At 35.7% G+C, this 72,089-nt stretch overlaps 3 protein-coding genes across 7 annotated transcripts in view; 2 read left to right on the forward strand and 1 right to left on the reverse strand.

The window, feature by feature from the left end:
- Positions 1-9,462: 9,462 nt before the first annotated feature.
- On the forward strand, positions 9,463-22,772 carry LOC129260871 (malignant T-cell-amplified sequence 1-like). 2 transcript variants are annotated; one of them, XM_064114539.1, is made up of 7 exons: positions 9,463-9,741; positions 10,521-10,580; positions 13,617-13,769; positions 17,070-17,167; positions 17,943-18,076; positions 18,625-18,692; positions 19,910-22,772. In XM_064114539.1, exons 3-7 carry the CDS (start codon positions 13,654-13,656, stop codon positions 19,989-19,991), a joined length of 498 nt encoding a protein of 165 aa, XP_063970609.1. In that variant the 5' UTR covers positions 9,463-9,741; positions 10,521-10,580; positions 13,617-13,653; the 3' UTR covers positions 19,992-22,772. The 2 variants fall into 2 exon arrangements, with proteins under 2 accessions (XP_063970609.1, XP_063970608.1); XM_064114538.1 differs by lacking the exon at positions 10,521-10,580 and having other exon boundaries at positions 9,467-9,741.
- A 496-nt stretch (positions 22,773-23,268) lies between these two features.
- Positions 23,269-45,331, reverse strand: LOC129260870 (ATP-binding cassette sub-family E member 1-like). 2 transcript variants are annotated; one of them, XM_054898861.2, is made up of 16 exons: positions 45,139-45,331; positions 41,167-41,330; positions 40,661-40,746; positions 40,313-40,410; positions 39,319-39,436; positions 38,632-38,769; positions 37,936-38,005; positions 34,724-34,820; positions 33,835-33,924; positions 31,597-31,718; positions 30,379-30,528; positions 28,996-29,130; positions 27,945-28,114; positions 27,170-27,312; positions 26,669-26,791; positions 23,269-25,974 (listed from the first exon to the last, which is right to left on the reverse strand). In XM_054898861.2, the coding sequence occupies exons 2-16, from the start codon at positions 41,273-41,275 to the stop codon at positions 25,815-25,817; spliced, it is 1,809 nt and encodes a 602-aa protein (XP_054754836.2). In that variant the 5' UTR covers positions 41,276-41,330; positions 45,139-45,331; the 3' UTR covers positions 23,269-25,814. The 2 variants fall into 2 exon arrangements, with proteins under 2 accessions (XP_054754836.2, XP_054754837.2); XM_054898862.2 differs by having other exon boundaries at positions 45,174-45,312.
- Positions 45,332-54,305: 8,974 nt separating this feature from the next.
- The window catches only part of LOC129259954 (polypeptide N-acetylgalactosaminyltransferase 10-like), a 21,883-nt gene continuing 4,099 nt past the window's right edge, over positions 54,306-72,089 (forward strand). The window contains exons 1-5 of one of the 3 annotated variants that reach the window (XM_064114362.1): positions 54,306-54,593; positions 55,463-56,067; positions 63,085-63,193; positions 63,548-63,692; positions 66,606-66,772. In XM_064114362.1, the coding sequence (XP_063970432.1) occupies positions 55,852-56,067; positions 63,085-63,193; positions 63,548-63,692; positions 66,606-66,772 (637 nt within the window). In that variant the 5' untranslated portion in view covers positions 54,306-54,593; positions 55,463-55,851. The remainder of the gene's footprint in view (positions 54,594-55,462; positions 56,068-63,084; positions 63,194-63,547; positions 63,693-66,605; positions 66,773-72,089) is intronic. The other 2 variants (XM_064114363.1, XM_064114364.1) reach the window with 2 other exon arrangements.

A 72,089-nucleotide genomic window follows, 5' to 3' on the forward strand; every position in this document is an offset into this window, starting at 1 on the left:
CCTAAAGTAAAAAAAAAATAGTGATCCCACCCTCCTGGGAAGATTGATCCATAAAGAAATTTCGGGTATGTGGAGCGAGTTCCCTAATTCCTTCAATACGTTTGTATTAACAAGTGGCAGGTGCGCGTACACACACACACACACACAAACACACACCATCACACTGACACACCCTCACACGGACATATATACATATATATATATAAATTCATATTTTTTTGTATATAACTTCGAGGGAATTGAAAAAAAAATGGTTGGAATTTATGAGGGCTCCAGCCCACAAAAGCCATCCCCCTCTCCATCTGTACGCCAGTGTTGATAACAAAAGAGAGTCAGAATAACAGCTATAGAAACAAGTGACCAAGCGAGAAAATTTATTGGGTATTGAAAGTTAATTTGCATTATACACCACTTAAAAAGCCTATACAGTGCGAATTATATTTCTGTTTCACAATGCTCTTTTTCGCGTATTATCTTGCTTCAAAACAAAAATAAGTGGGGTTAATGGTGGAGAAGGCCGTAGCCCCCTTAACCCTATCTAGCCCGAGGAGGAGGGGGGAGCTTAATAAGCCTTGACATTTTTCGCTAAACGTCTGTAATGGGCTAATAAAAGTAAAGCACTAACTATTTGTTTTTGTTTACAAATTGAAAGAAGGGAAACCCCCCTACACACACCCAAAATATATTTCAGGAGCAATCTTCCAATTGTATTTTATAAAGAGGACTTTTAGTTGAAATTTACTCCTCAATATACGAAAAAACATCGAGTATATAGGGGTGTGGGCTACTAAAACTAAAGCACTAGCCCGTTGTTTTTCTTTACAAATTGAAAGAAGGGAAACCCCCCTACACACACCCAAAATATATTTCAGGAGCAATCTTCCAATTGTATTTTATAAAGAGGACTTTTAGTTGAAATTTACTCCTCAATATACGAAAAAACATCGAGTATATAGGGGTGTGGGCTACTAAAACTAAAGCACTAGCCCGTTGTTTTTCTTTACAAATTGAAAGAAGGGAAACCCCCCTACACACACCCAAAATATATTTCAGGAGCAATCTTCCAATTGTATTTTATAAAGAGGACTTTTAGTTGAAATTTACTCCTCAATATACGAAAAAACATCGAGTATATAGGGGTGTGGGCTACTAAAACTAAAGCACTAGCCCGTTGTTTTTCTTTACAAATTGAAAGAAGGGAAACCCCCCTACACACACCCAAAATATATTTCAGGAGCAATCTTCCAATTGTATTTTATAAAGAGGACTTTTAGTTGAAATTTACTCCTCAATATACGAAAAAACATCGAGTATATAGGGGTGTGGGCTACTAAAACTAAAGCACTAGCCCGTTGTTTTTCTTTACAAATTGAAAGAAGGGAAACCCCCCTACACACACCCAAAATATATTTCAGGAGCAATCTTCCAATTGTATTTTATAAAGAGGACTTTTAGTTGAAATTTACTCCTCAATATACGAAAAAACATCGAGTATATAGGGGTGTGGGCTACTAAAACTAAAGCACTAGCCCGTTGTTTTTCTTTATAAATTGAAAGAAGGGAAACCCCCCTACACACACCCAAAATATATTTCAGGAGCAATCTTCCAATTGTATTTTATAAAGAGGACTTTTAGTTGAAATTTACTCCTCAATATACGAAAAAACATCGAGTATATAGGGGTGTGGGCTACTAAAACTAAAGCACTAGCCCGTTGTTTTTCTTTACAAATTGAAAGAAGGGAAACCCCCCTACACACACCCAAAATATATTTCAGGAGCAATCTTCCAATTGTATTTTATAAAGAGGACTTTTAGTTGAAATTTACTCCTCAATATACGAAAAAACATCGAGTATATAGGGGTGTGGGCTACTAAAACTAAAGCACTAGCCCGTTGTTTTTCTTTACAAATTGAAAGAAGGGAAACCCCCCTACACACACCCAAAATATATTTCAGGAGCAATCTTCCAATTGTATTTTATAAAGAGGACTTTTAGTTGAAATTTACTCCTCAATATACGAAAAAACATCGAGTATATAGGGGTGTGGGCTACTAAAACTAAAGCACTAGCCCGTTGTTTTTCTTTACAAATTGAAAGAAGGGAAACCCCCCTACACACACCCAAAATATATTTCAGGAGCAATCTTCCAATTGTATTTTATAAAGAGGACTTTTAGTTGAAATTTACTCCTCAATATACGAAAAAACATCGAGTATATAGGGGTGTGGGCTACTAAAACTAAAGCACTAGCCCGTTGTTTTTCTTTACAAATTGAAAGAAGGGAAACCCCCCTACACACACCCAAAATATATTTCAGGAGCAATCTTCCAATTGTATTTTATAAAGAGGACTTTTAGTTGAAATTTACTCCTCAATATACGAAAAAACATCGAGTATATAGGGGTGTGGGCTACTAAAACTAAAGCACTAGCCCGTTGTTTTTCTTTACAAATTGAAAGAAGGGAAACCCCCCTACACACACCCAAAATATATTTCAGGAGCAATCTTCCAATTGTATTTTATAAAGAGGACTTTTAGTTGAAATTTACTCCTCAATATACGAAAAAACATCGAGTATATAGGGGTGTGGGCTACTAAAACTAAAGCACTAGCCCGTTGTTTTTCTTTACAAATTGAAAGAAGGGAAACCCCCCTACACACACCCAAAATATATTTCAGGAGCAATCTTCCAATTGTATTTTATAAAGAGGACTTTTAGTTGAAATTTACTCCTCAATATACGAAAAAACATCGAGTATATAGGGGTGTGGGCTACTAAAACTAAAGCACTAGCCCGTTGTTTTTCTTTACAAATTGAAAGAAGGGAAACCCCCCTACACACACCCAAAATATATTTCAGGAGCAATCTTCCAATTGTATTTTATAAAGAGGACTTTTAGTTGAAATTTACTCCTCAATATACGAAAAAACATCGAGTATATAGGGGTGTGGGCTACTAAAACTAAAGCACTAGCCCGTTGTTTTTCTTTACAAATTGAAAGAAGGGAAACCCCCCTACACACACCCAAAATATATTTCAGGAGCAATCTTCCAATTGTATTTTATAAAGAGGACTTTTAGTTGAAATTTACTCCTCAATATACGAAAAAACATCGAGTATATAGGGGTGTGGGCTACTAAAACTAAAGCACTAGCCCGTTGTTTTTCTTTACAAATTGAAAGAAGGGAAACCCCCCTACACACACCCAAAATATATTTCAGGAGCAATCTTCCAATTGTATTTTATAAAGAGGACTTTTAGTTGAAATTTACTCCTCAATATACGAAAAAACATCGAGTATATAGGGGTGTGGGCTACTAAAACTAAAGCACTAGCCCGTTGTTTTTCTTTACAAATTGAAAGAAGGGAAACCCCCCTACACACACCCAAAATATATTTCAGGAGCAATCTTCCAATTGTATTTTATAAAGAGGACTTTTAGTTGAAATTTACTCCTCAATATACGAAAAAACATCGAGTATATAGGGGTGTGGGCTACTAAAACTAAAGCACTAGCCCGTTGTTTTTCTTTACAAATTGAAAGAAGGGAAACCCCCCTACACACACCCAAAATATATTTCAGGAGCAATCTTCCAATTGTATTTTATAAAGAGGACTTTTAGTTGAAATTTACTCCTCAATATACGAAAAAACATCGAGTATATAGGGGTGTGGGCTACTAAAACTAAAGCACTAGCCCGTTGTTTTTCTTTACAAATTGAAAGAAGGGAAACCCCCCTACACACACCCAAAATATATTTCAGGAGCAATCTTCCAATTGTATTTTATAAAGAGGACTTTTAGTTGAAATTTACTCCTCAATATACGAAAAAACATCGAGTATATAGGGGTGTGGGCTACTAAAACTAAAGCACTAGCCCGTTGTTTTTCTTTACAAATTGAAAGAAGGGAAACCCCCCTACACACACCCAAAATATATTTCAGGAGCAATCTTCCAATTGTATTTTATAAAGAGGACTTTTAGTTGAAATTTACTCCTCAATATACGAAAAAACATCGAGTATATAGGGGTGTGGGCTACTAAAACTAAAGCACTAGCCCGTTGTTTTTCTTTACAAATTGAAAGAAGGGAAACCCCCCTACACACACCCAAAATATATTTCAGGAGCAATCTTCCAATTGTATTTTATAAAGAGGACTTTTAGTTGAAATTTACTCCTCAATATACGAAAAAACATCGAGTATATAGGGGTGTGGGCTACTAAAACTAAAGCACTAGCCCGTTGTTTTTCTTTACAAATTGAAAGAAGGGAAACCCCCCTACACACACCCAAAATATATTTCAGGAGCAATCTTCCAATTGTATTTTATAAAGAGGACTTTTAGTTGAAATTTACTCCTCAATATACGAAAAAACATCGAGTATATAGGGGTGTGGGCTACTAAAACTAAAGCACTAGCCCGTTGTTTTTCTTTACAAATTGAAAGAAGGGAAACCCCCCTACACACACCCAAAATATATTTCAGGAGCAATCTTCCAATTGTATTTTATAAAGAGGACTTTTAGTTGAAATTTACTCCTCAATATACGAAAAAACATCGAGTATATAGGGGTGTGGGCTACTAAAACTAAAGCACTAGCCCGTTGTTTTTCTTTACAAATTGAAAGAAGGGAAACCCCCCTACACACACCCAAAATATATTTCAGGAGCAATCTTCCAATTGTATTTTATAAAGAGGACTTTTAGTTGAAATTTACTCCTCAATATACGAAAAAACATCGAGTATATAGGGGTGTGGGCTACTAAAACTAAAGCACTAGCCCGTTGTTTTTCTTTACAAATTGAAAGAAGGGAAACCCCCCTACACACACCCAAAATATATTTCAGGAGCAATCTTCCAATTGTATTTTATAAAGAGGACTTTTAGTTGAAATTTACTCCTCAATATACGAAAAAACATCGAGTATATAGGGGTGTGGGCTACTAAAACTAAAGCACTAGCCCGTTGTTTTTCTTTACAAATTGAAAGAAGGGAAACCCCCCTACACACACCCAAAATATATTTCAGGAGCAATCTTCCAATTGTATTTTATAAAGAGGACTTTTAGTTGAAATTTACTCCTCAATATACGAAAAAACATCGAGTATATAGGGGTGTGGGCTACTAAAACTAAAGCACTAGCCCGTTGTTTTTCTTTACAAATTGAAAGAAGGGAAACCCCCCTACACACACCCAAAATATATTTCAGGAGCAATCTTCCAATTGTATTTTATAAAGAGGACTTTTAGTTGAAATTTACTCCTCAATATACGAAAAAACATCGAGTATATAGGGGTGTGGGCTACTAAAACTAAAGCACTAGCCCGTTGTTTTTCTTTACAAATTGAAAGAAGGGAAACCCCCCTACACACACCCAAAATATATTTCAGGAGCAATCTTCCAATTGTATTTTATAAAGAGGACTTTTAGTTGAAATTTACTCCTCAATATACGAAAAAACATCGAGTATATAGGGGTGTGGGCTACTAAAACTAAAGCACTAGCCCGTTGTTTTTCTTTACAAATTGAAAGAAGGGAAACCCCCCTACACACACCCAAAATATATTTCAGGAGCAATCTTCCAATTGTATTTTATAAAGAGGACTTTTAGTTGAAATTTACTCCTCAATATACGAAAAAACATCGAGTATATAGGGGTGTGGGCTACTAAAACTAAAGCACTAGCCCGTTGTTTTTCTTTACAAATTGAAAGAAGGGAAACCCCCCTACACACACCCAAAATATATTTCAGGAGCAATCTTCCAATTGTATTTTATAAAGAGGACTTTTAGTTGAAATTTACTCCTCAATATACGAAAAAACATCGAGTATATAGGGGTGTGGGCTACTAAAACTAAAGCACTAGCCCGTTGTTTTTCTTTACAAATTGAAAGAAGGGAAACCCCCCTACACACACCCAAAATATATTTCAGGAGCAATCTTCCAATTGTATTTTATAAAGAGGACTTTTAGTTGAAATTTACTCCTCAATATACGAAAAAACATCGAGTATATAGGGGTGTGGGCTACTAAAACTAAAGCACTAGCCCGTTGTTTTTCTTTACAAATTGAAAGAAGGGAAACCCCCCTACACACACCCAAAATATATTTCAGGAGCAATCTTCCAATTGTATTTTATAAAGAGGACTTTTAGTTGAAATTTACTCCTCAATATACGAAAAAACATCGAGTATATAGGGGTGTGGGCTACTAAAACTAAAGCACTAGCCCGTTGTTTTTCTTTACAAATTGAAAGAAGGGAAACCCCCCTACACACACCCAAAATATATTTCAGGAGCAATCTTCCAATTGTATTTTATAAAGAGGACTTTTAGTTGAAATTTACTCCTCAATATACGAAAAAACATCGAGTATATAGGGGTGTGGGCTACTAAAACTAAAGCACTAGCCCGTTGTTTTTCTTTACAAATTGAAAGAAGGGAAACCCCCCTACACACACCCAAAATATATTTCAGGAGCAATCTTCCAATTGTATTTTATAAAGAGGACTTTTAGTTGAAATTTACTCCTCAATATACGAAAAAACATCGAGTATATAGGGGTGTGGGCTACTAAAACTAAAGCACTAGCCCGTTGTTTTTCTTTACAAATTGAAAGAAGGGAAACCCCCCTACACACACCCAAAATATATTTCAGGAGCAATCTTCCAATTGTATTTTATAAAGAGGACTTTTAGTTGAAATTTACTCCTCAATATACGAAAAAACATCGAGTATATAGGGGTGTGGGCTACTAAAACTAAAGCACTAGCCCGTTGTTTTTCTTTACAAATTGAAAGAAGGGAAACCCCCCTACACACACCCAAAATATATTTCAGGAGCAATCTTCCAATTGTATTTTATAAAGAGGACTTTTAGTTGAAATTTACTCCTCAATATACGAAAAAACATCGAGTATATAGGGGTGTGGGCTACTAAAACTAAAGCACTAGCCCGTTGTTTTTCTTTACAAATTGAAAGAAGGGAAACCCCCCTACACACACCCAAAATATATTTCAGGAGCAATCTTCCAATTGTATTTTATAAAGAGGACTTTTAGTTGAAATTTACTCCTCAATATACGAAAAAACATCGAGTATATAGGGGTGTGGGCTACTAAAACTAAAGCACTAGCCCGTTGTTTTTCTTTACAAATTGAAAGAAGGGAAACCCCCCTACACACACCCAAAATATATTTCAGGAGCAATCTTCCAATTGTATTTTATAAAGAGGACTTTTAGTTGAAATTTACTCCTCAATATACGAAAAAACATCGAGTATATAGGGGTGTGGGCTACTAAAACTAAAGCACTAGCCCGTTGTTTTTCTTTACAAATTGAAAGAAGGGAAACCCCCCTACACACACCCAAAATATATTTCAGGAGCAATCTTCCAATTGTATTTTATAAAGAGGACTTTTAGTTGAAATTTACTCCTCAATATACGAAAAAACATCGAGTATATAGGGGTGTGGGCTACTAAAACTAAAGCACTAGCCCGTTGTTTTTCTTTACAAATTGAAAGAAGGGAAACCCCCCTACACACACCCAAAATATATTTCAGGAGCAATCTTCCAATTGTATTTTATAAAGAGGACTTTTAGTTGAAATTTACTCCTCAATATACGAAAAAACATCGAGTATATAGGGGTGTGGGCTACTAAAACTAAAGCACTAGCCCGTTGTTTTTCTTTACAAATTGAAAGAAGGGAAACCCCCCTACACACACCCAAAATATATTTCAGGAGCAATCTTCCAATTGTATTTTATAAAGAGGACTTTTAGTTGAAATTTACTCCTCAATATACGAAAAAACATCGAGTATATAGGGGTGTGGGCTACTAAAACTAAAGCACTAGCCCGTTGTTTTTCTTTACAAATTGAAAGAAGGGAAACCCCCCTACACACACCCAAAATATATTTCAGGAGCAATCTTCCAATTGTATTTTATAAAGAGGACTTTTAGTTGAAATTTACTCCTCAATATACGAAAAAACATCGAGTATATAGGGGTGTGGGCTACTAAAACTAAAGCACTAGCCCGTTGTTTTTCTTTACAAATTGAAAGAAGGGAAACCCCCCTACACACACCCAAAATATATTTCAGGAGCAATCTTCCAATTGTATTTTATAAAGAGGACTTTTAGTTGAAATTTACTCCTCAATATACGAAAAAACATCGAGTATATAGGGGTGTGGGCTACTAAAACTAAAGCACTAGCCCGTTGTTTTTCTTTACAAATTGAAAGAAGGGAAACCCCCCTACACACACCCAAAATATATTTCAGGAGCAATCTTCCAATTGTATTTTATAAAGAGGACTTTTAGTTGAAATTTACTCCTCAATATACGAAAAAACATCGAGTATATAGGGGTGTGGGCTACTAAAACTAAAGCACTAGCCCGTTGTTTTTCTTTACAAATTGAAAGAAGGGAAACCCCCCTACACACACCCAAAATATATTTCAGGAGCAATCTTCCAATTGTATTTTATAAAGAGGACTTTTAGTTGAAATTTACTCCTCAATATACGAAAAAACATCGAGTATATAGGGGTGTGGGCTACTAAAACTAAAGCACTAGCCCGTTGTTTTTCTTTACAAATTGAAAGAAGGGAAACCCCCCTACACACACCCAAAATATATTTCAGGAGCAATCTTCCAATTGTATTTTATAAAGAGGACTTTTAGTTGAAATTTACTCCTCAATATACGAAAAAACATCGAGTATATAGGGGTGTGGGCTACTAAAACTAAAGCACTAGCCCGTTGTTTTTCTTTACAAATTGAAAGAAGGGAAACCCCCCTACACACACCCAAAATATATTTCAGGAGCAATCTTCCAATTGTATTTTATAAAGAGGACTTTTAGTTGAAATTTACTCCTCAATATACGAAAAAACATCGAGTATATAGGGGTGTGGGCTACTAAAACTAAAGCACTAGCCCGTTGTTTTTCTTTACAAATTGAAAGAAGGGAAACCCCACCTGAGGTCTCACAGGCCTAATTCATTCCCCATAGACTCGTGTGTTAAATTGGCACTTTAAAAAATTCATAAAAAATAAGGATGAAATTCGGGGGTCGAATGTTTACTACCAGTGGATAGGATATATATCTGGCAATCCATATCTGACCAGAAAAGGGTCCTTCGACTGGCTCATTTTAAAAATAAATTGGCGTGTTTGAAGACATCGTCGGGGGGAGCAGATTCATCACCTCAAACAGCAAAATAGCCCTAATCCTTCCGCCAGTCAAAATACAGTCCAAAATTGGTGATATTTCTTCCCAATTTGGGAAAAGGTAGTTCAGTAATTACCAAAAATAGAATCAGTGTTAGATGGAAAATCATATGCATACACTTTGTCAATCAGCCATATCAAAATTTAAAAAAATGGCAATGGGTTGGCTCGAATGAATATCTATGGCCTGCCACTAGTGATTAGGCCCGTGTAGCCCTGACCCCGTTTGTTTGATTTCTACAAGAATGCACGCTTCTCTTCTTGCGCAAAATCCTGTATCTGATCTATCTTATATCGCGATATTGTTGGCTGGAACTGTTGGCTGGCTTGCTGTTGGCTGGCTTATTGTTGGCTTACTTGACATAGGCTTATATAGGGCCTTGCTAAAGGCCGCCGTACCGGTACTGTGTACCAGACCTGACACGAGACTCGAGAGTTATTTCACATTTGCCTAGTTTTGTGTTTAATGAGCTTTTCTAGGTGAAGATGTTCAAAAAGTGAGTATTTCTGTTATTCAAGTCATACGTTATCTTCCTAATCATCCACATGACTTGTGGAATGATTGTTTATTCATGTGAATGCCTTTGAAGATTGAAAAATCGAACAGCGTGTCATAGCTCCAGTTCAGCGGAGCGACTGAGCAAGATGCCCCGAGTCTAAGCCGATGGTAATCAAAGATGCTCCGTTACTATACCAGACAGCTGGCAGCCGTCTGTTTCGAGGAGTTTTTTAACATTTTTTTATTTTTTTTATTTCTCCTCGTACACAGACGGCTCGCTATCGTGCAGCCACCATTAGTGGACTTACAATGCTAAATCCCCCCCTCGGGGCTCTTCATTTTTTGTCTTTAAATTAAAAATTAATGAATCAAACTTATGAATTAATGAAAATTAACGCGACCGAAATGCAAATTAATAATATTCCCTCTTGGCTCTTGCCTCTTGGCATTAATTGCCAAAACACGGGGAAAATCAAGTTAAAAGGAACAAAAACAGCGACTAACCTCGGCTGTCGCGCAGCTTCACTGCCCTGTTTTATCCGAACTTAATACACATAAACATATGGCCATTAATGGCATTAGTCCCCTGTACAGATCGTGCTAAGTTAGAACTTCGGTCTCTGTATTTGGTGAGTGAAGCCAACAGAGTTCAGCTGAACAACCAACATAACATAGACTGAAGATTTTGGTCTACATTAGTACAAGACAGATGGCAGCCCAGCCGTCTGTTTCGAAGTTTTTTTTAAATTTAACAATTTTTTTTCTCCTCGTACACAGACTGCTCGCGATCGTGCAGCCGCCATTAGGGGGTTAACAATGCAAAATCCACCTGACGAGGCAAGTTTTAGTTTATCGATTTTTGTCTTACTTTATTTCATAAAAATATAAGATTAAGAACTAGCTGGACCAAAATTATGATGGTGGTCCCCTAGTCTGCGCACCTAGCAATTTGAGTCAAGATTTAACATAGCCTACATTTCATTTTATTTCACAAAATCTTTCAGATAATGTTCCTTATAATGAGTACAGTGTAGTATACAAATTTGAAAGAAGTAGACCTCAGTACGGTATAGGATTTTCTTGGAAAAAACCTAAACTAGGGCAGTCATTTTCAGATGGACAAAAAATGTCTGCGCACCCATTCACTTTGCCAAACAGTTTGGCACACGATTCAGGGATTTTGATGAAAAAGGCTGAATTTTGAGGCCGTCACATGAAATGCACAAACTTCATTATTTTTCCACCATTTTGAGTCAAATATTTTAAATGAATATATGTCTAGAGAACTCTATAGATGTATTGCATGTGTAAAGTCTGTGTTCGTTGCGTATTTTCTTTTACTAGAATCGCGCAGATACGCATGTGCGGAGACTTGGAGGAACTTGCCATACTTTAGGTTTATCGCGAATCAAAAGTCAAATATCAACAGCTCTAGGAAGCTGCACCGCAAAGCATGATAGTATTAAAAAGGGGGCAGAGATCGCAGTGCCCAGAGCTAGCTACAGTAGCTAGATACTGTAGCTTGCCCCCTTTTGATTTCTTTCAAAGTCTAAATCATTTCAAGTTCATTCTCACAGTCTTCTTTTCTTACTTTTGTCTTTTTACATATATGCACAATGAAATGTTCCCCATTGACTGTAGCACAAACAGCCAAATGCAAATATTATTCATTGTGCGCTCCTGAACCCAGAACTTCATCGACTTTGAGACATTGCGATAGACTCTGTAAACTCTGACGAACACAATGTGACTAGGCCTGGGACTTTCGGGTTTTTTTCTCTTCGGGTACCCGTGGTAATTTTCGGGCGGGTACCCGAAAATCATGTCGCTTGAAATATGACTGGTGGAAAAACCCCATAGGTGACGTCATCAAGCCAATGCGATACAAGCCTATTTATGAATGAAAATATAGTAAGCATGCGCATTGCAAGCCTCCCGTGCCCCACGCAGTATTCCATCGAAACAAGTTTTAATAATCTGTCACCTCGTAACAAAATCGACCTAGAATTCCACTTTCCTACATTTCATATGAATTATAAAAGGTATTCTCAGAGGATCTGTTTTCTCACCGATACTGCACAGGTAAGCAAATTTTTATTACTTCTTGCTTTTCCGTCAAAATCTTACGAAGTAGCGTCGATATTACATCGTGTTCGTGAGTTTGTATCGCTACGTGAACAAAGTCAATTGATTTCCGGGTTTCGGAGCGTCAAATGCGCCAGCCAATCACGATCGTGTTCCCATTTTCGGTTTATGATGAACTAAAAATGGTAACAAGAACGTGATTGGCTGGCGCTTCGTAGGTCGATTTTGGTACGAGGTGACAGAGTATTGCAGACTTGTTTTGACGGAATACTGCGTGGGGCTGAGGCTTGCAATGCGCATACTTACTATATTTTCATTCATAAATTGGTTTGCGTCGCAGTGGCTGGATGACGTCACTGCGCTGCAAAAGAAACATGGCGACGATTGAACGATCTCGGTCACATCATCATCACTTGAAAACTTGTATATTTATGGATATTTAGAGGGTAATTGGTGAAATTCAAAATGAGGCTTGTGTACTTTTGTGATGAGTTACAATCATATCTTACACTACGCAATACAAATCAAATACATGTACGTTATACTGGTGAGCAATTTTCGGGTATCGGGTGTTGATTTTTCTACCCGGGTACCTGAGGCTTCCGGGCGGGACCCGGGTACCTGAGGCTTCCGGGCGGGACCCGGGTACCCGGGTTTTAGTCCCAGCCCTAAATGTGACTATGGCGCTATTCTGTATGACTTTACGGAAAAGAGAGAAGTAATCAAAATACGCTTACCTGTGCGATATCGGTTAGAAAATAGATCTTCCGAAAATGCCTTCATTGTTCATTACAAATATATGTTGATTTTGGTATAAGGTGAAAGTGGGGCTAAGGGGAGGGGTCTTAGCCCCACCAATTTCCCGGAGTTAAGCTTAGTCCACTTCGTTTTCACACTACGTTTTAGCAAAGTGGGCTAGCACGTACATAGTACGGTGCTATCTGGCCCTGCAAAAAAGCAGGGTTAGCCGGCTTATTGTGGTGCTAGTACCACAATTGCGGTGCTAAGAGATGCAGTGTGAAACAAAACTGGGCTAAGGAAAAGTGGGGCTGTAAGCATTAGCCAATCAAAGAAGTGGAAATTGCACGTTAATTGCGCTCTGTATGGTAAAATCATCAATATTCATGAGCTGTGTGATAGTCCAGGGTTAAGGCGTTAACCCCGGCTAAGCAAATAGTATGGGGTTAAAGATAGTATGGGGCTAAGGAAATGCAGTGTGAAAAGGCCCGTTAGATACCAATTGAGAGGAAATGGTATTCATATAGGTGTAATGGAAACTTATGACAAAGCAATGGAATGGTAAAATGATAAATTAAGAAACAAAAATGCATTCAAAGAAAAGGTCTGTGACATGAACTAAATTAAGAGCTATACACGGAACAGGGAATGGTGAATAATTCTATGAAGGTGAAACATAGAATTTCAGTTAACTTATATGATTGGAACATATAGACTGCAAAGTATTAGAAAATCAAGTAATCAATCAAGAATTCAAGATACATACCAAAAATTGTGAGATATTTGATAAATTATAAGCTTCTACAAGGAGAGATGATTGGGATACTATCAATGCATGTCGTCCATGTAATAAATTCTTATTTAGATCTAGGCCTTTTTATTACTATTAGAATCTGTTCCAGTTGGGTACTAGAGACAGGTCTAAGCATGTAAAGTGATGAGGTATAGCCAAGTACGTGTCCCCAGCCAAGAAGACCAAGTTGAAATGTAAGCAAATGTGATTCCAAGTTATTAAGAAAAAATGTGTGCATTTTGCCCTATTTCTTGCAGGTTTGTTGCAAAAGAAAATGTGTCCGGTGTGACACAGATGAAGTCATCCGCTATACGTGGGGTTCGAGCTCGGCTGGTTGAAGATTATCCAGGGTTAGAAGAATATCAAGATCAAATTCTACCAAAGAAGGAATCATATAATCTTGTTAAGTGGTAAGTGTAAGGATTTCTTAGCTAGGGAATCCAAAACATTTATTAATGCTTTACTTTAAGCAGGGCTCCACACTAACCCTTTTTTTCTACTGGTCCAACCTATTCATGTCGGACCAGTAGATACCCAGTTTTTCAATTTTTTACTGGTCCGAACCTAAAATCTACTGGTCCCAAAAAATAAAGAAAACATTAAAAAAAGGCGTGAGTTTATTTTGCTGTCCTTTCTTGTTACCCCCCCCCCCCCCAAAAAAAATGAAGGAATGAATGAATGAAAGACAAAAAGAAAGAAAGGAAGAAAGAATAAAAGAAAGGAAGGAAGGAAGAAAAAAGCAAAGGTAAAGAAAGGATAGATGTGAAGGAAGGAAAAAAAGAAAGAACTAAAGAAAGAAAGAAGGAAAGGAAGGAAAGAAAGAACAAAAATAAGAAAGAAAGAACTAAAGAAAAAAAGGAAGGAAAGAAAGAAAGAAAGAAAGAAAAAAAAAAGAAAGAAAGGGTAAAAGGAGAGATGGAAAGAAGGAAAAAAGAAAGAATAAAAGAAACGAAGGAAGAAAAAAGTAAAGAAAAAATGTGAAGGAAGGAAAAAAAAAACCAAAGAAGGAAAGGAAGGAAAGAAAGAACAAAAGAAAAAAAGAATGAAAGAAAGAAGGAAAGAAATGAAGCAAGCAATATAGAAAGAAAGAACAAAAGACAAAGTAATGAAAGAAAGAAGGAAAGAAAAAATAAAAAAGAAAGGATAAAAGGAGAGATGGAAAGAAGGAAAACAGAAAGAAAGGATTGAAAGAAGGAAGAAATCAAGAAAAGGGAAAATGATAGAAGGAAAAAAGAATGTTGGGAAGGAATAAAGAAGGAAGGAAGCAAGCAAGCAATATAAAAAAAAGAAAGAAAATGTAAAAGAATAAATGAAAGGAAGAACAAAAAAGAAAGACCAAACTTCAAAGAAAGAAAGGAAAGGAAGCAAGCAGTAAATAAAAGGAAGAAAGAAAAGGTAAAAGGATAGATGGAACAAAGGGGAAAAAGAAAGAACAAAAGACAAAGAAGAAAGGAAGGAATGAAAGAGAGAAAGGGCTGAAAGAAGGAATAAAAACAAGAAAGGGTAAAGAAATGATGGATGGAATGAGGAAAGAAAGAAAGTAACAAAGAATGAAGGAAAGAATGAAGGAAAGAAAGGGGAAAAGAAGGAAGGAAATGAAGAAAGAAAGAAGAGATAAATATAGGATGGATGGTCTCAAGAATTAAAGAAAGAAGGAAATCAAAAAAGAAAGAAAAAGAAAGAGCATTAGAAATAGAGAAAAATATTAACAGGACAGAAAGAATAAAAGAACGAAAGACAAAGAAAAAGGGAAAATTAAAAAAGAAAGACAGTAAAAGAAGAGAGGGTAGAAACAAAGAAAGATTGAAAAGAAAGAAGGAAAGAAAGATTGAAAGAAAACAAAGGAAGAAAGCTAAAACTATCATCATAAATAAATTATCAGTTTCTTTTTGGCTCAATCAAAATATACTAGTACTAGCTACGAAAGAAACCAAGTGTATCAACACACACACAAATGCATATGTGGGGCTATCATGTATTCAGACGATATCACTCGAAACCCGATCTCTTTGAACTAAAACAGAAGTGAAAATTTCTCCTTTTACTGCTTACAAATGACAGAGTTACCCCAATTTTGGCAAATTTTTAGGAAATATGGACATTATAAGAGCTTTTCATTAGTGTGAAATGTGAATTTTGACAGTTCTGTGAGAGATTTCTGCCAGAGGTTAGCCAAGCTTCGTTCTGCAGCCAGTAGGAAATTTACCATGTGGGCTGTGTGGCTGGCTAGCCACGTGTACACTGTATGTTACCCTATTAAAAATTGCATGCGATTCATTCGGTGTGTGTTCTGTGTGTGAATGCCAGAATTTAACGGGAGGAAAATGGTTCGCAATTTGAGTCATGGAATATTTTTCATGTTTATGTTGGACTAGCGAATTTGACCATTTCTGAAAAAGTTACTGGCCCAACAATAGTTTTTATTACTGTTTATGTCGGACCCATAAATCTTGCTATTTTTGGAAAAATTACTGGCCCGACAATGATATTTTTTACTGGTCATGTCGGACCAGTAAATCTTGCTATTTCTGAAAATCTACTGGCCCGACAGTGATTTTTACCGGTCTGGGACCGTCGGACCGGCGCTAGTGTCGAGCCCTGCTTTAAGTAACCCTTGAAATCACTTTGTATGGAGTCAGGAAAACAGGAGCCAGGGGAGTGAATACATACCTTTCATGCTTTGCCTGGCTGTGGGGATGTGAAAAGTCAGAAAAGGGGTTTGTTTGTAGAGTTTAAATGCCTTTAAAAAAGTTTTGTTTCTGGCTTTCACAATTTTTTATTATTAAACTATCTCTTGTCTTGAATCAGACTGGATTTTTGTGCATAGCTCGGCCTCCATGTTGGGAAGCTTGTTCAGTTTTAAGCAGGTGCTTAATCCTTGCCATGCTCTCTTTGTGGGGGGGGGGCGCTCATGTGGAATGGGGACATGCTGCTTTGACAACCCCCTGTTTTAGACCTCAGTTTCACTTCTCTAGGTACTTGGGTATACTCAGAAGCTGTTTGCATGCATTAATGGAGCATAGAGGCAATGGTCGCATGGCCTGTTCTGACACAACCATTTATCATGAAAGCTGTGCGCTGCACACCACTAGCTAGCTGGCTACCACTTGGAGCAGCTTGTGATACACACCAGCTGCGATAAAGTAAGCACACTGTCTGGCCTGTGGCCATATACATGTACGGTATGTACAGCGATCCAGCACAAATGCGGCGCTGCCAGAGGATAGATAAGCTAAGAAGGTTCATTATGAAAATAAAACGCTTTTTATGTATTGTGCTACATAATGTACAATACATACTGGTACAGTAGATATTCATCAAAGCAGTTCCCAAGACCCCCTTTTTTCACTCTGCCTGTACTCACTAGATCCTGTTTTGCAATCTGTGAGATTGATCAAAGCTCCAGAGACTATAGAATCTTATTTCCCCGAAGAAGTTTTAAAATGTATACCAATAATGATTAAAAAAAGGGGTAGGATTTGTTGTCCGTGGAATTGCAGAGATAAGACTCAATATACAGTGTACCACAATGTACTTCTGAATGTAATGATAAGGCCACATGTGCTTAGCATGAATGGTATTAACTCAACCAATAACCAATCCAAAGGAATCCATAAGACATGCCTCCATTACTTCCACTAGATTAGTGAGACCATATGGCATATTGATACTCAATCTCTTGTATCTCTCTTTCACCACTTTATTTGAAGCCATGAGAGGATAGAGATCATAGCCGTTGGAGGCGAACCAGTTTTCTTCAAGCAACGAGATGGACCCTACATGCCTTGTCTCAAGTTATTACATAAATGTAAGTTCCTCAGTTTGGCAGCCTTCAAAACATTTATTTTTTTATCATCCTTTGATTGTTTATACTGTGTTAGTTTTATGTTTATAATTTATTATTTTGACCTGCTCTTTATCTTTAAAATGATTATTCTAAAAAGGGCAAGAAAAGTGTGTCCCTCTTAATTGTTTTTATTCTTCAACTTATGGAGTATGCATGATGTTGAAAAGAGAACTTCTGTATCTATTCAAATTTAAAGTAATTGTTGGTATATTTTGTCAATGCTTTAAAGAAATCCTTTTAGGAATACTTTTTCTTGAAATAAAAAAATGTAATTACCGTACATGCTTTATTACTTTTCCTTTGAAATATACCAGATATTTCTAGTGTGTTAACGCTTTAACCTGTGCATAGAAATTGTTGTGAAACAAAAAAGAGCTTCATATTTATCTTTCTGTTTGTAATTTGATTGCTGGATTTTATGATTTAGTGAGAATGGATCCTCTGCAAATCTGCAGTTTTCTGAAGAAAAAAAAATCTTCCCGTCCTTATACATGTATGACTGATACATATTGTAGAAGTAGATTTTTCATTTGCCTTCTTAAATTTGATTTTTTTTTAAATTACCGATTGCTCCTTTATAATATTGATTTGAAAATGCAGAGTCCAACATATGTAAAATCTTGACATTGGCACTTTAATCAATTCTGTACAAAATGTGGTTTTAACTTTAAATTTGACTAATGTAATTTAATATCAAAATGAAATGAAATGAATTAATCCACTTTTTAAAATACAGATCCAACGATACTCCCGTGGCAGCAAGTAGATAAAGGAGCTATACGTTATGTACTGAGTGGTGCTAATATTATGTGTCCGGGTCTTACATCTCCAGGAGCTAAACTAGCTCCAAGTGAAAAAGACAAGATTGTTGTATCCTTTGATTTCTATTCTCTCACTATTCAAGGTTTAACTATTACAGTGGTATATGTTTCTATCCATCTTGCTAATTGATAATGAAATATAGATACATTGACTTATCTGGTGAATATGATTGTGAATATGATAAACATACAGGTAAGAAATTTGAGCTTTTGGCCATATGTGAAAGGTGAATGCCTGTGAAAAATATGGATGTACATGTAGAGGAGAATTCATTTTTAAATTTGTTGAACTACAAGTAGTATCATCATGTTTTATCGACTATGTATCTCACTTGTACCCCTTGGCGAGAATTTTTAAGCATACTGGCAAATGCACTTACTGAGAATCAGGCTTGCAAAACAATTAAGTGAAGTTTGTGTGTTCATTGATATTCTTTTCATTACATATTATTAATTTCATGTGTTGTACATAATTGGAGAGTGTATGATTGAATACAATATTAAAGTGCACTTCCTTCACAGGGCAACAAGGTATATGTCAGGTAGCTCTGATAAATCTTGTATATTTAATTTCCTTAACACAATTTGTGCTTTTAGGCAATAATGGCTGAAGGCAAAACACATGCCCTTGCAATAGGACTAATGAAGATGTCTTCTGAAGAAATGTAAGTTGGTGGTAATTCATTGTGATTTACTTTGAAATTCAATCTTTAAAGAAAATTAATTAACCTTGGACATTTTTATTCAGAAATGATGAAGAGTTTAACACACATTTTATGTAGTAATTCCACTTTAAAAAATTGATTAACTTTGAAATCAATGCAGTACATTTTTTTGGGGTGAGATTCAGGAGTTTTCGCAGTGTATGCCTTGTATTAAAATGTAAATCTTCAGCACCTGGAAGCAGTACTCACACTGGAAGAAGAATTTTTTTTTTTTAACCCACCATGGGCATTTATTATATACATAATTGAACATTCAAAATCACATCACATGTTTACATATTTCTTTTTCAAACAAATATTCCAAATTAAGTTCTCGACAATCTTTTCCTGTTTTGTTTCTTATAAGTATACATTTATAAATGCACCAAAAAGCAATTGTAAGAAATGAATCGAGTTCGGTTTCTTTGTGAGCCTTAAGTAAATGCAATTCTGTTATTTGAAGGTCGACATTGTATTCAAACTTAGCTACTGTTGTCAAATAAGAAAAGAATCTCTTATCTCTTATACACTCAACGAAAGCATGTACAACATCTTCGTCCACGTAACAATGCGGGCATCTCCCATCTGTTACAGCATTCCATTTAAACAAATTCTTTCTTACTGGCAATAAATTATATATAACCTTAAAATTGAATTCTTTCAGTTTATTTTCTTTACAGTGACACAAATTTCTTTTAAAAGTTTTTGTCCAATCTAATGGTGACCCTATTATCTGTTCCCAATACAAATAGCATCTGTTAATGCTCGATGAATCTAAGGATAATAGTCTATAGAATTGTTTACTTGAAATATCATGAATATTTTTAATTTGATTTTTTGTTCCTACATCTATTTTGGGAAACTCTAAAGAAGGTTTATTATTGCGGTTGGTACAATGTGTTGTAATATCATTTATCCAAATTTTAGGGATAGCCTGACGTAATAAAGTATAGTCAAATATCAATCTTTGCTTACTCTTCTGCGATTTAAGAAGGGAATAAATGAAGAATTTAAAACTTGGCTACTTGGCATCTCTCGTATTAATTTTATATGATATAGAGTAAAAAATTTGAAGGTTCCCACGTTTGTATGGTGCAATAATTATGCTTTCACTTTTAATTTTGATATTGTTTAATATTACATAACTGTGTGATGTGTTTTTTCATTCATCCATTTAGAATGAACGTCAACAAAGGAATTGGGATTGATAACATCCACTATCTCAATGATGGTCTATGGCATATGAAGCAGATTAAATAACACTGGCAAATTTCTTGATGTGAGGCAACATTGAAGAAATGCTTGGATGCAAGAGACTTTTTCTTTTCCTGCTGCTGCATTGAAGTCCTTGTGACCATCATTGGATGAAATATGGTATAATTTCACAAAACCATCAAAGACCTATTCATAACATTTACAAATATTTAGTTTTAGAGATATGCGTTAGCAACAAGTTATTTTAATAACCTGTTAAGATTGGATCAATTACTGAAGTCTTTTCACACAGTTCTTGTTGCTATATCATGTAAGACATTAGAAAAACCAGAAATGTATGCATGACATTTTAGAAAAGCAAACAGGTCTAGTTTCATAAACTCACTGACAACCCATTAAATGGAAACGTGTCAATGGATGCTTATTTATTTGTCCGTATGATTATAAATATGACATTAAGTTTGGTAGCAATTTGCAGATGGTTTTGTGGAACTTTCCAACTACTAGTATAACTTCTGCTAATGACAGTTGTTAAGGTCTTTCAGTGAGAACAGTTCAACATGATTATCGATAAAACTTTCATGTTATGGCAAAAAGTACTGAGTCACCTTTGGATTCTTCACCATGCGTAAGCTTCCTCAGTAAGAGATGCTTACAGCTACCAAGTGTGGACTTTATTTTCAGAACCTGGGTAAGCCAGGGAAGTGTTTCATGAAACAAAAAGTGATTTTCAATGAAATTCAGAAGTAAGGATTTGTGTAGCTTATAACAATAGTCATTGAAAATTACTATTTGATTCAAGAAATCATACTACATAATGGAGAATTTGTGAAAATGCTCACAGATAAGAGTTTCCCACTGGAAATCTTACACCATTCAGGTGTAAACCAAGTATCAATCATTCAAGCCCTATCGTTTTGAGGAATCTTATCTTGTCTGATATCCTGATCCCAGAAGTTATGATCACAACTTGCAGTATTTTGTGGTAGGACCTCAAAATATATTAATCTTACCAATCTGTCTTGTTTCATGATTTATGGAGAAAATACATCAAATGGATATTGTCTAACTTGCCTCTTCAAGTGAAATGATATCTTCATTAATTGCATTACTTATCATGATACCCTTTATATTGTTTAATACAGTGGCAACTCTATTGTACAAGGTTCCATAAATGTATGTGTACTTAATAATGTAAACATGGGTTTTCACAGGCATGGATATCTACAAAAATGCAGCATATTTTTGTTCATAAGCTAAAATTTGCACTAGGGTTCAGAAATGTTATCAATGGTTTGTAGGATTTGGCAGTTGTATAATGAATTCTGCAAAAAAACTAAGAAAGGGCAAATCTTCTGTTTCCCTGTGCAAAACTTTTGGAGCATCAACAATAATGTAGGATTTTGCCATTGGTTTACGAGGATTTCCTTTTCTTTAATCTGTTAGACCAGGCATCATATTGATTTGTAATGAAAGGAACAAGGGTTTAATAAATAACAAGAGAATGAAAAACGTTGAAACCGGAAACATTGTATTGTATTATGAATATTGGGAAGAGGGGATGGCATTGAATAGGTAGAACACTGTACCCATAATGGCAGCGCAAAATGCCATCTCGCTTAGTGCTATACAATAGCAATATAAGATACGGACATCCTGTATTTTGTTGAGACATTGTTACCATTTATACGTTGTAGAAATCTATGCCAAAAACAACTTTGATAACAACCAAATTTGCTTAACTTTTCACACGGTTTTAAGAATTTTGATTGTTCTGATGAATATGTTCGTATAAATTGCAGCCGTATGTTTCATTTAAATTTACTGACTACCCATTTTGGCCATTTATTATTGTTGGAAATTTATATGCTTCATGTCTAAGCTGACCAGCTCAGCTCAGATTATCATAATGGCAGGAATTCGCAAAAGAAGTTTAAACCAGGATGGGGTACAATACGATGGACATGCAGTTTTCATACATAACTGTGCTTGTTTCAGTGTGTATTTAGTGCCCTATTGGTCCTTTCTCAGTGTACATGCTGAATCAAGCACAATTATAGTCTATGATTTTGTACCCCCCCCCCCCCCCCACACGGTTTAAACGTCTTGTGCAAATTCACGCCAATTTTCTTTCATTCTGTAGCTCTAACACAAATCAATTTGTGTTAATACCAGTATTTTGAAACCCAAATCCACTTTTGGTAGTTAGAAATTTAAAGGAAACTGATTGTATAGTTTCAATTTGTCTGCCTTCCATATTAAAGTTATTAGGATGTTGCAAGAAACTTAGGTTCAATTGTGAATCAATCTTAATGAAAGAAATTTAATGAAGGAAATCCGAGTTGTAATTGAACACAAGTTTCTTGCAACGATGATATGTCTGATGAGTGCAATGGATTGTTACCCTTAATGTTTGTTAGCACAATCATCCTTCCATCATAGCAATCACCACAAATAATGCATTCTCTTCAGGCAAATGGAACTCTCATTAGTTTTTCACATGTATGTGCTGGCTGTTCAAATTAAACTTTATGTCCCCTGGCGAAGGACAAGAAATTATATTTAGCCTCTGTTATTTAATATTCATTTAGAAAGTGAGCTTAACTTACCAAGATTTTAACATTTTAATATTCACATGAAATTTCATAATTCATTTTATCAAAAATCATACAGTTCCAATATGTGTTATGCTTTACATGTGCAACATGATATCTAATCTTTAAATTTTATTTCATACTCCAGAAATGACTGGAATAATATGTAATTTAATTGATGATTTTAATATTCATTTGGATGAAATCCAATAATAAAGCCATGTATATAATATATCCATACTTTGTATGTTGACTGTATATTTTGTTGTTTCATATTTATTCATTTATGCCTTGTATGAAATAAATCTGTTATCTTTAAAATTTTATTATGGTTATAGGGAATTCACTCCAATTCTTTTCAAACAGAAAAAAAATGTTTCATTCATCTGAGTAATCGTGCATCAATTTATGAAATGCCACCTGGGTTCTTGTGTATCTTTTTCACTTATACTCCTCTGCTTGTTTAACATACATGTGTACTATACCCCCCATGATTTTCCGAGGAGTGGGAGACAAGAAAGGGGAGAAGAAAAAAAAGAGGGAAGGAAGAGAGGAAAGAAGAGTATAAAATGAGGTTCCAAGTCATGTAACTTGGTAATACCCGTTATAAACCTGTCGTATTAAGGTTGTCTTGCCCCCCCCCCCCACCCTAGTTTACACCCCACCCCAAATCAAAACATCTTGGTGCCACTCCTGATACCATGAACCCAAAGAACGTATCCGACACATTTCTTCATTTCATGCACACATTTTAATCAGAATAGACAAAGAGTTCTATGATTATTATATATATAAAGTCGTACCATTTTCAACATTAAAAAATGGACATTTGAACCTGTTTTCAAGTAATTTTCAGATGTTTATAAAATAAAATCTGATTCTGCCCACATGATCAGAAGACAAAGGCAGCTAATAATGCCACTAGAATCAAAGTCCCATATACAACATCTGTTTCTGTCTGAACTTCAATTACAATACAATACTTCTATTGTATTCTTACAGAGCAATGCATAGTTTGCATTTTAATTATAATACATGCACACAAAAAAAAGATAAAATATTCAAGGAAATACATTCAACATTTGCCATGGCACTTTATAAATTATAATTATTAAGTTAAATATGTGTGCACTGATAGTTCTATACAGTAAGAGTCCCATGACAAAGAAATTGTTATAATAGACTACAGGTCATTCCAAATGTACTTGTCATTTTCTTGAGGCAAATCCCTTCCAAAAAATGGAAGTTGAATAAAACCAATACAAGAGTAGCATAAATTAACTATCTCGGTATGGGGGCGATGTAAAAGAAAGTGGCCTTCATAAGGAGCTTTTTTTCACGTATATTTATTTTCCCTGTATTACAAAACTTGTTGCCGATTAAAGGTCAAGTCCACCAAACGAACATAAAACTGAAAATTTCATCAAAATCGGATGTAAAATAAGAAAGTTATGACATTTTAAAGTTTTGCTTATTTCTCACAAAACAGTTATATGCACAACTCATTGATATGCAAATGAGAGTCGATGATGTCACTCACTATTTCTTTTGCTTTTTATTGTTTGAATTATACAATATTTCAATTTTTACAGATTTGACAATTGGGACCAACTTGATTCAACCACAAACTGTTAAAATAATGGTAATTGCACATGTTCAGAGAGGAATAAAAAGTTGTTCCACATGACAATGAGGAGAAAATTCGAATTTTTCATATTTCATATAATAAAATACAAAAGAAATAGTGAGTGGGTGACGTCATCTGTCTGCTCATTTGCATACCGACCAGGATGTGCATATAACTGTTTTGTGAAATTAAGCAAAACTTTAAAATATCATAACTTTTTTATTTTACAACCGATTTTGATGAAATTTTCAGTGTTGTGTTTGTTGGATTTTTCTCCTTTTATTCAAACCAACTTTTTATTGGGGTGGACTTGTCCTTCAAAAAATGTTAGAAATTTACAACTTTGTTCTTCAACCAAATGATCAAATGGCACCATTTAGTGGCTTCTAACAGGAGCTTATAACACCCACTGATAACACATTTATGAAACATGGCCTGCACACTTAGTAAATTGAAAATTGTTTCTTGACATAACATGGACATATGCTGAAGATTTTAATCACCGCATAAACAGGTCTTTCGCTGTTAAAATGAGGCACAAACACGAACAGATCTATAAATAATCAGAGAACTGACATTTTCTTGGAAAAACAACATAATTTCTGTACCAGTAGTACAAAGTATCAATGATGTACTGAACTGTTAATTCATTCTTATCGTAAATACAGTGATTAAAAGAAGGCAACATGACTGCAATAAACCTTGTAATATACTGGGCTTTGAATTTAATTAGCCTCTGTTTGTGCAATCCCCTAGGTACAGGATGTGGCCCTTTAAACAAAACCATGAATTCAATTTAAAACACATCCCTTAGGGATGTCTGTACATGACAAAGATGTGTAAAAGGTCCTCTAAACCTACAATAAAATACCTGTAGAGATGAACCCAAAGAGAATGGGATCATTTTTTCTCTTTAAACAGTGGAGACCTAGGTTATAGATGAAGCAAAAGGATTAAAGGACAGATAAATAAATCATTTAAAATGAGCAAAAAAGAAGAAGTCCTATTCACAAAGTAGAATAAATCAAAATAACTCTTAATCAGAATGAGACGTTGCAAGGAGAACGCACCTGATAATGACTTGCATGACTTAATATGTACTAACAAAGAGATAAGATAATCTCCCTATTAGACTTCAAGGACATTCCTCAAAGAATAAGCCAATTCATAGATATAATCTGAACATAATTCTGTAGATACCAGACCAAATCTAAACCCCAATGACATCAAAACCACAAGAAGATTGCTTACAATGCAATATGCATGGACTGGATTCCAATCATTGTGGCTTATTGAATTCAAAAGGCAGCTAATGGAATAAATTACCTCTACACATTCAGAGATGAACTTCAGATTCCTGACCAATTGGGAATATCATATCATTGTTCACTCAGTGTATTCCATGATACCAAAGTGTTGCAATAATTTAATTCTAAAGGGAATTAAAGCTGTTCATTAGACATCCTTTTCACTTCAGGATACATTACTTTAAGTGCAAACAATGAATCTCTCTGTGTTTTGAAATATCTGATCAATTTCAAGGTCATTGCAGACAAGTATTAACCCCAAACTGGCTTATTCCAAAGGAATCAAGGGGCCTTGCGGCTTCCATGTAGATGAGACTTTATAATGAGCTAGATTGAGTGTTTAATCTTCAAGGAAGAAGAAGTTGCCTGTCTTCTTCTGCTCTGTGTCCTTGACAGAGTTGAGCTTGTTGATGCGAGGTCGGAAGTTTGTTGGATCTCTGCGGAAGGTGATATCGAGTGACTTGAGGAACTTGTTCATACCGACAAGCAAAGACTGTGGCCTGCAAAACAAAACAAGAAAATAATAATGGAAATTTATGTAGTATGTAACAATCATAGAAGATTCTCTATGCCACAGAGTGAGGCCTTACAGATATCGAGTTATATTCAAGAATATTTCCTTCTGCTAGGGTAATAAAAAAGTGTAGAATACATTTTGATGCCACGCTAAACTCTACATCAGTAGATGAAGAAAATGCGATCTGCCAAGGCTGAGTAAAGGGAATCCTAATTTGTTCTACATGCACCTATACACCATAATGATATAATAATACCATCATATCATTACCAGCAGCTTTCCCTCATCTTTTCTTCCTTCTTTTTCCTATAGCACACTGAGACCTTCATGAGGTGTAATGCACTATACAAAAACTGTTCATTATTATTATATTATCTAACATGGATTTATGACTGGTTTTCTACCACATTGCATATGCACATCAGGTTAGTTTCACACATTCAGGAGTTTGGTATCCTAATGCTAAAATGACCTCGCGGGTCTCACCTCTTCATCAATAAAAATGCTGAAATTCTATGGAAATTTGCTCTAAACCAACCAAATATCACAATTTCAGTAGCTTATCACAGTAGACTGTAACCTCCCAACTAGGACCTGAACGTGTGATTTTAGTGAAGCCTCCCCTGTCTGAAAATGTTATTGCAAACTGAAAATAATATCTCTGCAGTCAGACTTACGTGTTAGCTCTGGTCTTGATAGATGGCATGCCATCAAACACTATGACTCGGTCAGCCAGGTAGGTAGCCATGATGAAGTCGTGTTCCACTACGAATCCTGTCTTCTTCGCATGGAGGATGAACCTACAACGCATCAAGAAATAGATAGAGTAGTTAATTCTTGTACAAATAAACTGAATCACTCGAACATCCAAACTGGCAAGCCCCACTTCATTAATTTCAGAATGACTTCTAATCCAGTGGAAGTGCTTTATGAGAAAATCAGTTTCCCCCTATGAAGGTTTCCTCCTCATATTCTACTGAATGATACCATTCATAAAAACATACTAAGCTTTGATTTTGGTACATGTATACGTGTTGGCAATTCATATGATTATTATATTCTCGTGCACAAAATGTATCAACCCCTAACACTAAGAAGAATAGATTTTTATTTCTTTTTAAAAGATGCTAATAGGATGTTAGGCATCAGTAATTATCTATCAATAAAGTAAAACTGACCTTTTGATGACTTTAGCGGCAACGAGACGCTGCTCTGAGTCAAGATAGGCAGATGGTTCGTCAATGAGATAGACATCAGCTGGTTGACCAAGGCATAGAGTTAAGGCTACACGCTGCAATTCACCACCGGATAAGTTCTGAACCTGTTAAACATACAAAGATGAATATGTAGCTGAAGGTTTAGAACAGCATCATTTTCCAGATTTACTTGGCTCAGTTGAATTCAGCATTCGTGCTATGATTAGCCAGATGTGGCTTAATTCTCAAGCAGTTTGTGTTTCATTGATCAGCAAGTTTGGTACTCATTAAGACTCTTTTGGTATATGAATATTTGAGTCGAGACTGAGTAACTACAAATTTTTTACATGCATCACTATCATCAAGAAGTTACTATGAAGCAAAATAATAAAACTTGTCTTCATCATAGTTATATTGATGATCATCATCACCATCAAAATCAACATCATCATCACCATCATCATCTCCATCATCATCATCACAATCTCCATCACCATCATCATCATCATCATCATCATCATCACCATCATCTTCATCATCATCATCATCATCACCATCATCTTCATCATCTCACCATCATCTTCATCATCATCATCATCATCACCATCATCTTCATCATCATCATCATCATCTTCATCAACATCATCATCATAATTACCATCACCATCACCTTGATCATTATCACCATCATCATCATCGTCATCATCATTATTATCACTATCACGTTACAAATACTACAAAGTATCCCAATGATTACCTCTTGGTCAAAGATGCTCTCGATTGAAAGTGGCTTCATGACATCAGAGATGAACTGTGGATGAACATAGGAATCTCTTATCTTGGAATGGAGTAGCATCCTGACCGTACCCTGAGACTTTGGACTGATCTTCTGTGGCTTGTAACTGATGTTCAGCTGAGGGACTGTCACTGCAAAAGGGAAAAAAGCATCAGAATTGTTCAATTATTAATACTTCTGATCCGTAATTGATATAAACTTCTTACATTTATCAATAAATATATATATATATGGGTACCGGTAGGAAGTAATTCCTTAAAAAGCTGTGTGCGCTGTGAACGCCTAGCTTAGCCGGGTAATATAGGAGCGCCTTGAGCACCTAACAAGGTGGATATGTGCGCAATATAAATACCCTATATTATTATTATTATATATACTTGTATTACTTTTCTCTCTCTCTCTCTTTCTTTCATTGCACCTTCAGCACTATGAAAGCTGGATTTGGCGAATTATAAATCATATCAAAAGTTATTAACAGAATCTACATTCCCCACTCTCCATCCAGGGTTAGCAATGGGTTCCTGGTACAATTGATTTCTCAGAATGGTTTGACCTTTGTGCAGCAGATTTGCTAGAAAATCCAGAGAAGCACAAATATTTGGAAGGTGATTTGCCCCGAGATATAAATACACTTAATACACAACTCTCACATTTTTCTAATGAGCAGGAGGCCAATAGGAATGTTGTTTATAGAGTGCATGCTGCACAATTATGGAAAGAGCAGAAAGATCAAACATTAATTTTATTTTGTTGTGAGTCAAATGCACTGGACACAGAAATACATGTATAGGACTACACATAAATTTTCAGTCAATATTCAGGTCATATTTTGAAAATTAGGGTACCTGAAAGTATTCCTATGTAATGGACCTTTCACTTATGATTTTATTCGTCCAGGAATGTTGAAAAAAAAATTGATGGCTAACAGTGATTTGTAATTCCGTTCTCTTAACAGAAGATTCCCTTGAAAAGAATGATAGGTCAAAGGGTAAATGTTAGATGATCTACTTACCACCTTCATCATTTGGTTTGAGAATACCAGCCATCATCCTGATGAATGTGGTCTTCCCCGTTCCATTCTCTCCCAACATCACAATGATCTCTGAATCAGTGAATTCTCCTTGGTTAACATCCATGTGGAATGACTCTGAAATGCAAGGAAAGGAAGAGGTTATAGCAGGACAAAGGACAAGAACACCATATCAAATTGCACAATTTTGCTTATTAATAATTCAATTTGTAAACAAGCTTTGAAAAATGCCAAAAAAAACCTAATTGTTGCAATGACAAAGAAGCACAACTGATTAATGATTTTTCTCTACTGAGTTTGGAAGCCCCACCCCATTGCTATGGATTATACAGGTATGACTTGAAAATGAATGGATTCATAGGAATCAACCTCTTCATTTTTCCTATTCTTCCCCTCATCTACCCGCACCCCTCCACTCTTTCTTTCTATCTCTCTTTCTTCATTTGCTCATTCCTGGGTAACGAAATTAACATATCCTCTTGATTTCAACCCCCCCCCCCCATCCCCTCCCCTTCTTTGCCTTCCCCTCTCTAATTAACCATTTCCATTTCTGAGTACTAATTTTCGGGTATCAACACATCCTCTTCATTTCTCTTTCTCTCCTCACACTTTTTGCTCTCTCCTTCCATTCTCCCCCCCCCCCCCTTTCCTACATACTTAAAGGACAAGTCCACCCTAACAAAAAGTTGATTTGAATGAAAAGAGAAAAATCCAACAAGCATAACCCTGAAAATTTTATCAAAATCAGATGTAAAATAAGAAAGTTATGACATTTTAAAGTTTTGCTTAAATTCACAAAACATCCTGGTGGGTATGCAAATGAGGAGACTGATGACTTCATCCATTCACTATTTCTGTTGTATTTTATTATATGAAATGGGGAATATTCTACTTTTCTCCTCATTGTCAAGTGAAACGATTAATTCCTCCCTGAACATGTGGAATGAGCATTGTTTAATACTATATGATTCAGTCAAGTTGGTCCTTATTGTCAAATCTATAAGAAATGAAATATTGTATAATTCAAACAATAAAAAACAAAAGAAATAGTGAGTGAGTGACATCATCGACTTTCTCATTTGCATGTCACTGAGTTGTGTATATCACCGTTTTGTGAAAAATAAGCAAAATTTAAAGTGTCATAACTTTCTTATTTTACATCCGATTTTGATGAAATTTTCAGCATTTTGCTAGTGTGATTTTTCTCTATTTATTCAAATCAATATTTTTCTGGGGTGGACTTGACCTTTAATGTTTTGCTCATTCCTGGGTACTGATATCGTCGCATCCTCTTGATCTCTCTCTCTCCCCTCCTTCCCCTCTCATTCACCTCTACCTCACTCTTTGTCCCCCTTTCCTACATACTTAATGTTTTGCTCATTCCTGGGTACTGGTATCGACGCATCCTCTTGATCTCTTCCTCTTCTGCATTCTCAGAAACCTTGAAGACCAGTGACGTCTCTCGAAATCTCAGGTTTTCCGTCGGAACAAAGCCATCCAAGAATATGTTGATTCCTAAATACAGAGAAGTCCAATAATGAGACAATGTTACATTCAGGGTGAAAAATATGATTTTTTTAATGATCATTTCCACCTTGAGTCATTAAAAGATAATACTTTCCACATTATATTGACAATGCTGGGGTAACTGAAATTGTCTTGACTGCATTAAGAAATAATCTTTTATTTATTTTTTATACAAAACTAACACATGAAGGCTCCAACAGATCATGTATGAACAATGAAATAGCTATACTGAGATATGCTAGATTAAATCTATAGATGTCTTTAACAGTATGGTGTCTTTCAGCTATGTGATATATCACCCTCACAATATTATTCAAGAAATGGAGTCACTTGATTCAGACAACTAAACTGATTCATTCAAGCATAAATTAGTGAAAGAAAGTCATGAGTATTCACATAACTCTATTAATACTCTTGGTCAAACTTACTACAATCCTAATAAAGAACATTCAAGTGCCAAACCTAACCAACACTTTCCCCATATCAAATAGCCCAAGATGAAGAACTGGAACATAGTTGTCTCAGAGTGTGTTCAATGTTGATTTTCAAATTTAAACAGCAACATGATTCATGATTCAAAATGCAATTACAAAGCACAGAACACAAACAGTACACTGGTCAGTGTTGAAAATCTGAAGCTGATTTTACATCGATCATCCTTCAATCCCAACTCATCAGTGAAGCTTCTAATGCAAGTACATTTAAAGACAGCTCCAAACTCATTCGTGGTCAGGGTTGCATTTCGTTTCATTCGCGATGCTGAAAGAGGTAAAATCTATACTGATCGCATTTAAAAATGTACCTTTGCTGGCTTTCAAATTTCCCTGCGAGTAGAGATCTGAAAGATGATTACTTTTGCGACCAGGAATGGTGGACATTGAACACTTTGTTTCTCATTATATTGGGGATTTGGATCATGATTCATGTTGCTGTTCAAATTTGAAAATCAACATTAAATGCACCCTCATGATATACTTGATTGCTCTTTATAATCGCTAACATGATAAACAATTTCGCACGGTCATTTGAAAAAGAAAACAAAGACAAAATATTTACCTTCCCTAACACTAAATGGCAATGTGACAACACCATATGCACTGGGAACACCGTAGAGACAACAGATGAAATCAGAGAGATAATCTAACACTGATAAATCGTGCTCCACTACAATGATGTACCTATAAATAAGATGTGGAGAAAATATCAGAATATTATCAGAACAAGTAAAAACCAGAGCCATGTTGTAAGACTGGTCAAAAGATAAACATGTGATAATACAAATTTTGCCCATTAATAGATAGATCTAAAAGAAAAGTTTGTGAGATTTAAGTTTGGAATATTTACGTATATTGCTGACTCGCTATTAATCTAAAGTGACATAAGGCTCGTTGATAAACAAAATAATTTTGTTCTGTTGCAAGATCTATCGTCTTTTCTGCTTGATTGAAAAACAAGATTGTTAAGACTATGCAAATTACAAGTTGGCAATTTTGTGAGTATATTGTGCCATGTTGTAGAGATTGCTCTCTTACTTCATTGTCTTTTACTTGATTATCAGGAATATATGGTTTTTTCTAAGCGTCTTCACCCAATGGGGGAGGGCAATCACAAAGCAAAATAAAACAACCGCGTAGCCAGGATTTAATTTTGGAGGGGGCGGTAAGTGCACGTGAAGCGCGCTCCCTCTGGGGGAGGATGCGGAGCGCAAAGTTTTGGATATCTCATCAAATTCAATTTTTAAAAAGGCGTCTTTTGCGTCTCTAGTACCCTTATCAACTCGAATTCAATTGACCTGCTGTGATTAAAAAAAAATGTTTTCGAAAGAAATTATGAGCGCCCAAAAATGGGAAAATATTGAAGAATTTGACATAATTCCTCTTACCGCGCGAAGCGTGGTAGCTTAAAACGTTTTATAAATATAGAGAACAGAAATGTTACAATTATGCCTACCTTGGTCACATCAGATGTGATTGTAAAAACTTTATCCACATTAAATTTCATTAACTCAAGTCGCAAAACAGAAAACGAGTATATGCAGGAAGGAAATAGGCCCTATTCCTTCCGCAAATTGCGTTGAAGCTCTGAATTATAGAAATTTCTCTGAAACTTTAACCTGTTCTAATTTTGATATTTCTTAGATTATATACAACTCGATTAAGAAGAAAAACGTGCTCAAAATTTGAAAGGGATGATGCAAGCTAGAAGAGGGACTTTTCCTTTCCCATGCTCGCGAAGCACGGAAACCTCTGTGATTTATTTTGGAAGAAAAAAACGTGTAATTTCGCTCATATTAAGAGCTTCCTTTTGTTTGATCAAGAAACTTCAGTGATATTCAAAATTTCAAATCAATGGCACAAAACAAGACGGGAAATGGATGTACAACGATACAGAATAAAGTTTAATATCGTATACATATTTTTGCATATACCATGGCATGAATTTAATGCCTCCCCCTTGAGAAGATACTTTGGCAAACATTACTTGCTAAAAAGCATGGAAATAGCATTTGGGGACTCGGGTAGTGACGGAAAAGTCTCCCCGCTCCGAATAGAAGAGCCAAAATTTTGTGTCAATGCAAAAAAATTAAAAATACTTTACATACTCTCTACACCCGCCCATGTATACTTTATAATTTCTGGTAAGAATATACGATTCCCTCAGCTGGGAAGGGGAAAAACGGAGTAGAAAAAAAGGTGTGGGAATCAAAAGGGAATAGCAATTTTGATATTTTTCCCGCGCGGAGCGCGGAAGAAAAATTTTGTATAAAGAGAGAAGAACCTCTCGTTCAGGTTTTTATTCTCTTGACAAAAAAGAGGGAAAAACAACAAAGCTTTACCCTTCTTCCCTTTTCTCCTTTCGCTTTTTCTTTTTTTCCCTTTTCTTTTTCTTTTTTTTTTCTTTTTGGGAGCGTTTTTTTGGGGGGCGGTCGCCCCCCACCCTGGCTACGCGCCTGAAATAAAATCCTTATAAAACTTCATTTTAACCTTTTGTATATTAGATGGTGGTACCCAGTCAACATTGTCAGGCCAATGTGAATATCTGAAAGAAAAATCCAATTTTGTTCAAACTTTACCCAATCCGATTCTTTGATCTTTCTTTCCCCTTATCCTTCAAAATGAAACCTACAATATATTTAAAACACTTCAGAATTTTGTAATATCAAGCTAAAAGTGTAAACCCTACTTTGGGTTTTTAATAATTTCTAATATATCATTAAAAAAACCTTTAAGCCATCAAATAACACCAGTGAATGAAATGTAAAGTAGAAGAAGAAAGACATAAGATAGAGCTTACTTATCAGAATGTATAAGTGATCTGATGGCTTGGGCTGCTTTGAGACGTTGTTTAACATCAAGGTAACTAGATGGTTCATCAAACATGTAGCTTCATAAGAAAACAAAATCAAAACATGTAAATATAATAGTAATCTGGTTATAATGTGCTTTGTATCACTAAACGCTTACTATTTCCAATTACTACGGTTATCAGATTCAATCAGTCATTCATGCACACAATGTATGCACATCCTTCACTCCCTGGGGAGCAGTCCAACCAGTTGCCACTGAGGTGCACACAATGACTTTCACATCCTGGCAAGTACCCATTTGGCACTTGGGTGGAGAGTGGCAAAGTGTGGATTAATGCCTTGCCAAAAAATGCTAGGCCACAGTTGGATTCGAACATGACCCTCTGTTTACAAGGCAAGAATCAGAACTGCTACACCCCTGCTCTCCCAACATGCATAACAGCCATGATGAATCTAAAAGCTCACAGTGCATCATCAGTGGCTTAGGCATCTTGCATAATAATTTTACAAGAATGGCGATATTATATATGTATATGGTTCTCTAAGCACATCCATAATCAATATATCTCCACTGTAAATATAAATACATGTGATGATTCATTTATCAACAGGAAAATGCTTTCTTTCTAAATTGCATCTTGTATCGAAACAAACAAGTGAGGATTTTTTGCAACAAGGGTTATTTTTAACATGTTGTGCCCTAAGTCATATACCCATTTTCCTCACTTGAGTCAAGTACAGGAATATAGAATGATTTCTTGTTGAATGAAAGCAATGGCATGCACTGGTATTTATGCTCATAACTCTCTGATTGAAAGATGATGTGTTTAATACATGACCCATTGAAATATTTAAATTAAATTAAAAGCTACTTACATATCAGCCTGCTGTATACATACTACAGCACATGCAAATCTTTGTAACTCTCCTCCAGATAACTCCTCTACTTTGCGATCCTTGATTTTCGTAAGGTCTGCAACATCAAAAGAACAACAATAATTAGCACAATTTTATCACTTTACTTGAAAAAAGAGGAAGATTTTTTATGAAGTGCTTCAGTACATTTTGTCTGTTTAAATATGTAGTATCTTACACACAGACATGTCACGTATTAATTGAGAGATCGCTGATCAGCAACAAAATTTTTTAACTTCAGAAAAAATCTGGGTGTTTTGCACTCCCTTGCCAACACGGTTAAGTCAAAGTATTACTCATATGATTATTTTTATTCACTAGCACAGGGGTTCTCAAACTACGGCCCGCGGGCCGGATCCGGCCCGTGGATCCTCTCAATCCGGCCCGCGAGACTCTGCTGGGTTTTTTAATCACTTTTAAGTCACAATATGAAACATAGCTCAATATGACTACATTGTGTATCCATGTCGACCTGACCGTAATAAAAGTAATGACAGTCAAATAAATTTGACTTTTAAACAAAGTTTAGTAGAGTCTTTTCTGTCTGTTCGATCTACTTTCTTATTAGATGACCAGCGCTGTTCTCACCATGTTTGGATCTACATACAGGTGCGAACGTGCATTTTCCACAATGAACATTTTAAAGAAGTAACTCATACCGAAGCACCTTGACCAGTGAACATTTGCACCAGTGCCTTCGTCTGGCAATTACACCTTTGGTGCCAAGGTTCAAGCAACTTGTTGCCGACAGACAATGTCACTTTTCCCATATTGAAAGTGACTAGGGGACTGACACCCTTATTAGAGTCTACAACAGACATGCTCTTTTATTAAATCTACTTTGACTACAAAAAATATTGATTCTTCAAGACATTATCTGTCTCCCCAATACCAGGTATATAGGTACAATCTAGATTCCTTTTAACAAAGTACTATACAATTTTGTTATCATTAATATTGACTCTCGCTGTATTTTGAAATCTTTTCTAATATTGCCTGCATTCCATATGAAACTGCTATAAATTTGTTGCATTAAATGCTCCCCAAATAAGGGCAACATTGTACAAGAGAGCATCTAGGACCCCGACCGCAAGGGTCTCTGCGCTTCGCGCACATTTTCTTCTAAGTATCCACTTCACCCTGGCCCTTTCAGGTTTACTTGGAGTCTCATCTGGCCCTTCAAAGAAAAAGTTTGAGAACCCCTGCACTAGCATATTACTCATTGTAGAGTGCCATTGCAGATTATGATCAAACTTTGGTTCAGAACAATGAGAAGATGAGCATTACGATCAGATTCACGTTTATACAAAACAAGTCAAGCCTGAGTCATATCGATTATTTTGAAAACCGGTGTTCGATCGAACATCGATGCATCGAATTTTGAAGGCGCGGCGGGGAAAATCAAGTCAATTCTTTTTTGCTCCGGCAGTCGCGTCGATGCGCTATGCACGCTTTGCATGCACTGACGGTATGCGCGGGCCAGGTGAGCGTTGCACAAGCAGATGACAGAGCAAAGTTCGTTTGTATTTTCCAACATAAAAAAAGCCGGGGACCAATGCAGAATTCTTCTAAAAATATCATCAACAATGATATTTGCAGATGACAACATATAAGTTTAAAATGAAACAATATCAAAGACATGAATCACGCAGAGTCGATCCGAACGATTTTCGGTCAACTAGCATTCGCGGTCCAGACTCGCACACACCAGCCCCGCCCGCAGCCCCGTATACTCACTCTCCCGAAACGACAGGCGTGCTTGATGCCAGCGCCAGCAAACAAGTGCAACCAGCGGGAGCACTGTAACTTGCCTGAGATTGTGTAGTTGGATCCAAAATGAGCTCCAGATTGATGGGAATAAATACGTAATTTTCTCTGGATGGTCATTTGAATTGGTATTCAATGCTGATATAACGATTGTGAGGAAAGATTGTGGAATATGAGTTATGACGATGTTCGAGAATTAATCCTGATATGCTAATCCACTTTTTTATATTTTAGACACAAGACAAGAGCATGCGATCAAAATAAATATGAATGTCTCGAGCTCTAAATTCATATAAATTATTATTGGATGTCAAACACGATTTAATAAGATTTTATGGCCATACTAAAAATATTGATGATGTCAGCAAAGTATGTCATGTTCATAATAGTATTATACTGGCATTATTTTTATTTTTATTCCATCTCTGGCCTGGACGTCTCCGGAGCGAGCTAGCTCCGAGAAAAAGAAGCACAATGCGCATGCGCGTTCGTTGACGTATTTTCCATTCATGAAATCAGAGCCCAAAGTTGGGCACAAACTAGCTTCAAATTGATGGAAAAAATATCAAACGCAATTTTCTCAGTTTTGTCATGTAAAATGTTATTATATGGTGATATTACGATCTTGAAAAGAGTTTCTGCATGTTGACAATGTTCGAGAATCAATCCTGAGGTGATGATTTTTTTTAGACAAGTGCACTCACTCAAGTCGATTGTCATGTGATGTCCGTCATTGAAAATTGAAACGAAATACAAACGTTTCACATCAAGCTCTAAATTCATATTAATGATTATCATATGCAAATTATTGTTAAATATTACGATTAAATAATGTTCTATGGTCATGATATTAATATTGTTCATGATAGCAAGGTTTATTTTACGTTGATCGCATCAATTTTCCGGCTATTTTCTGGTTTGATTAAAGCACAGTACTGCGCATGCGATGCACGATCGATGACTTCCATTCATGAATTCATCGTGCATAAATTATCTCGGCATGAGCAGACGAGTAAGACTCGAACTATGATCGAAATAAACTTCAAATTAATGGTGAATAGGCATCATAATTACACAATCGGTTTCATTTTTGGGGGAATACAAATCAAGTAAGTAGTAGTCAAGTTGGACATTACTGTTTATTTTGTATTTTGATGATTGTGTAAACCAAACGAATCGGCCGGCCGACGTATTTTTTTTCTTTTTTCGATGCACCGATTTTGCAAAATCTGCACCGGCGCTCGATGACATCGATCGAACACCGATTTTTAAAATCGATTCGACTCAGGCTTAATACAAAAGCCATGTTTTGCTTGTGCGCACATTTCATATGAGAGCCACTGATTCCTTAAGAAAGTTCACTAACAACTCTCAAATCACCAACAGCAAATAATGTACAGACTTACCTAGTCGTTCACATATGACATCTTGTGTGTCTGTCTCATCTTTCCTATCCAACAAGAGTTGAACGGTACCCTGAAATTTAGAAGATGGGCAGAGAGAGAGAGAGGAGAAAAAATAATAATAAAGAGGGGACTGTACTCTCTTGAGCCTAAAAAATAAACCTTATCTTTTGACTTTGAAAAGGCATGCTTGTTTTGAGTACGTACACTTCAGTGTCACTGGGCATACAGGAATAACAATAATGATATTCCATATTTGTATACTGCATATCATGTTATCATTTTAGGTCTCCAAGTGCTTCCTAAGAATTTTGAATATGATCACCCTGGCCTTAGCTTGGAAAGCATTTACACCGCGCACAGGCTTTGAAGGAATAATTCTTAATAATAATAATAACAACAATATATAGCATTTATAATGTGCCAATTTTATCTAGTTTTCTATTCAATGGTGCACTAAATATTACCCCGGCTGTAGCTCCAGCTGCTAGAGCTGCTTGGTGCATTCAAGGAATTAATCCTGCCGGTACCCATTCACCTCACCAGGGTTGAGTGCAGCACAATGTGGATAAATTTCTTGCTGAAGGAAAACACACCGTGGCTGAGACTCAAACCCATGCCCCCCTCATTGAAAGACGTGAATCGTTACTAGACCACGACGCCCCCACAATTCCTACAAGGTATACAGTCTAGACTAACCTTAACAGCCTTTGGGATCTGGTCTACATACTGAGGCTTAATGATAGCCTTCAGGTCATCCTCTAAGATCTTGGTGAAGTAGTTCTGGAGTTCAGAACCTCGGAAGTAGAGCAAGATCTCCTGCCAATCTGGAGGGGACTGGGTGTGAAAAAAGTGACACAAAGTTGCAAAGTAAACATTAGTTTGTAAATTGGTAGTATTCAAACATTTGAATGAAAGTAAACTAATGCCTGAAAAAAATGTATCAAGGTGTAAAATGCAAGAATCAAACTCATGAACACACAGTTAAGAATAGGAATTCTACATTTGAAAGAGATACTGGCAGTTTTTAATGATCTTTAAAGATCATTGTTTTGTATATCTTGATCATCATCACCACAATCATCATCATCATCATCACCATCATCATCATTATGACAATTATCACATCATCACATTGTCATCATCATCACCATCATTATCATCACCATCATTTTCATCATCATCATTATCATCATCAAAATCATCATCAAAATCATCATCACCATCATTATCATCATCATTGTCATCATCACCATCATTATCATCATCATCAACGTCGCCATCATTATCATCACCATCATGTTGAATAATGAATTCCTTAATTCCTAGATACTTTGTTCAGGGATCATCTAGTTTCATAAGTGAAGGGTAGATTTAAACACTTACAGCAAACTTTCCTAGATTTGGTTTGAGTTTTCCTGCAAGTATCTTCAGGGCTGTTGACTTGCCAATTCCATTAGTCCCTACTAGACCTAGAACTTCACCTGGTCTTGGGGTGGGTAATCTAGACATCCACAAAAAATATATAACAATTTAGCAATCAGTATCAGTGAAGGTTTGACAATTTCATTTTTTATGTGGTTCCATAGAAATTATTTCAAGTCCTGTTACGTAAAAGATGCAATAAATTACATAATCTAATATATCTTTTTATGTAACCCCCCCCCCCCCCACCCAAGCCATTGTTATTGAACCCTTTCAGTGGATGGGGGTGATGGCAGGGAAAAATCTAAAAAATAATTCTGGGGCTACTTTTGAGCTCACCAGACCAAATTTTCCACATTGTATTAAAAGTTCACATTGGACCCAATGCGAATTTCAGGGGCTCTATTTAATTTTCCAGGGTTCTGTAGGGCATTTTAGGGGCAAATTCAACCCGAGCACCCTTGTAATTTTTTTCCTGAGTGATGGAGAGGTCAGGAGAAACTTCTTCCTATTATTTTTCTCTTAGTTTCAGTTTCAACCAATAATGGAACTCACTACATTCAATGATAAATGAAAGGAGTGGCCTCCAGTCAGCTTAGATATATTTGTACAAAACGTAAAAAGGTAAGAATAAGAATGGATTTAAAAAAAAAGGTGGTTATCTAGAGAATAAGAGCAATTCAAGCAGACTTGTTACACTGCCCTCCAATATTCATCCACCTTTACATCAGGAGTTACATTATACAACAAGATCAAGAAAAATTATCATTTTCAACTTTCTAAGACCAAAACTTTATCCAAATAATATAAAGCCTTCAACCATTGCTTTCCTAAGATGAATGTCTTCCCACCATCTTTTAAAGTGATGACAAACCTCAGAGATGCAAATGGCAGGACACACAATTATGGAATCACCACCCTAATCAAATAAGATCAATTATTCCTATAGACCTACCTGTGTAACTTAAATGAATTTGCATTATATCTGTGTGTTGTATCCTTTTCAAGATTACTTGGCAAATTGATGATGTGAATGGCCTCAAATGGACATTTCTGTAAAAAAACAAACAAATGAAATCAATTGAATTATTTCCATCTTTTCAATAGAATAGTTATGAAATCATATGGATACAACTCAAAAAATCATTTGTCATTTTCATACAATTATTTTCCTATAGAAATTTTCTGGCAGTTTATTCAGTATAAAGTATAATGAAGTATCCACCTAACTGCTATTTTAAAAACTGTGATCAGAGTTTATGAAAATGGTCATATCTGTTAGATCAATAACCATAGTACTTACCTTTACACAAATACCACATCCAATACAAAGTTGTTCTGATATAGCTGCTATCTTGCTAGTTGGGACTACTTCGATACATAGTTTACCTGTAAAAAAAGGGAGAGAGAAAATTATACGATTCATACAGTATTTGTACAGACTCTATAAACAAATACATGCTAGTTGAACCAAGCAAACAATGGCAGAACTTTCATGAATTCTTTTCTGATTCCATAACATCACAGAAATTGATAATATACCAAAGTGTTCACTGGAACTTTTTTGATGGCCCTTTAGGTCAACAAAGAAATTACAGTAATTATCCTTACACTTATATTTCTTTTAAATCAAATCAGTTCCAACTCTGAACTAATCACATCTATAGTTATGTAGCAAGAAAGCTATTTAGGACTGAAGATGAAATGAAAATCATCAAATAACTTGTAATTTTATAAGCACAAGCCAGAAATATATGTTGAAAAACATAAAGAAATTAATTCAAAAGAAATAGACCTCTTTTTTCTTACCCATTCTGACAACTGGACATGACTTCTTGCATTCTTGTCTGCATTTCTTGGGCTTGCATTTGTCACTGTTGACGATGGCAATCCTTGTGAGTTTCTCTGAGGAGGCCATCTTGATATGACTGACTATATACTTTAGTCAGAGAACAGCCCACTGGTAGTGGAACCTGGAAAGAGAGAAAGAGAGAGAGATATGAATAGATCCTCTTTGTATTGATTTGGCTTTTTGCCTCTTTTTCTTTACAGAAAACCAATCAATGCTTGCTAATTTCATTCAAGGATTAAGTTGCATATCAACCATAATCTTAGTAAATCTAGACTTGGAAGACCATCATTTTTGTCTATTTATTGTTAAATATATTTCTATTGTGCTTTGCTTTTATATTTTATTCTTTAGAATGTTATTTGAATATAAATACGACATAGTTGTATCAATCAGTTTCAATTTGGCTGTTTGTTACACATATTCCACAATAGAATAGAATCAAACCTTTAACATGTCATTCTATCAATGTAAAATTACACACAAAAATGAATGACTACGGCAATAACTTGGACATTGGAGTATCTGGCTGCACTGCCAGGAATAAGGAAAAGTCAACCAAATACAAGCAAGACTCATCCAGTAATGCAGTTTATATGATAAAGACAGCTCATAATTTCATTCAAAACGATATCTTCAATACTCCAATGAGTACAAAATGTAAAAATACAGAGCCTATGTATGGTTATCTTGAATAAGCCTGTTCACGGTTGTAAACTGCGCACGAGCAGAAAAAGGTCATTGGAGACAACCATGAAGGTGACTTTCAAATTCACTGACATAGGCATTTGTGATTTGATGATTATTCATGTATTCCTTTCAAAATATTTATCACATCCAAGCTGAAGAGTAATAAATAGAGCCTTCATAATCACTGGTATTTGACAGTAGCCTTAACAATAGTCAAATGTGCCAAAGGCAGACAATAAAACAGATTTCCAAACTTTATCCCTGATGTACTATTCTAGTTACCTGGTCTATACAATGCCTTTTGTTCTTAGAATTTGAATACTCTACGGGTAAAGCTTACGCAACATCTACATTTGAAAATGATAGTGCTTATCCTAATGAAAAATCACAAAGGTCATTTGAGAAAAGTTGATCATGAGCTAACCGTGAACTGGCTTATTGCAATCTGATGACCACACAGGCCAAGAAAAAAAAGGTGGTATATTTTCAAAGCAGATTTTTTTTTACTCTCATCTCCCTTTCATTCAGCCCCTGCCCCTCACAATCCTAAATGAATTTCAATCCCAATCAAGGATCTAGTATCATGTACTCCAACGTAACTTGTAATTTGGGCCTTCACCACATTTCCTTTTGCCGTTTCCAGAACAAAGAAAAAAGAAAATATTCATAAATCATGAAATTGAAAAATTAATGAAAAGTGAAGACTACAATACCCTGACATTTTGTTCCCAGCTCTTAATTCACTCTGCAACTCTGCAGAAGTGTTATTCAATCAAAGGGATCTGATGTTTGGATTTTTAAGCAAATAAAAACTCAAACTTCTTGCTCTTTGTTTTTCTCAAAATTTATGCATTCTATATAAAAAATCATTATGAACATTTCTGCTTTGTAATATTGTGTGACATTACATTCAATTGATTAATGAAAAATTGACCAAAATGTTAATGAAATTGCCGCCTTGACCAGAGAAAACAACCCATCCGGTCATACCAGCGGCGTAACAGGGGTCGGTGGCCAGGGGGGGCAAGAGCCAAAAATTTCCCGGTCATAATCATGGTATGAACAGGCGTAATGGAGAAATGAGGCAACAATTTTTAGAGGGCCAGATAGGCCTATTGCGTATCAGCAGAATTGATCTTTTTAAAAAAAATTGCGAGCGAGCGAAGCGAGCGAGCACAAATTTTGACATTTTTAATCCAAAAATTCAATTTTTTTGATATGCAGAGAATCATATATATCACCTTTCTCTCTTTCCATTCCTTGTTTTCGTGGTCTGTACGCCACTATGAACAGGATTCTTTGCGGCAGTAACGTGATGAGTATAAAAAACAAACAAATGAGGGGCGCAGTATGGCGCATGTGTTAAAAAAAGCTGCTTAATATAAGTCCCGAGCGAGCGAAGCGAGCGAGAAAAAAAATCACCTTTTAATGAGAATTTAACTTTGAGATATATTTTTACATAATATTCAGTAAAAAAATTATATCCTACACTTTTCCTTTGCCTTCCTTTCCTCCTTGTTTTTTGTTCTTGGTTGTAGAACTTTTTGGGGCCATGGCCCAACCCTACCATACTCATATACGAAGTGCTATGCGATTGGGGTCGGGGGCGGAGCCCCCGAACTTCTTGATATCAAAGCCATTTAAACCTCGCAGATTGCTGCTATTTTTAATCAAATATCGCGGGTATATACAGAATATAGCTTTTACACAACACATTTATTCAGCCCAGTTGCGTAATGAACCAAATATTTTGAGGGGGGGGGGGCAATGTGGGAATATTATTTTAATAAAAGTCGCCAGCGAGGTAAGCAAGCTGGAAAAAAAGATTGCCTACTGAACTTAAATTCTAATTATGTGATATATAGATTTTTTTTCATTCAGTAAATAACAAATTTCATTGTTTCCATTTGTTTCATTATACGTTGTCTCCTTTAATTTCTTTTATTTCCTTTGGGTTTGGAACCAAGACCCCCCGGGCCTGTACGCCATTCATTGAACGTAAAGCTTAATGTAAGAAGGGTCCCTACAGGGGGAAGTTATATAGAGCCATTTGAAGGTTATAGATGAAGAGCCCCTACTGCGTGGGGTCGGGGCAAAGCCCCGGTACCTTATTTGAATAAAATTTAGCAAGCTTACAGCGCAATGTTGTATGCAGTCCATCTTTCTTCCCGCTCTTCATTTTCAATCATCGGCAGCCCGGTCGTGTTATTAAGTGTTTTGTTTTTCTTGTCCCTTTTCTTCGTTTTCCACCTTCAGCTTTTGACTAATTCCCTTCTAACTTCATTTCCCGCTATTGTTTGTCATTTGTCATCTTTTAATTAATTTCCCATCACACTATTGCATTACATAGGCCTATTTCGGAATGATTTATCCTTTCTCAAATGTTCTTCTTTCGTTCCTTTTCCCGCTGTCCTTCCTTCCTATTCTGTTAAAAAAATATATATTTATCTTCGTTTTCTTTTCCATTTCCCTTTCCTTCTCCTCCTTTCCTTTTCCCCGTTTCCCTTTCTTTCTCCCTCCCTTTTTTCTTTTTCCCGTTTTTTTTAATTTTTCCCGGTGAAATTCGCCAGGGGGGGCAGCTTGCCCCCCCGCCTGTTACGCCACTGGGTCATACAACAAACGGAGACTCATGATACAGGGACTCGGCTTCGTACAACTGCAAGAGACACCTTGATTCTACTTCTAGGTTAATTTTTTTTAGAATTAGACCTAGTCATCTAAATTTGATTTAGATTTTAGAGTATACTTTTTTATTTCAAATATTGATAAAGATCTACGTCGTAGCCATACGCAATCTATGCCAAAACAATTTTTGAAACTAAAAAAATATCAGCAAATTAAAAAAGGGCGTAGATCTAGGCCTAACGTTAATCCCTAAAATATTAAAAACACTTTCATAACAATTCCCACCCCCCGGCCCTAGGCTAGCATGCCTATAAATTTCTTCAATAAACAATGCGGAACGTCAAGAATCATACTGCCTTTTACTGGCTAAAAACTGGACTAGATTTATGTCTAGTCTACACACAAAGATAGTGCATGGTGTTGCACCATATAGTGCCAATAGTACAGATCTTCACCTCCAGTGAACATTGCCGCTGATTAACCCCCATGCATGGCCATTCATTCATTCATTCATTCCACATCCATTTCCCACACAGAAACCGCGCGATCGCGCTCCTCGGCAAATGATGCCCACAGGACAATTATGATCAATTCTCTACGCACTATTCTTCGCTTACCGTATAAAATAACAAATTTTCTTTCTTCCTCTTACTCTTATCCTAAGTTGGCAAAAAATGGTGCACGAATTGCCGTTCTTTTATGGTTGTCTTGCAGATAATTTACTTCCAGACTGCTCGAAGTTCTTGTGACATGACACCATACTAGGCATAGCATGACACACACATGTGTACATTTCAATCACCGAAAATTATCGAGAGATGGCGCTCTTTAACAAAATTTTGGAGAGCCTATGTTCAGAGGAAAGACCACGGGGGCGGCACAGAGGGCACCTTGATGGGATGGGGAGGGGTGGTCGGGGGAGGGCAAGACGACTTATATGGGACGCCAACATTTTCTCCATTGAATTATATGGTTATTATAACGTAACACGACCCAAGCCTCTCCTTTTCATACTCTTCGATCCCTATATTTCCCTTCCCCTTTTTCGTCAGTCCCTCATTTTAAATACTTCAAAAATCATAGGTGCCGATCACCCCTGCTCCCTCTGTGGCTACATCCCTGCGTTTAGACCAAGTTGATGAATATAAACCGTTTGGACTGCCCTGCTCCCGGCAATCAATTGATCAAGGCGTCTCAAATTTCGATCCTTTGAAGTTTTATTTGAAACTTTGATTGCCCATTAACTCTGCTTTCATTAGGAAATAATATGGTAAGAGGCTATTCAAATTAGGGAGAAGAAAAATGGACACTCATCACTTTATGTTAATAGGCCTATATGATCTGTTTCCTGATTATTGTCCCTATTTTATTCCTCTATAAGATATGGATCACTGATTTTTTTTTTTTTTTTTTTTTTTTGGGGGGGGGTCAGTGGCGTAATAAACCAAACTTTTGAGGGGCAAGATATGGATTATGCGGCAAAATTCATAAAAAAGTTGCGAGAAAGGGAAGATAGTGAGCTAATATTTTCGACATTTTTATTCCAAAAATCTGATTTTGTGATTGATTTGACATAATTTTCAAAATATAATATCACATTTTACCCTTCTCTCTTTCCTTAGCCCCCCCCCCCCCCCTTGGAGGTGAAAAATTGAAAGACGGAGCCCCAAGCCCCCCCCCCCCCCCACAGTGTGCGCCAATGGGGGGGGGAGGGTCATTACTATCATTAATTGAAAACCGGAGCAGCTAACTATGAAAGATTTGAGATTAAACCAATCTATCAGAATTTTGTACGACACTCAAACGTCATCCCCATCATAAAGGACGATCTCTGCTATACAGTGCGTATCCAAAAAAAAGTTTACACTTAGAAAAAATCCTGTAAAATTATACATTTGTAATATCCTGAAGATTTTTCCTCATTTTAACATTGGTACAGATCCATTTAAGGAAATGACGATATAACTGTTGAAAAATATTTCCGCTTGAGTGAGCACCACTTACTTTTGAAAAGTTAGTGAAACATGATTTGCGCAGAACTTTGAAATAGTTATGCGAATAAAAGTAGACCTTAATCATGAAGAACACGTGGAATTTAGCAAGTAAAATTGATTTGAAGATATATTTTAGCTTTTCAAACTTGTTTCCTTGCCCAAAACACTTCGAAGAGTGTATCGCGCCCCATCCCACTCCCCCACACTCCGAGGTCATTGTGACGATATTTGCTTTACACTGAGCTGTAATTTACATGATTGATTGATTGATTGATTGCATTTATTCTTTTTCATGAAATGGCTAAGGCTTGATTTTCATTTTGTTAATCATTGTCAAGCTTGGGAAAAGTGTGGAGAAACAAGTATTTAATGAAAAAAATGAAATGTAACCCACTTTAAATGATACAAACTTAAGTAAAAAAAAATGCTGGAGATGTCTGATATAAACTTTGTTCAGATTCAGTTATGTCCTCAGATCCAGCTGGCACAAAAGGGGTAAAGGTTGTGCTTACTAAGTGTTGAAATTTCAATTTGGGTGGCAATATTGTTACAAAATTCTTGAATGTATCCGTTTTATTGCAATTCACTAAAAGTGGAAATGTATGAGAAATGTGTCGCAGGGTAAGTTTGATTTCGCCCGGAAACCTTGACACAGCGTGAAAACAAGCATTTCTGCGCAAACAGATTTCTGCGAGCTTTACAAAAATCGACAGTGCTCACTTAAGTGTAACATTCTGTCAAAACCTTTACTTTCATCGGATAGATAAGACCCAAGCCCAAGATTATATGTGAAAAAATTACCCACATGTTGTATATTTTTTAATTCCCAGGTCATTTTCAAAGTGTAAACTTTTTTTTTATACGCACTGTATAAGCCAGTAGCGTTGATTTAATTTCCAAGGGCGAGTGGAAAGAGAAAATATTTTTTTGAATTCAAGTTTATTGACGTAGATTTTTAATATGTAAATACAAAAACATGCTTAGATCTTAATGATGTCCGAGTGAAAGCCACGTTAACTGTGTCCTTATTTTCGGAATTGATGGAATGCGATCACAAACATTATTATACAACAATTTGAGTGGATACCTTATCAGAGGACTACCAAAATGGAATGAATTCTTTTGTTTGAATAACAAGAAACAAATGTTTTTGACATGATACTTTATCTGTAATTAGAAATTGTATTTCTAATCTTGATGAGAAAGTGAAACCAGTGGCGGATTTAGTAGCCTATAACCTAGGCGGAGGCTGCAGTTATTGTCTTTGCTGTTAAGCTGAACGCAAGCGATACGTCTGATCTGGAAAAGACTACGCATTGCATTGACCGTCGCAGCCACAAATGCGTAGTCTTCGCAAGATCAGACGTATCGCTTACATTCAGCATAACAGCAAAGACAATAACTGCAGCCTCCTCCTAGATTATAGGCTACGGATTTAGGGATGCATGACCCTTGCTCCAATCAAACAAGATTTTGGTATACTAACCCCCCCCCCCCTCCCATGGGTTAACCTTATGACGGATTATACACCCGTCGGCGATCACTGATTTTTTAACCCATCCCGAAACGCATTATCGGTCAATACCAGGGGGGGGGGGGGGGAGTCATTACTACCATTAAGTGAAATCCAGAGCAGCTAACTATTAAAGGAGAACGAAACCCTTGAAACTAGCTGAATCCATATCAAAGAGAAAAATAAAAGAAACATATTGTTGAAAGTTTGAGGAAGATTGAATGAATAATAAGAAAGTTATGAGCATTTGAATATTGAGATCACTAGTGCCATGTAGATCCTCCCATCGGCAATGCGACCAAGATCTGTGATATCACACACGTACAACTCCCTCATTACTTTAGTACTTATTTCACTTATATTCTCACTTTTATAGAGTCTATCACAATGTTAGGTGTTTTCTTTATGAGATGAAAAGTACAGAGGTTTCACAACATTATCATTGATGAATCGTTTGTCATATGATTAGAATGAGCAAAAAGAAATGTTTTGGGGTATATTTTCAGTGTCCGAATGGGAGAGTTGTACGTGTGTGACATCACAGATCTTGGTCGCATTGCCAATGGGAGGATCTCCATAGCATTAGTGATCTCGACATTCAAATGCTCATAACTCTTTTATTGCTAGTCCTATTTTACTCAAAGTTTTGTTGATCTTATTCTTTTATTTTTCTGCTTTCACAAAAGCTAACTTGCTCCAAGAGTTTCATTCTCCTTTAAAGATTAAACCAATCAAACAGAATCACGGAGAGGTGCGGTGGCCAAGTGGTCTAAAGATGCGCCCGAATACACCACGGAAGTTTCGGGTTCGATTCCCTTGACCAAGGCAATTTTATATACATTGCTCTTTTATCTTACATCAACTTTATGTTCAATATACTAATCACTTGGTTCCACGCAATTTCACTATTCAATACGCAATGCCTAGCTTCATGACCACAATACCGAAGATTCCAACAATTTTTACCTTAGTAATCCCAAAACAGTACTTGCTTATAAATCCATTTGACATAGAGGACCCAATGTTTGGCACTCATTGCCTCATAAAATAAAAGAATGTTCTTCGTTTTATTCTTTTAACGTAAGCTAAAAGATATATCATAAAATATCATATGACTCATAAATTTTCTTAAAGTGTATTTAGATCATTTATATATTGTTACACTGATCAGTTTCCGGTGGGGGAGGGGGGTTATAGGACCCCCGTACATTTTTTTCCTCATGTTTTCATTTGAACCTAATTTCAATGTATGTATTGCCATAATCAGTGGCGTAACTACGGGGGGGCATGGGGGCACGTGCCCTCCCCCCCAATCAGCTGGCCCCCCCAAAAAAAAAACGGGTAAAAGAAGAAAAAGAGGGAGAAAAAAAAGAAAAACGTATGTTTTAGTGAGAGACAACTATAGTTGTGGGGGATGAAGAAATTATTGTATATTATATTATACTATGTTATAATATATTTATTACATTGTATTATATTACATAAGAATATTTTTCATAACTTTATGAAACATAATTTGCTTAGGGCCTATGTGTTCATCATTCCTGGTGCTCGCATTGTCTGTTTAATTCCTGTTGTACTAAAACATCCCGGTCAAGTCAATATATACACCAAATAGGCCTATAGTTCCAGTTATTATTGTTTTACGTAGTGGCATAACATTATGCTTCTTTTTCATGATTACCTAAAGTGATTGCACCCTTTTAAGGTCTGAATATAAAAAAATTCCACTAACGTTCGCGTTAGTGGATTGGTGAGATATGTTAGCTCTTCATGAATTCCTAAAAAAAACAATTCTTAAAACGTCCCTTTTTCTAGTCTGAATCAGTGGCGTAGCTACGGGGGGGGGGGCCTGGGGGGCACGTGCCCCCCCCCCCTGAGATTTGGTGTGCCCCCCCCAAGTGCCCCCCCCCCTGAAAAAAATTGGCAGAGCAAAAAAAAAGGAGAAAGAAGAAAAAAAAAGGAAAAGAAGAAGAAAGACAGAAGAAAAAAAGAAGAGGAAAATAAGAGGAGGAAGACGAGTGAATGAAATAATGTGAAGGGAAGACTTGCAAAAAAAACACAAATCTTTCATGTTACTATATAAAACTTTTGCTTGCGCTTCGCGCCAGAATTGCCTGTTCGATGAAATTCATATCTTGCTCAATAGGCTGATATGGAGCAAATTTTGAAGTCAAAATACAAAATATATTTTAGCTTCGGACATCGAGCTCTCATCATTTTTTTTTTCATTAACAAATTTAAGTGTTCTAGCTGTAAAATGTCCCTTTTATAGTCTACATATCAGCATTTTTAAGCTCACGCTGCGTGGTCAAATTGTTTGATTTGCCAAGTTCCTATTGTCTACGTGTATTTCATAATGTTCCATTAAACAAATGTATTCAGACTGCCCAGATTCTAGGTCTAAATCTAAAACATGCGCGATAGCCTGCATGTTCTTTATATTAAATGTACTTAAATTATCCAGTTTCACATCAGAATATCAATAATTGTCTGCTCACGCTTCACGATCGCATTATTAATGATACCCAATTAACTATATCATATTTATGATTTACAAAATATGAATAGAGTGTCCCGCTTTTAGGTCTAAAATCTCAATTTTCTTCCTCTCGCGCTTCGCGCTCGCATCAATTGTTTAGTTACATACCTATCCCATTTATTAATACAAAAAGTGCTTAGAATGACAATTTTTTAGGTCGGAATGTCAAAAAAAATTTGCTCGCGCTTCGCGCTCGCATTATTGAAATATATACCGTCTTCGTGGGTAACTGTAAGCAGTCCTTAACAGGTCCCTTTTCGATAATGCTACAGTTAATAAAAATTTCTGCTCGCGATTGGCCTTCGCAGTAACCATCTAGTTACATACGAATCTTGTTCAGGATCACACATAACATTGCACAGAATATTACATTTTCAGGACAAAATACATGAAAGTAAAAAATAAAATAAAAAATCGCTCGCGCTTCGCGCTCGCACTTTTTATAAGGCTTATGAGATTATTTCATGTTTATGTTGTTCTATAAGAATAAAACTAAGAAGTGACTGATCGGGGGAAATATAGGTGAAGATAATTTCGGGCCCCATCCCCTATTGGCGAAAGTCGGATCCGCCCTTGTGACACATACACACACAACGGAAAAAATGGTGCCCCCCCCCTGAAAAAGCAAGGACCCCCCCAGTGCCCCCCCCAGGAAAAAAATCCTAGCTACGCCACTGGTATGAATATCGAAAATTTTCAGCTCGCGCTTCGCGCTCGCATCATTTGTATAGTGAGATACTTATGGTCTTCGTGAATTCCTACGAACAAGCATTAAATGCACCTCTTCAGGTTTGAATTTCAAAAATTTTCAGCTCACGCTTCGCGCACGTAATATTTGATTAGTGATTACAATGACTACAAAAAGTGTTTAATGTGTTGAAATGTAATTCTAACAAAATAAGCAAGCGCTTGGCGCTCGCATTATATGGCTATGGTGAGATATGTATGCTCTTCACGAATTAAAAAAAAGTCCTTAAATTGTCCATGTTTGAGGTCATTATACGCAAAAAAATTCAGCTAGCGCTTCGCGCTCGCATTGTTAGTTTAGTGAGACAGATATGTATCATGATTGTAAAAATTTGCTTATAGTGTCCCTTTTTAAGATCTGAATATAAGAAATTTTCAGCTCTCGCTTCGCGTTCGCATTGATTGATCATTGAGATACATATCCCTTTAATGGCACAATCCTTAAAATTTCAATTTCAGGTAAGTATAGGCCTACCTGGCAGTTGAGCGCGCTTCACGCGCCCACTAAGTGACTCAAAAATGTTGCTGGTTCCCCCCAATGCCGTGACCCACGGTACGCCACTGGCAATGATGGCACTCGGGGGTCTGCCTCCCAAATTTCATTTTGTATTTATGTATATTTAATACTACTACTAATACTACTACTACTACTAATAATAATAATATAGCGCTTTTCCCAAAGCGCTTTACAGCACATTATTACTCCTTTCATTGGATTCATTTCAATCCCGCACGAAAAGTGCACAATTTCCACTCCATGGGGAGCATTCTTTTCATCCATTGCGGATCCATTGCAGCCTCATTATTGGCGCTTGCAAATTCAAACATACAATAACTTTCGCATCCTACCGGTACGCATTTAGCATCTGGGTCATAGTCAGACAAAGAGTGGAATAACGCCTTGGCAAATGACGCTAGACCGCTGTGGGATTCGAACACACGACCCTCTGTTTACAAGGCGAGAGTCAGAACCACTATACCACGGCTCTTCCCCTCTTCCATGAGAATGATTCTTGTCACAAAATACACACCAATCACCTGATTCATGCATGCATGCACATGGTCGTGGGAAGCAGGGGTGCTGGTGGTGCTGAAGCACCCTCAAGATTTTCCTTTGGGGTGCTGCGTGGATCATTCTCCAGACAGCACCCCTGGAATTCTGGAATATGTGACAAAATGGAGAAATGTAACCAAAAATGACCTACACTTTATGCAGAACCCCCTCCCTTTTATTTTTTTTTGCTTGTCAAATTTCTCGGGACGATAATGACCTATTCATTTTGGAGTGAATCCCTTTTTTTTGGGCTTGTCAAATTTACATCAGCACCCTCAGTCAAAAATACTTTCCCAATATCAAAGATCCCAAATAGTTATCTTAGGCTTACATTGAACTTTGATTATAGTTATTATTTTTTATTTCATCCGTCTGATTAAATGGCTATTCCAATCAAAGATTTGGGGCATTGAGATTCCATCTGAAAAGAATTTGCCATCTATTAATATGTTTTGGGTCAGATACAGTCGTGCGCCATCTTGTGGTTCAAACATTAACTCTCACCATCCATCTCTATGACTCTCATCTACAGAGTTATCGTTAGAAATGAGCTTCATCCTTGCAATCACCCGACTCTCTTCCATCGGCAACAGGACAAAGTTCTTAATTCACCCATGTCTGACTTGGTGTAGAATCACACGGAGACTGCAAATAAATCATGATGTCCTAGCCCTCATATCTGACCTACCGTGACGGAAAACCCCATTTGTACCCCCACCAGTTCAAAAAAAGATTTGAAAAAAGGAATAAAATAAAGCATTCATTATATAGGCCTACAAAATATATTCGTACTGACCCCGAGTCCATCATTTTCTCCACTCTTCCTCCAACCATGGAGGTATACTTTAGGTCCAACCATTGCCATATTGCTTCAATGACCATATTACACTCATTCAGACAAAGTTAATCTTAAAAACATGCACCTCAAATTTGAAATAATATGGGAGCAGATTTTTGGTGACGTGGGCCGATATCTGGCAAATCGCGTCGGTAAGGAGGATTGCATGATAGCAAGTCACACATGCATACCCTTCCCCTCACTCACTTGTACAGTATCCCTCGTATCTAAATTTCTGATGCGCAAGCTAAAAAACAATGGTATTTCAATACTTGGAATCCACTTTGCATACATTAATTGTTGCTATGTCGGGCAAACCTCGGGCAAGCCCCGGGGGCAAGCTTTCCGGTTGTTAGAGGCAACCGTTGTTAAACTGGTATGCATAAAATTTGAATATGTTAGTAAAGGGCCTATACTGAACTGGAAAATAAGGATATTTCAAACTTTGTTGTTGTTGAAATTTTCAATTATCAGAAATCAGGGGCGGGTGAACGTATTTTTGTTTGGGGGGGCAAAGCCAAAAAAGGGCACTTGTATGTCAAAATGGTCAAAATGGGCATTTTGGTGCCAATGGATATTTTCACCATGAGATTATCTTCTTCTGCATGAAGTAGTCGTGTGTTTTGTAGTTAATTAGTTGAGCGAAGCCTTTTTTAGGTGAATTCTGATTGATAAGAGATATTAAGGCTTTATTTCCGCGAGAAAAAAAAGGGGGAGTCATTTTCCATTTTGAAAAATGACATTATTTCCTACTGGGATTTTTTTTTTTGGGGGGGGGAGCTGTGCCCTGCCCCCCCCCCCCCCCCGTTCTGCCGCCCCTGTCAGAAATTCTGAAAAATATGGCTGAAAGCAGAATGCCGCGAGGGCTAATATATCGATCACAAACTTTTGCTTGCATGGAGGAGGTGCGGGGGAGGTGCTGATTTAGTGGAGTGGACGGGGGAGTGGATTCACAATTACTACTACGAATAGTTTTGTGATTTTGCATCATGCTCCTCCCACATGCACATCCTCCTATCTTCCTATTCCTCTACTGATGTAACCCCCCCCCCCCCCCCCATACCAAAGTTACCACCACCTGTCTCCGCACCTCTCCAATGAAGCACTGGTGGGGAAAATGGAGAGATTCCTTGGGTTACGCTGCGCTACATGCATGGACGAGTGCCGCGCTGCGGGAACGACCGGGGCGGCCGGGGCCGGGGAGAGCCGGGGTACTTGCAGGTGCGCTGTATTCATATCAATATTTTACAGATGCAATCGCGGACGCTGTCTATCACGAGCTGCGCTTCTGTAAGTTGAGTTCTTAAGTTGAGGAAGGAATTTGCGAATGTTAGAACTGAACCTGATATTTGCAGATATCGAAGGTGATAGATCACAGTTGCAGGTATTTTATTTCTTAGTGTAATATCATTGTTACCAAGTTCAATTTCCTGGTACCGTTCGGTTGTTGAAATCATGACTATGTATGCCACAGCAGGACATTACCATTACCGGTGCATGCGATTTAACGCTCACATAAATTCATAGGGGTTTTCACAATTCTGTGGTTTGCGATGTCTTACAATCAGGGTATACCCATGGCCATGTCTCATTTGACTAGAAAAGTGTTTTATTTCCCTAAATTTGTGTGTGTGTGTGTACATCATATTTCCCTCTTGTATTTGATTTCACTTTCAGGTTATATGCCTAATAATATGTTTGATGAAAATAGTTTTTGACAAATATTTAAGACTCGATCTGATTCAAAAGAGATTTGTCATTATCACAATATAAAAATTCTATGTTGATCATGTGAAGAACAAGTGAGTGCTAAGGCCAAGCCTAAGATGATTTTTAGAAAAGTGTGCATTATTTAAAGTCAGAGAGACAAAACCAATTTTTTTTTTATCAGATGGAATTTAAATGCTTTCAAAGTTCAAGTGCTTTTAAAATCGATTGGTATAATTTTTTAAAGACATCCGCTTGATACAGTATATCCTTGTGCTTGTTGAGAAGTTCAGATTTTCTTGGAACAGATGCAAAATGTCACTAAAGTTGCCAATGGTTTTTCAATTCATATTTTAACAAATGACAATATATCTTTATGGAAAGTTTATACACCACAGTAATTTTTTTTGTGGTGATTTTCATTACAAGAAATAAAACTTTACCATTGATGACCGAATTTATCGTTGCCCATTTTTCTATTGATGTAGCTCTATTTTTCCAAGATCTTTGACTAATAAACTCTTCTTTGATGTTCTTTCATTTCAGATGAAGATGATTAAAATTAATGATACTTTGTCTGGAAAGATGCAGGATTGAATGGAGGAACATTTTCATGGAAAAAACAACATTGGTGTCAAGAAGAGCAAAGGAGAGAGAGTGATGTCAAAACAGTGTATTGATATGAAATCATTCACTGTTCAGATGGCTTAAAATTCCTTATCAGTAAATGTTGGATAAAGTGCTGTATGCATTGTATTTTGATTTTGCTAACTTGCCTTGCTGATATTGGACAGATTTCATCCGGGACATCTTAAGAATTTCATAGCCATGTTTCTGTGATAACACTCCAGATTCCACAATTATAAGCTCGGAAAGTTCCCGATTCTACCCACTGGGGTGAAGTTGAATGATATTGGGAACGGCCAAATTTCATCATGAACATATTTAGGATTCGAACACGACGGACTGTCCGTTTTCTCATTGTATTTATAGTTGTGTGCGTGTTGATGTATGCTTTCTTAAGCTCAAAGCCAGCAATTAGTGATAAGGGACAAAACATTCCACGAGAAGATGATGGTGACTCACATCTAAAACTCAATGCTCCTGGGGACCAAAATAAACATTGGAAAGAAGAAAGACATTTTGAAGAAGTAAGTATTGAAGATTTTTTTTTCTACTTATTACGCTAACCATACTTGAACTGTAAGCAAATTTCAAAAATTTAATTAGACAATTGAACTGATTTTTTTTTTTTTTTTCTAATGTTGGCATAGACAGTCTGTGAACTACAATACATCTACATGTATGTAATTTTTGCCCATCTCATAATTCCTTAATTTCTTAAACCAGTTTGTAAGATTGCTTTACATAAATTGTTGCACTGCAGAGGGGCATTAACGTGCCTGAGCCTTGGAAAGTAGTTTTTTAGTAAATTGTGTGACAGGGAGTGCTTGTGCCCTTTTACAACGCGTTATCATGTTATTATTTTGTCATTGTAGGCAATTACAATACATTTGTACCAACCAGGTTGGTACCAACTGAAAGTGCTATCAAAACTATCATACAGCACTGAAAACCCCAAAATGATTTTTCGGTAGAAAATCAAGCTAATGCCCTTTTGCCAGCCGTGCGACGAAATGCAGTTATAAAGTGCATATATATTTACGAGCTAAGGTTAGTGTGACTTCAGTTTATGACAGTTTTGTGTACTATTGCTCGATAAGAAATTGCTTTATGCGTGCCTTTGCCCAGGTAACTGATTTCACATACCGTACATGTACTACACACTAGCCTATATTCTGCTGCAGTGCACACAGTGTCCTGTGCTAGGTTGGAGACTGCATTTTTATATCCATTTTGAATGTGTTCCAGCTATTTCTATTAGATGTGGGATCCATTGGCTCAAAGTCACAAAGTAAAGAAAGAGGGTTTAAATTTCATGGTATGTTTGAATCCTTCATCAGAGCTGCCAAGTAGTACGATTTTTCCGTATTTAGTACGTTTTTTAAACCAAAATACGGCAGCACGTATTTTCTTTAAAAAATAAGTTTTTTGTATTAAAAAAAATATATATATGTCTCTATTTCATAAAACGTACACAAATATGGTTATTAGATCAATGTAATTTCAGGTAATTTGTTTTTTTTTCAATCATTTTGTAAAAACCAGGGTGAGATATACACAAGTTTCAATGTTTTTTTTTTTCATCTGCAAGAGCAGTGCACATTTTAGCTTGCATGCAGCTTGAGTGCCGTGATGGGCGAGTGCGCCAAGCATTTTATTATGAAATACACTTTTTTGGGGGAAAATACAAAATATTTAGGATGCATGCCTCCTCTCTTGCTATAAAAGCTCAAGACAAGGCGTTATCAACTCATTTTCAAGCCAGAGAACCAGTGAATAATTTTCCTGGTATCGTATTGCAGTTTACTCCAGATTTTAAATGCTTCACAAAAATTTCCTTTGTGTAGCCTTTTTTTTTTTTTTTTTTTTTACATGGGACTGTAGTTGGAAGGAGATGGTTTATACCCTTTACTCATATTGGAGTGGTTTAATGGTGTTTTATATGGTCAGGAAATTGCAATCAAAATGTTTTCATCTGTCTCTTGTACACAATAATTCTCACACTGTAGTTTGACTTGAGAATTAATTTAGGAAAGATTTTGATGTCTTGTATCTTTCATCAGTCATGCTACAGTATACCTGGCATGGTTATTTGCATTGTATGAAACAATTTACGTATACTATACAGGTTGTATTTGGAAAATTAATGCTCTTCACTCAAGCAGGCATTTAAAAACTGTTTGCAAAATTCTTTTTCTTTTTTTTTCTGGTAAGTACTTGTCAGTTGTGCATATGGGCATTTTCACCACAGATGGACACAGAGGCAAAAAAACCAAGTTGATATTCATGTCAAATGCTTTATGTTTTTTAATAAAACAAAACCTGAAGTTTCTGAGACAAAATTTTTTTCCGACTCTGGCAGCCATTTTTTATTTCAAAATGGCTGCCAAAGTATGGATACAAATTAGTGTCGAAAATAGTATATTGATACATATTTTTGTTTTGACAGATTTTTAAAGAACAGGTTTGATCATGATGTTTTCGCCTGTGATTTGGCTTGCTATTATAACACTTTTTAAAATCCCACAGAAAGAAACACCAGTAATTCATTCATCTGATAAAAAAACATTGATGAAGTATGTGATATGGTATGTAATGTCAGTTACCGAAAACATGAACTTTTTTTCCTCATTTCCTGGAAAAGAGGATAGATTATATGAAACTTGGTAGATTTCCTCTCTAGGTAACACCCCTCCCTTCTACACCAAAATTAAAGATAACCAATTAACAATGAAGCCATAGGGTACCATTAAATATATGTAATGTCAGTTACCAAGTGGAAAATGTAATGTCAGTTACCGAGATGTAATGTCAGTTACCATGATAAAACGTTGGTTACCAATATTGAAATGCAAATATGTGGTAAATTTTATGGTGAAGAAATATTGTATACTTGTTATTTAAGTCTTTCACTTTAAAGTAACACCAGAAGGAGCTTGCTATTGACTTTTAAAAGGTATAGTTCACAAGGAATACTATATGAAATTATGAAGGAAGTTGCATTCCCATCGTGCAAAAAAAATTACTATGAAATTGTTTTGTACATGCACTTACCAAGTACCTAATTGTTTGTATCAGACAATTTTTTGTTTGGTTTTCAGGGGGGGGTGGGGGGTTAGGGGGTACTTTTCCCAACCTATTGCCTAAATCTGCAAAAAAAAATAAGCTTAACATTGTGATGAAGGGGATTTCCAGGGTCCCTTTTTTAGTTTGTAGGATTCTTTTGAGCATTGCCTCGCTAAAAGTAAATTCCTGGTTTTTATACCTGTTTAGTGTGGATGTGTGATACAATTTTGTTTTTGGTTTACAAGTATAGATGAAAAGTGAAATTTGACAGTTCTGATCAATGTTGCATGGATGTACTAAAACTGTGTTTTGTTTTTTTCAAATTTACAAATAGTTCAGTTTCAGTTTAGAAGCTGGAGTTTATTTTTTGACAGCTTATAAAAGAAATTAGCAAAGAAAATGATTAAACAAATTATGAAGAGAATTGAAATCCGACAGATATGAACAAGCATTGCTTGACCAGAATAAAAATCAATAAAACTACATGGCTGCATTCTCATGCAGCCATGAGAATCTCTTCGGGGGAGGGGTACATGTAGCCTAGGGGAGGAGACCCTTATTCGTTTTGCCTTTTTTGAGGGGAGGGGGAGGTTGGAGAAGGAAAAGGTTTAAAAAGTCAATATAAAACTGATGAATATATTATGGGTGTATAATCAGAAAAATCCATGTGTACAGTCAATGCAGTATTAAATTACTATAGGAATACATGGAGCTGCTATGACCCCACCCCCCCCCCCCCCCCCGGAGTAAGTAAAAAATACATTTCTTATCTTTGGATAATTAAAAATGTGAAGTATTATGAAACTTTTATGATTTTAAAAAGCCTTACATATAAGTACCAAGAAAATTATGCCTTTGAAAATCATATAGCACCGGTAAATGTTAATGTGTATTGTCAGTTACCGACAAGTAATGATAAAAATGTTCAAATCAAAGAAAGGAATTGAGAAAAAGAAAAAAAAATTTCATTGAAATGTTCCTAAAAATCGGGTATACTTCCACATCAAGCTCACTTTCATGTGAAGCCCTGCACAGAAGATACAATGCAATGATTCCACACATTTGACTTCCATGTGTTATCTCTATGGCAAATTAAGTGTAATGTCAGTTACCGTAATGTCAGTTACCAGCATGGTTGTGGAAAAATTACCATAGTCCCCAAAAGACAAAAACGAATTGTTTGATATTTTGACACATCTTAACCTAGTAACTGAGGTATATTTACATATTCAAATTATTACTCTATCTACTCAGGGACATGAGATATTTCAATTTTAATGAACACCCTGAAATTGCATGTCCTTTTGCGTAATGTCAGTTACCGACACATTTTTGCTTGCTGATGCGTAAAAAAATGTGGTTACATATGAAAACTTAGTATCAGAGTATACAGCAAGGTTCACTTTATTAACTCTATCAAAAGCAAACTCCCATCATTTGTTGTTTTAGAGATACACACAATGAAAGGTGTGAAAACATTGTGCCGTGTAATGTCAGTTACCGTGAAAATGCCCATATGTTCTTTGTTGAAAGCTTACTTATAAATAGCAGAGTGAGAAATCAGTAATTTTTCTTCATCTTTTCAATGCAATGAATGGGATATAATTCAAAAGAGATGTTGTGAATCCGAATCACTAAATGTGGAACTATTGCCATAAAAGCGTTTAAGGCAAAGCAGAAGGATGTGCAAATATGTAATGTGCAACATGTGTTTTGATTACCCATGATTAATGTACACGAGATAGCTAGCTACCTGTGTGAGAGACAAATTGAGCAGATGTTCTCTTGCTTCTAGAAAGGACAACAAAGTTTAAAGGCCATATGCAATATTATTACATACTGGTATTATACTTTATTATGGAGTGTATAAATTGAAAGACAACTCTGTTCTGGATAAAGAGCCAAAGACATAGTTTGTCTAATAACATCATTATTTTTTTCATTTGTAGTCAATCTTCAGCTTACAATTATTGGATACATGGTAATGGTATTGCATACATGTACATGTGGACTTCTCACTGGGAAAATTGTAATGCTTACGTACCCAAGCCACCTCAGCGTTTTTACTTATTTTCTTTAGTAGGAATCAGTTGGCGTGCAAACCTGTATGATTTGCTTTAGTATGGCATATAGTATATACAATGTATGTAACATTATAGATTGGCTAACAGTGGTCATACAAGTGTTAACACATCTGTCCATATTACATGGTCCTGTATAATTTGTTTACTTGGTACAGGTTTGAAGATCACCTTTAACGTTTCATTGCTCCCTTTCAACTATCAAAATTCATTCCTCATGACTAAACAGTGACAATTAATTAAAATTTTGTCACTCTCTCTTTCCCAAGTGCACTGATACATTAAATTGAACAATCTAATATAATTAGTTTTCTTCTTGGTCTTTGTCCCAGGCAAATTACATTTTTATTAGGCCTATCTATTAAATGGGAGAAAACCTTTTAAGAAAAGTCAATGTTTTCCTATTGTGTTTACATGTACATGTACATCAAAGAAATGCACTTGCAATGTAATTTAGATTTCAAGGCATGTACATATATGTTCTTGTTTGCTAACCTCAGATTGCCTAGAATTTTGAAAAAAGATGACAATAATAAAGAGCCTGCATGTACATTTAATTTGCAGTCTCATCATAAACACTCATCACCTTTTCAAAAAATTTAGATTTTTTTCAGATATATTTCAGAGAGGTAGATAGTGACCATATATGGAACAATATCTGAGATATCTGGGTAAGCAGATTATGGCAGATTTCCCAGGAAAGTCTGAAAACATTTGCTTGAAAGTGCTGATTTTGAAGAACTAACAACACTATTCAAGCACATACTCACTTTCTTCATGTGCTAATGGGTATTAAATGTCATCACGATTGTATGAACACAAGATTAGATATCCTGTGAGTAAAGATTACATCCTAATCCAAGACAGAGTTACTGGATTAGTAATGGTAATGTAATACCTAGATAGATGTCTGTTAGCTGGTTAAATGGGAGATGCACATTACATTTGTGCGAGTGAAGACATGGAGGAAGGGGGGGGGTAATAAATTATATCCAGGGCGCCCCCCCCCCCCCCCCCCCCGTTTCATAACAAGTTTTTTTTACAACTGTTGTAACTTTGCCATTATGGCAACTACCATGGCAACAGGACTCAGCAGCCAATCAAAATCAAGGTTACTATTGTAGTTGCCATAATGGCCAAGTTACAACAGTTGCAAATTTTTATGAAACAGGCCCTAGAAAGAGATTGTTGGTGACAGTGATGATTTCATGGGGGTTGTTGATGTTGTGTTGTAACATTCTTTCACCCATGATAATGTGTCATTGACATTTTCTGAGAGAAGTTAAAAGACAGTACTTACATGTACATAGGCTTTAACCAGCCTGCACAAAATCAATATTGCCATGCCTATACTGTATTCTACATGTATATAATTCGGTGAAAGAAATTTATGAGATTCAAGAAAGATGTACGGTATTGAATTTATTAAAAGGAACAGGGGCCCATTACAGAAACGGTTTCTTTTTATGCAAGTGAAAAAAAAATTGCTGTATCTCTGAATACATACTGCACAGTGCTATAACACCGTTCTCACTACTGTCCTAAAACTAGTTTACTGTAAACTAGTTTAGTGGAAACTAGTTTAACGTGTAATGAGAACGGTCGAAGCGATCTTCCAAACCGGTTCAGAAAACCACCTCGCAGTTTAGTTTGAAGATCGCTTTGACTCATTAAACTGGTTTTAGCTAGCGTGAGGACACAACTGTTCTTCGGGAAGCGATCTATGCACATTTCGAGCACGCTACTCCACACGCTGTATGTGGAATGCCTACGCTGCGGTTTCAAATTTTGCACGAAACATGTCACGCCACTGAGAGGGTTCCCATAGCACCACTTTACGTGAAGTGGTTTTAAAAACCACTTTCGGGTGATCAAATGGAAACTGGTTTCCTTAACCGGTTTCCAGTAAACCAGTTTTAGAACGTATAATGGGGACGGTGTCAAAGAATATGTCTCTCTCGATCAAGAGCAATAGTGTCTGATGGCAAAGAGGGGTATTAGATTTCACAAGATGTACATGTATACCACATATTGGGATTAATCCCATACAGCCAGGGAATTGTAAGTACATGCACTGTTACTCAGTACTGAATGTTCGAGGAAGGGATGGTGGCAGCAAGAAAATTGTGGGGTGTTTTTGTGAAGGCCAGAACCACCAGAAATACTTGTTGGATACTTGATTTGAATAGATAGAGTAAAATAGTTCATAAAAGACAATTTTTTTTAAACATTGGACTGTTTGCAATTGCTGATTATGTCTCATAGACTCACAGTCATAAGCTCAACTTAAATCAAATATTTGTTCTTTTCTTTTTTTTCTTTTGAGGTTCGAATATATGACTTATCTATACTTTAAGTAGACAGCTCATTTTTTGAAATATCCTTTTGTTTTTGTAGAACAAAGAGGCAGTGAATGACCCAGTAAACTTTGCTGCTGGTGAACATGAGCTTAAAAGAAGAGACTGGTATGATTCCAGAGCAATGGAAAATGACAAGCTAAGAACAGGTAAGTTATGAAGGATATCCTCATTTAAAATTAATTAGCTCTTGCCATAGCAACCACTGTACATACAAGCTGTTACATTATAGCTACATGTACATTATACTGTCTACCAATGGTTGGAAAATGAGTTAGGTCTGCACACTGTTTATAGACCATATTTTTTCTATCCATGAAGACCACTTGCTCAAAAAGAACAGTTTCTTGTCTCCTTTTGATGGCCTTTAAAGACAGGATTTACTGTATTGCACTATTGCAATTTTCACTGCATTTCCTTTACAAAATTGACAATCATCAGAAATGTATCGTTAGACAAGTTGATTTAACTTTCAAAAATTGTTTCATTGATCACCCATCTAGGTCCTGGCGAAAGGGGCATGGCAGTAAAGTTGACTCCAGACATGAAGAAAACTGAGAAGAAAGACACGAGTGCTAATGGTTTTAATGAAAGGGTCAGTGATATGATCTCACTTGACAGAGCGCTACCAGACATCAGAAACCAAAGGTTTGTATAATTACATTAATAATATGGAAGTCTCTTACAGAAAATATATTGTCAATCTTGTATTTTCAGCGTTATCAACTCAAATGATAAAAGTGATTAAAATGTATTGTTGATAATGATTGTTTCCTGTAATAGTGAAGGGGAATCCAACCCAAATGGTTAAAGGAGAATGAAACTCTTGGAGCAAGTTAGCTTTTGTGAAAGCAGAAAAATCAAAGAATAAGATCAACAAAACTTTGAGTAAAATAGGACTAGCAATAAAAGAGTTATGAGCATTTGAATGTCGAGATCACTAATGCTATGGAGATCCTCCCATTGGCAATGCGACCAAGATCTGTGATGTCACACACGTACAACTCTCCCATTTGGACACTGAAAATATACCCCAAAACATCTCTTTTTGCTCATTCTAATCATATGACAAACGATTCATCAATGATATAATGTTGTGAAACCTCTGTACTTGTCATCTCATAAAGAGAACACCTCACCTTGTGATAGACTCTATAAAAGTGAGAATATAAGTGAAATAAGTACTAAAGTAATGAGGGAGTTGTACGTGTGTGATATCACAGATCTTGGTCGCATTGCCGTTGGGAGGATCTACATGGCACTAGTGATCTCAATATTCGAATGCTCATAACTTTCTTATTATACATTCAATCTTCCTCAAACTTTCAACAATATGTTTCTTTGATTTTTCTCTTTGATATGGATTCAGCTGGTTTCAAGGGTTTCATTCTCCTTTAAGTTGTTACAAAATGGTGAATCAGATTCATGTACATGTAGATGATAGTTTGAACAGAACTGGACATACAAGAAAGTTACAAAGCTAGAAAGAAGGGTATTTCAAATTGGTTTCATATATGATTTTAGTGGGATGCATGGCTTCGACTAGTATCTTAATTACATAAAATGAATGAGATAAAAAAAAAATAATCAGAATGCTATTTTCCTTCTTTTCAGGACCTTTAACAATTTGCTCACCTACATGTATACTAATACAAGATTATAATAGTCTGAGTGATTTCACTTTTAAAACATAAATAGATTTAATGAATATAAAATAATAAATTTCTCATCCCCTGTCTAATTTCTTTCAAACTGTCTCTTTTCTCTTATTATTTTTTCTCCTTTCACATAAAGTTTAATTAACAATGATTCTGTATACATGTATTGCCTATACCCCTGTCATCAGATGTTATGCTATGACAATTAATGAGGAGGTGGATCTCATCTCTCTAATTGCACAGAGGAAGTGAATTGTTTGTTTCAATCATGTTATTTGTCATGCAGTTTGTACTGTTTGAAGAATGGGATGCCTTGTTCAAATAAATACATGTTTATTTTGATATCAACTCTTCTGTTCTATATGCCAATCCAATTTATGTACATGCTTACACTTTTATGTGTTCACATGCAGGCTACAAAGATAAACCCTGTTAATGATTATGATTTTTTTTTAAATCAGAATATACAGACAGGAGACTCTGCCAACGTAAATCAATTATTTCAACATGTGCATGTAGTTGTTTTGAGAAAAATATGGTTGATTAGGTTTGGGAAAATATTGAAAATTGATCTTATCATGGCAGAAGTGGGAGTTACCTCCCTGATTATATGAACTCTTTGTTTATACAGTGCTTTGATCAGGTTTAAAGAAAACATATACATGTACCCTATATGGAATGATTCTAGAAAGATAGACAACTCTACATGTTATTCTGTATAGATGTTAGATTGTAATCTGCATGAATGAAGATGTTCATAAGAGAGAGGTTGTTTTATTTATTGTTGCTATTCAACTACCAAATCAGACATTCCTTGACAATTGTAGCATGTAAACTTATATTTTAGTTAATAATAATAATCATGAAAATCCTTGAAATTTTTAAATATACAAGTACCTGTTAATAAATAGAGTGCATGTTACAATATTTCAAGATGTGCATATTAGTCAGCAGATATTGCTGTTGAATTTGTTTTAGTTTTTATTTTGTGTTTACTTTTGATTTTGAACATGTACATAAATTGTTCATGTACAATGTAGAATGTGGGCTCATAGAAATTGTGAAAATATGAACACCAATGTAAAAACACTTACTATTCCATTTTTTATAAATATACACATTTATTTCAGTAATATCAAAAAATTATTTGAACAATTTTTTATTTGATTGGCTAAATAATGCTTATTGAAAAACAAGTTAAAAAAAGATTATGTGAATACTAAATCAAGAAATTTATAGATGGAATTGTTTTATATAGAGAGAAATGCTCATTGCTGTCATATAAATGTCAAAATGAAATATAAAAGCATCTAGATTTGTTGAATCGCTCAATGAAATCCATCCATCAAATTAATGAATCGAGTATCACTTGTCTATTGAAGAGATATTGTATAGTCCCATAAATGTCTGGTTGTGTAGCTCATAAAGATTGAAGCATATTGTGCATAATCGAGAATTGCTCTTCTCTCCTTCCGACCTACAGATAAAGGCTATATCCGGGACCATTGTTACTTGGAGTTATGGAATAGAATGATATTTATATTACTTTCACCATCTCATCCCCATACTAATTATATATTTCTAGATGAAATCACAACTTTTGGGAGGGGTATACAGTATACAAAAAATCATGTTTCAGAATACAAATGTTATGATACATGCATAGCCTGCAAAAGTGAAGGGGATTTTTTAATGGATTATGGTTTATTTTTCAATTTCTGATATTGGACAATAACAAAGATGAAACTTATGTTTATCTGTTTATTTTCTCCTCTTATTTTGCTTTCCCTCTCCCCCTTTCTCTATTTCTCTCTCTCTTGCTCTTTTTTCATCTCTCTATCTTTCTCTCTTTACCTCCCCCTTTATCTATCTCTCTCTTTCTCTTCCCCTCTCATCTCAATAGGTGTAAGGAAATCACCTATCTTGCCAAGCTGCCCAACGTCAGTGTCATTATCCCGTTCCATAATGAAGCCCTCTCCACCCTGAAGCGAACCGTTCACAGCGTCTTCAATCGCTCCCCTCCAGAACTCATTCATGAGATAATCTTAGTGGATGATTACAGTGATAGAGGTAAGCCTATAGATGCTGTCCCCTTATTAAACCATGCCAGAAATGCAATGCGGCACAAAAGGTCAGTCATTTTCGGCTCTTGAATGAAGTAAAAACCAAGCCAAAGGGTGTTTATTCTTACCCCATATTATTATTACTGTCTTAAACTGAAAATGAGCAATTGTCAAAATTATTATAAAAATGGTAAAGGTAGTAATATCCAAAATGGTTTCATCAATCATTTGACAATATTACCCAAAAGGTAAAACTAAGTCTTTCCCTGCCTACAGCAGAATAGAATGTCAATTTATTTGCCGCTGACATTTTTTGTTAATCCTCCAATCATAACTTCTCCCTGTTTCGTGTGTGCTACTGTTTTCCACCTCTTTATAATGTCCCTTCTTCTTGCAATTCTTTGATTACATCTCTTTAATAATGCTAGACAACTAATCATTCTTGATCAAGTCTCAACATACATTTTGATCACCATTTTGATGAACACACATCTCTCATTATTTTTTTTTCCATTTATCATTTTGGGTGAATTCTTTGTAATTTTCCTTATTTTGTAAACTTGTTAGCTTGAGTTTTTCAATCGGGTATTTAATGAGGGTAACTAGAAAAGTGAGAGAGAGGGGGGGGGGGGGGTTGGGACATTTCTTTCTTTTTTTCTTCAAAGTTATTTTTCATTTGTTTGGCTCTCCTGTCTGTATCACTATTTATCAACACATCTCAATTATTAGATTATAAATGATTTGCTTTCCAGGAACATGACACTCTGTGATAGGTCAAGATCAATAGGAATATCAGGCGCGTATCCAGCATCAGATCTTACAAAGCATTTCATAGGCCTGATTGTCTGGGGACAATAGTGACTCTAAATGTGCATGGGCCTATACATTTCTTTCTCATAGTTGATGCTGGATACGCTATTGAATATAATTAAAGGGACAGTACAAGTCAACAATTGATTGTACATTGTCAGTCTTAAGCATTATGAATATAAATAGGGCTTGTTTTGGTTGGCAAATCTGACATCCTTCATTTTCAGTAGTTTATTCATTTTGAATAAGCATGAAAAATGGGCGTTTGTTAGGAATTAACAAGATTTCTGTATGCATACCATAAACCATTTTTGTCAAATATTCATAAGGCCTTTTTAATCTTCCCTCCAACATGATGTATGAAAAATGATATTTTCATATTATTTTCACAAACTTTTATTAAATTGATTAATAAAAAGACAAGCATAAAAAATTGTATAACCTTGTTGGGACCATAATTTTCTTATTCCAAAATATCATATTGCCTATATGCCTGACAAATTTACCCCCCCCCCCCATTCCTGTGCACTGCTGCACTATTGTGACTTCAATGTCAATGTACTGGTAAGTGCCAAGCACTGAGGGTGTGCATAAAACATGTGCGATGAGCTTTTATGTAGGTCAGAAACCTATAAACTATCAATAATTCAGCTCCAGTCTGTTGCATTGCAAATATGCAATGGAAAATGATGGGAGATAAAAGCCCATTATTTCATATATCCTGTAATTATACACAGATGTCAAATTCTATGGTTATTATTGTGTGTGTGAGTGTGTGTGTGTGACGGAATAGTTCTTAATTGATTAACAGAGTAATTTGATGTCTATATTATGTGTGTTTTAGGATCAGGTGTCAAAGAGTTCTCTGCCCCTGAAGTAGTGTTGGTTCATTTTCAAAGGTGTCGCTCATTACCCTTTTAAAGTGTATCCTACATTTTGCAATAAAATCTCATGCAAGGACATAATTTCTATCACTATCTTATCAATTACAATCTTATCATTAAAAACTCCTTTGTGTATATGATGGACATATGTTTGGTATAAAGTGAGTACAGATTATATAAGAAAAACTATTTATATTAAAAGATATTACTCAATGATGTGCAAACAAATTTTCTTTGCACATCAGTAGTATAGACATCAGTCATCATGAACAGTTTGCAACATTTTTCATGAAAGTTGTGTCTGTTTTGATGATAATTTGTACAAAAGAAATAAATATCACTGATCACATACTCTTTAATTCATGAAGATTCACCAAAATTACAAAGTTAGATACATAATTCCTTCTCACAGAGTATTTCTAATCTTTGTTTGTTGGGATGCCTTCAAGTTTGTGTGTCTCTTTCTTTCTGTTTGCCCCTCTCAATGGTATTCATTTCAAATATCCTCATTCTACTTTCTTTCCTTTCTTTATCATTTCTATTCATGATTTTTTTTTCTTTTCCAATCTCCCATTTCCTTTCTCCATTGTGAATGCCCCTTTTTCTCCTTTCACATTCCCCTATTTGTTAATTTTTTCCTATTTCTCTTTTGAATTTGATCATCCTCTTTTTAGTGCTTTGAAGTTTCAGATCAATCAATAATTCATCAATTTCAGCCATCACCATGTCACAGATGTTCAAATTTGAATTTGTCTCTCATATTTACAGTGCAATCAGTTTATGTATACCTCTCCCTAAATTCTAAACCCAGAATTTCTTATTGAATCCGCTAAGGTTATTTAATACACAGGAATCAATTGTATGTGTACCAGCATAGGGCCTATCCAAAGAATATGTTTTCAAACACATTTTCACTATTGTCCATTTTTTTTTCACATACATATATATATATGATAAATATTTGAGATTAGGACCTTTATTAATTTCATATAATAGGCAGATATATTTTATGATCCTTTTTAAAATCTCACATAGAATGGTTCTATTTCTATGTTTGTTTTGTTTTTTTTTGGTTTGGATTTGGCATGAATTATGAAAATGATCTTTACCCAAAGTGGAATTTCAAGGATTTAGTGGATCACAGTATTGTTAATCATGAGAGAATAATTAGTACTTAATAGTGTCGTAAATCACTATGTGGTATTGTGTATAGAACTTTGTTAATTCAGACATTAATTTTGTATCGTTGCATTTATTGTATATTTTTAACAATTGTAGTTATTGTATTAGTAATAGGATTGTTTTTGGCTAAGAGTTTGTCACAGAAAGTGATATAGATACCATGTATCAGATACACAATGACATTCTGACATTTTAGGAATATGCACTTAAATTTCAGGAAATACATGTACATATAGCATGATCATACAAAACAAAACTGTTGCTTGCATGTGGTGATTAATGAGTCATTTGTTAACTTTAATAAGTTTGTGTACATGCTATGGGTGAGTAGAAAAAGAGGAAATATTATTAAGAGCATCGTTTATCTAGATTAAATCAAATATTGATCACAAAACTAAAGGAGAACATGACAGGAAATAAAAGGAAAAAAAGAGAGCATTGTTTAAATCAAATGATTTGATCACAAAACTAAAGGAGAACAATGACGGGAGAAACAAAAAGCTCTAGCATTATTTATCTAAATCAAATAAAATTTGATCTCAGAACAAAAGGGGAACATGACAGGATAGTTGTGATTAATGATGGCTTGTGGTTACTTTCCACACAAAAAGAGGTTTAAAGGGTTACACCAGGCTGAAAATAATATGATATGAACAGATGAAAATCACAACAAACAAAACACTAAAAAATCATCATATTCATACAAGGAATAAGTTACGACATTTTAAAGCTGTGCATTATTTCAGTGAAAAAATGCAGTTCTTTGCATGTCTTCATTAATATGCTATAGGCAAGCTGATGATGTCATATATCCCCACTTATTCTTTTTTATTTTAAGAAATTATATTATTCAATCAAAAAAAAATTCACCCGAGAATGAAAAAATTGGATTGACAACTAAATGCATAGGCTATTAATTGTGGCAACTTATTTTGTTTGTTACTAAGGAGATATATCATACACACATGTTTTTTAAAAAAATCAAATTTTTATGATTTCATGTAATATTAGAAAAGAAAACCAGCGACATGGCATCATTAACCCACCTAATGAATATTCATGTTGGCATGCATGTAACTTAGCGCCCTTTCATACGGTAAAAAAAAAATCGTAATTTGAATAATGATTCCAGTGAAAAATAAGGCTAATGGCAAATTTTTAGCACGTGTGGAACCAAGCTAGAATCCCGAACAATAATCACATTCACAAATTCAAATTCTACCCCGGAAGTGAATTCCAGTTCAGTTTCACTCAAATTGCGGTACAAATTTTATGTGTGAAAGGCTTTACCTCCAAAACATCTTATGGGGGCAGAGCTTTCAAGCACTTCCGTCGATAATACAATTGTCATGCTCTTATCGTATCGATGCAGTGCTTTGATTGACAAGTCACCAAGGACACATACCGCCTTCGCTCGGGAATTCAAATTCAAATCACAGTTTTCGAGTGAGCGTGTGAAAGGTCCGATGATTTTAAAGACGAATCACAATCATCGAGACAATGATGATTCAAGATTCACGTGTGAAAAGGCCCTGTTTCAACAAAATATTATTTGTTGAATCACTCTGACAGTGAATTTCACCCTGTTTATTTAGATATATTTTCTGCCCAGAGTACCCCCCTTTAATTAATCTACAGCATGTCAGCAATGGTGATTCACAATGCCATCACAATCCACAAACAATATAAGTTTCTTGTAGCCTGTATAGTTTATATTTCTTTGAATCATTGCCTCTTCTTTTTTGTCACCAATCTGGCTTGTAGCCATTTGATTTAATGCCATCTTCTCTAATGTCTGATTGTCTGGGATACAGGGTATTGCTACTTCTTTCTGATTGTACCACTTTGTTTAAGGGAGAAATTCACTAGAAAAAAAGTTTATTGAAAAAAATCGAAAAAAGTAATAAAATATAAATTATTGGTGAAGGTCAGAGGAAAATCCATTAAAGATTTTTGGAAAAAAAATAGAATTTCTATATTTTTATTTGTGACGTCTGCTTCCCCATATAAATAGTAAAAAAAGCAATGAAATTGCATAGTAAAAATGTAATTTTCTCAAAAAAGTTGAAAATGGTCATTATTGTAAAAGTCAGTATAGACAATTATTGCAACCCCACTCCTGAAAGAAACACCTTTATATATTTAAGTCACCATGAACCATTAAAGTTTAATGGTTCATGGTGACTTAAATATAAAAAGGTTTAAACAATGATATTTATGTGTTTTATAACATGTGAGGCCGCTGCTCATTTATGATATCACATATCATAAACTTAAAATTATAATTACTTTCTTGATTTTTAATGGATTTTCCTCAAACCTTCACAAATTTTTTCTGGTAATTTTGCCTCATTCTTTTCTTCCCATTTCCCTAAATCATTTTGTAGTACTTCTACTTCCTACATGCATTCCTTTCAAGTTCAATCATCTCTTGAAGTACATCCACTA

Source organism: Lytechinus pictus, unplaced genomic scaffold (genome assembly GCF_037042905.1).
Source record: "Lytechinus pictus isolate F3 Inbred unplaced genomic scaffold, Lp3.0 scaffold_19, whole genome shotgun sequence".
Classification (NCBI taxonomy): Eukaryota; Metazoa; Echinodermata; class Echinoidea; order Temnopleuroida; family Toxopneustidae; genus Lytechinus; species Lytechinus pictus.

Coding starts and splice junctions, on each gene's coding strand:
- LOC129260870 (XM_054898861.2), bottom strand. CDS start 41,275: ATGGCCTCCTCAGAGAAACTCACAAGGATTGCCATCGTCAACAGTGAC. Junction 39,437..40,312: donor AATTCATTTAAGTTACACAG/GTAGGTCTATAG, acceptor GTGGATGTCTAG/ATTACCCACCCCAAGACCAG. Junction 27,313..27,944: donor AGAGCATCTTTGACCAAGAG/GTAATCATTGGG, acceptor TATGTTTAACAG/GTTCAGAACTTATCCGGTGG.
- LOC129260871 (XM_064114538.1), top strand. Junction 13,770..17,069: donor TCATATAATCTTGTTAAGTG/GTAAGTGTAAGG, acceptor CTTTATTTGAAG/CCATGAGAGGATAGAGATCA. Junction 18,077..18,624: donor GTGAAAAAGACAAGATTGTT/GTATCCTTTGAT, acceptor TTGTGCTTTTAG/GCAATAATGGCTGAAGGCAA.